General features: G+C 38.1%; 1 protein-coding gene and 1 long non-coding RNA gene across 2 annotated transcripts; one reads left to right on the forward strand and one right to left on the reverse strand.

The window, feature by feature from the left end:
* Positions 1 to 12,686: 12,686 nt before the first annotated feature.
* On the reverse strand, positions 12,687 to 16,149 carry LOC131511924 (uncharacterized). The gene is made up of 2 exons (XR_009261813.1): positions 16,009 to 16,149; positions 12,687 to 13,117 (listed from the first exon to the last, which is right to left on the reverse strand). It is a non-coding gene; the product is annotated as an uncharacterized LOC131511924 (long non-coding RNA).
* Positions 16,150 to 16,193: 44 nt separating this feature from the next.
* On the forward strand, positions 16,194 to 56,315 carry SLC25A36 (solute carrier family 25 member 36). Its single transcript, XM_058730049.1, has 7 exons — positions 16,194 to 16,433; positions 30,660 to 30,824; positions 34,482 to 34,559; positions 38,323 to 38,423; positions 46,152 to 46,218; positions 49,095 to 49,384; positions 52,153 to 56,315. Exons 1-7 carry the CDS (start codon positions 16,393 to 16,395, stop codon positions 52,344 to 52,346), a joined length of 936 nt encoding a protein of 311 aa, XP_058586032.1. The 5' UTR covers positions 16,194 to 16,392; the 3' UTR covers positions 52,347 to 56,315.
* Positions 56,316 to 72,089: the final 15,774 nt, after the last annotated feature.

The following is a 72,089-nucleotide window of genomic DNA, read 5'->3' on the forward strand; positions in this document are numbered from 1 at the left end:
CATGCCCTTATATCCCACATCAGGCTCAGTTTTGAGACCACCTAGGTCTGTATTAACACAGAGTACTTTAAGAACAAGAGAAACCAGGTTGTAAATATTTACCCTAGTTTGTCATTTGTTTTCTTCCTTTGTACATGATATTTCTTTGCACTATAGAAAATCAGCATTTTTAGAATCAAATTTATCAGCCCTTTCTTTTATGCCATCCAGGTTTTGTGCCATGTTTAGAAGAGCCTCCTCATACCCAAATTACATCTTTTTTGGAGTCTCCCATGATTTCTTCTAAAATGTTTATGGTTTCATTTTTACAGTCAATTTTATTGAGATATAATTACATACAATAAAATGCACCCGGCTCAGCCATACAGTTCAATGAATTTTGACAAATATATACAACCAAGTAACCAGCCATATGAGTAAGACTATTTCCATCACCTGATTCATTTACATCCATTAAGTTTCCTCCACTGAGTCTTTGTCCCCTTTACAGTTAATCAGCACCTCCAACCCCCACCCCAGGCAATCATCCATCTGCTTTCTCTCCCTTTAGATTAGTGTTGCCTATGCTACAATGTCATATTAGAATTGTACAGCATGTCCTTTGATTCTGGCTTCTTTCACTGAGCTTCGTGTCTGTGAGATTCATCCATGTTATTGCATGCATTTTCTTTCTTCTCTATTGTTAAGTAGTATCTCATTGTATGGATAAACCACAATTCATTTATCCTTTCACCTGCGTATTTTCCAGTTTGGAGATATTATGAATAAAGTTACTTGGCTTAGTGTTATTTTTTTTCTGATAATTTCAATTTTTAAAATGTTTTTAAAGTTTATTTATTTTTGAGACAATGCAAGAGACAGAGTGCAAACAGCAGAGGTGCAGACAGAGGGAGACAGAACCTGAAGCAGGCTCCAGGGTCTGAGCTGTCAGCCCAGAGCCCAACACGGCGCTCCAACCCACAAACCGTGAGATCATGACCCAAGCTGAAGTCAGACGCTTCACCGACTGAGCCACTCAGGTGCCCCTAATAATTTCAATTTTTAAATAAACTTTATTTTTTAGAGTAGTTTCAGGTTCACAGCAAAACTGAGCAGAAAGTAGAGAATTCCCACATACCCCTGACTCCACACATGTACAACCTCCCCATTGTCAACATCCTCCGTCTGAGTGGTACATTTGTTATCATTGATGAACCTACATCATCTTTGTCACCCAAAGTGCATAGTCTATGTTAGGTTTCACTCATGGTTGTGCATTCTATGGGTTTTGACAAATGTATAATGACCTGTATCCACCATTATAGTTTCACTGCCCTAGAAATCCTCTGTGCTCTGCCTATTCATCCCTCCCTCCTTCAACCCATGGCAACCACTGATCTTTTTAATGTCTCCACAGCTTTGGCTTTTCCAGAATGTCCTATGAATGGAATCACAAAGTATGTAGCCTTTTCAGATTGTTTTCTTTCTCTTAGTAATATGCATTTAGGATTCCTCCATGTCTTTTCATGGGTTGATAGGCCATTTCTCTTTAGTGCTGAGTAATATTCCACACATGGATGTACCACAGTTTATTTATCCATCACCCACTGAAGGGCATCTTGGTTGCTTCCAGGTTTTGGCAATTAACTAAAGCTGCTATAAATATCTGTGTGCGGGCTTTTGTGAGGACATGTGTTCAGTTCTTCTGAACTGAACCAAGCATGATTGCTGAATCATGGGATAAGAGTATGTTTAGTTTTATAAGAAACTGCCAAAATGTATTTCAAATAACTGTACCATTCTGTAGTCCCAACAGGAATGAATGAGAGTTCCTGTTGAACCACATCCTCATTAGCATTTGGAGTTGTCAGTGTTTTGGATTTGGGCCATTCTAACAGGTGTTTAAAGGTATCTCGTTTTAATATGTATTTTCCTGATGACATATGACATTGAACATTTTTCATATACTTACTTGCCATTTTGATATCTTCTTTGGTGAAGTGTCTGTTCAGATCTTTTGTCCATGTTTTCATCAGATTGTTCTTTTCTTATTGTTGAGTTTTAAGAGTTCTTTGTATATTTTGAATAAGAGTTCTTTACAAGGTATACGTTTTGCAAATATCTTCTTCCAGTCCGTGGCTTGTCTTTTCATTATCTTGATTTGGCTTATCTTTTTGTATTTAAATCTTTGATCCAACTGGAATTAATTTTGATCTAAGGAATGACATTGGGAGTCCAAGTTTTGTTTGTTTTTAGCAGATGGGATAATCTGGTAAGCCCAACGTGAAATTGTTTTGAAATGCCACTTTTACACTAAATTCTTATATGTATTCGGATCTAAAAAACAGAATGCTTTTAAAAGTCTGTACCTGGTGATTACTTAAAATAAGAGGTGTTTATACACTTCCTAACGCTTCTCCAAATATGATAAGGTATACGCATGTGTTCACCATATCCTAGAGTTTACTGCAAACAGCGGTTGTATAACCACTCAGTGGGGCTCCCTGAGAACAGACACCATTAGCTTGGGAGCTCCTTGAACTTGTCTACTCTCTCAAACTGGTCATTCTCTACATGCAGCAATACAGTAACCTCCTCTTCCAGCAGGCTAGGTAACACAGTAAGAAGTTTCCTCCTCCATCAGGAGAAAGGGCCTTTTTGATCCTATTTGGTGAGAATGCCCTGGGGCAGAGGCTGTACCACCTTCTGAAAATCACTGGATACCTGCCCAAGACACCAGCCACTCCTTCCTCCTTGTTGACTATTTCTTAAAACTATTCCTGGCCCTGGGACTCCCTGAAGAGAAGGTGGCAGTGTGTGCCGTGGCCAAGTAAAAATAAAGACCATTTCTGTTTGGTGTCCATTGCTGACATTCCTCCTGGCCAGCAAAAAACCACTTGGGGGTGGAGAATGGCCTCTCCTCACCCACAGCCAGGCAGCTCTGGTTAGGCACACGTTACCCTGCTCAGTGGCCCCCACAGGATGAGGAGGTCTTCAGCTAGACGTCTCTACGTCCCATAACCCACTTCCTCCAGGACTGCCTCTGCTTTCCCAATATTGCTGGCTACAGTCCTTCCCTTCCTAGGCTTCTCTCTCCTTTTCTTTCCCTTTGACCGTTTTTTTTTTTTTTTTTTTTCCTTTTCATAAAAATAAGCTTGCAGCTTTCCTCAGGAGGGCTGAAGAATGGAGCTGAGCAGAGAATACTCTGGGTAGAGTGATTATCTCTGGTGGGACAGAGCAGAGGATAGTGAGATAGAACTCCGCTGCAAACCAGAATCGGAGGGGGGCTGGGGTTCAGTACTTTCAAGACTGCCACAAGTCAAAGTTACTAACCGCTCCCTAGCATTGTATTAGCAAGAGTTCACGATTAGTATTTCATTGAGAACAAATTAATAAGACATGCAATTAATTGTTCCCTTTTAGCAAGCCTATCTTACTAAAGGCCTGTAGCCTCAGGACTCCACCATGGGGCTCACTCCACTGGCAGATCTGGTGGGCTCAGCTGTTCAGAGGAGATGAAGAAGCCAACACCTCTGCCTGAGCCCAACAGTGAGCAGTGGGTATGGCCTTGGGAAGGCCCAGGGGAAAGAGCAGGGTACTGCAGGGTATCAGGAGGGGACTGGGAGAGCGGAAAGTGTATTACCAGCTTTGATGCTCACCTGTGGTTTCACTAAAGCCTGCATTTCTCCATCTCTGCAAGGATGGCAGCAATTCCATCTCACGGGATTATCTTGAGGATGAAATGATACTGCATATAAAGCAATTATCTGCCACACAGTAGAGGTTCAATAAATGGAAGTTAGTATTCCAATCAAATTATCCAAGACTCATTATCCAAACACCTTGTTTTATATTCATGGAAGGTGCTTAACAGCACCTTCTACTCACTATGATGACTCTCGGTTGAAAATCACATTTTTTTTTTTAACATTTTTATTTATTTTTGGGACAGAGAGAGACAGAGCATGAACGAGGGAGGGGCAGAGAGAGAGGGAGACACAGAATCGGAAACAGGCTCCAGGCTCCGAGCCATCAGCCCAGAGCCTGACGCGGGGCTCGAACTCACGGACCGCGAGATCGTGACCTGGCTGAAGTCGGATGCCCAACTGACTGCGCCACCCAGGCGCCCCAGAAAATCACATTTTTATAAAAGATATCATGTACTTTCTTCCTCCTCCCCATTCACTTACTCCTCCCTTCCCCCCAGCCTACTTATTACTCCTCTGACAACCCTCTGTCCAAGCTACCACCTCAATAGCCTTCTAATATGTTTCCTATTTCTTTTTTTGCCTTCCTTGCATCCAGTTTCCACATGAGAAGAGTGATATTTTGAAACTGAACACTGAGTCCTTGCACTACTGTGCTTAAAACCCTCCAGGGGGCTTTCACCTCAATTAGGCTAAAATCCTTGCTGTGACTTACAAGCACCTACTGAGCTGGCCCCTGGCCACCTAGCCAAATTCATGTCCAAACAGTCTTTCCGTGCTCATTCTGCTCCTGCCCCACTGCCCCCCTTTCCCCGTAAACTCACTCAGGGCCTTTGCACGTGCTGTTCCTGAAAGGGCACTTCACCTCTGCTATGGGTTGATTGTGTCCTCCCAAAATTCACACGTTAAGGTCCTAACTCCAAGTACCTCAGAATGAGATTGTATTTGAAAGATAAGGTCTTTAAAGAGGACATTAAAGCAAAATTCAAGAAAAAAAAAAAAAGGCAAAATTCAGTCATACAGGTGGACCCTAACCCAATATGACTGGTATCCTTATAAGAGATTAGGACACAGACACACACAGACTAAGGGACAATCATATGAGAAGTCAGCCATCTGCAAGCCAAGGATAGAGGCCTCAGAAGAAACTAAACCTGCCAACACCTTAATCTTAGACTTCAGGCTTCCAGAACTGTGATAAAATAAATTTCTGTTGGTTAAGCAACCCGGGCTGTACTATTTTTGTTATGGTAGTCCTAGGAAACTAATACAAACCCCCATCTTTACATGACTGGTTCCTTCTTATCACCCTCAGTTCTCAACAAATGCCATATCCCCAGAGAGTATGTCCATAGCCACTCAGTCTAAACTACGTTTTCCCATCGTTTGTTTTTCTTCACTGAAAAATTTCATAGTCAAAATTATTTTATTTGTTAACAGCATATTGTCTAGAATAGAAGTCCAGTCAGAGCTGGTCCATTCAGTGTCTTGTTGCACTGCTGGGACAGTACCTGGCACAGAGCAGGCACATGGAAAATATTTAGTAAATGTCCACGATGCCAAGTGCCAAAGAGGCTACAAAGACAAATATGAAATGGTTCCCAACCTGGAGAAGGTGGTCTCTATGATGTGCCAGGAATCCTGCCGCTCAGGGAGTGCATGGGCTTGAGGAATGGACAGGGCATGATCTTCAGAGGCCAGTACAGCTGTTCGAGTGTGGGCAATGCCAGCAGTTTAGCTGGCCTAGAAGGGCCTGTGCCTGCAGGAAGAGGTGGGAGAGCGGGAGGGAGAGGTAGATGTGCCAGGCTAAGGGAGCTGAGGCTTCCTCTCCCCACTCCTCTTCCTCTCTCTCTCTCTCTTCCCTTCCATCCCTCCATCTCCCTGATAAGGAGGGAAGAAAATAAACCCAACCAAATGGATGTGTTGTGAGAACAGAATGAGGTAATATATGTGAAACATCCACCCGTGTGTTGGGTCCCTAACTGATAAAAATTACTTGACTCTAAGTTAGTTGCATAACTGTAATAAACATTTCATTACTTGGACCAGAAAGGATGGTGTACCATTTCTAATCCACACTCCCAATTCCACCAGTTTATCACTTCTTCGATGACCTACCTACTACCACACACATATAGCAGCTCACCACTACACTGTGTTTGTATATCCTGTCTTTGCCAATGTAAGAGTAGAATCATGCATGCACTTAATTTATAGGAATCAAATTATAGGAGCAGTGGATGCACTCGAGCTTGAAACAATCACATAGTTCAGCTAAAATCATTTTCATAATTTCAACTCAATTCCATTGTGGTTGGAGAACATAATTCACATACCTTGAGTCCCCTTAAATTCTTCCAGATATATTCTGTTAGCCTAGAATCTGGTTTTTCTGGTAAATGTTCCCTGTGCACTTGAAAAGAATGTACATTCAGCTGTTATTGAGAGAAGTGTTCTATACAAGTATTCTATGCAATTAGGGCAAGTTTGTTGATAGTTCAAAGCTGCATACCCTTGCTGAGTATACCCTGTCTGTCTACTTGCTCTATCAAGAGCAAGTATTTAAAGAGGGGTACTGAAATCTCTCTGATTGTAATTTTGTATTTGCCTATTCCTCCTTTGCAGTTCTAACAGTTTTTTGCCACATGTATTTTGTAGCTTTATTTTAGCTAAATAAGAATTTAGGACAGTTATATCCTCTTGATGAATTGACTGTTAATCATCATGAAATGACCTTCTTTATCCCTGATAATATTCTTTGTGCAGAGACCTACTTTGTCGAATAATACAGCTCTTCTGCTTTCTTTTACTAGTGTTAGCATGGTTTATCTTTTTTTTCATCTTTTTGCTTTTAAGATATTTGTGTATGTTATATTAGTGGGTGCTTTAGGGCTTACAGTGGACATTTTTAACTTATCACAGTTTACCTTCAAATGATGCTATACTCTTCCACATATATGTAAGAAACCTATAATAGCATATTTGGGGGCATATTTTCCTGCTTCTTTGCATGCCTGGTAATCTTCGATTGATGCCAACATTGTAACTTTTATCTTGTTGGGTGTTGGTTGTTTCCGAACTCCTATAGATATTTTTGACCTTTGTTCTGGGATGCATTTAATTGCCCATAGTTTAGTCCTTCCATTCCTCACTTTTAAGATGTATTATGCAGGACTAGATCAGTGTTTAGTCTAGGGCTACTTCCTCCCCACTATTCTTCCCCACTTGTGAGTCAAGACTCTTCCGAGTACTCGACCCATCACCCCATGATCCATGAGGTGTTCCACCGTGCTGATGAGAATAGGCACTATTCCTGGCCCTGCAAGAATGACAACATGATGTTCCCTCTAATTCTATGAGATGTTTTGCCTCCTTCAGGCAGTCTCCTCATGGGATTAATACTCAGATGGAAATTTAAGGAGGACCCTCTGGAGTTTTTGGTACTCTGTGCTCCACATTCTGGCTGCCTTGGTCTCCCTGAATTCTCAGCTCTGTGTCCTTGATCCAGGGAGTCTGCCAGCTGTGCCTGGTTTTCCTCTTCCTATGGTATAGCTACAAACTGTCTCCAGGCAATAAGCTGAGGCAATGACATGGCCTGCTTTGTTTCCCATCTCTCAGGAATCATTGTCTCCCATTGCCTGATGTCAAGTATCTTAAAAATCACTGGCTTATATATTTCGCCTGGTTTTTAATGTATTTCTGATTCTTGGTACTCCCTCTTGTTTGGAAGGAAGTCTTACAGAGCCAAAATTATGGAAAAGCTGTGAAAACAACTTCAAGTATTTTCCAATCAATGACAAGATGAAAAACACATTGTTTAGCTGTGGCCAAGAAACTGGATGGTGACAGTCTCACCAACATTCTGGAACAAGACATTAAAGGATTAACTGAGGACAGAGAGAAACATTTTAAGTCTAAAAAGTTCTTAGTATCCTGCATTTCTGGGAGATTTAAGGGCTTTTCCAAGGTAATTCTGACTATGGTGTGTGGGGCTTTCCTACCAGCACTGATCGTTGATCCTAAACCCAAGTACAATGGGACTCCCCAGTCCTGTTCTCCATTTCCCTTCTGTTCACTCAACTATTAAACAACCTAAGAGTGTATGGCCTGGAGTAGAGGCTGGAGAAGTGAAAAGCTGCTGAACCTGTTCTTCCCACACCAGGCTCAAGGGAATTGGCCACTTGTGAAATAAAGCTGTTATCACTCTTCACCAAACATTTGTCAAGAGCCTCTTCTCAGAGCATTACTGCCAAACCAGAAATTTATCCTTTTAACTTCTGGCCCCTGACCCTAGGTACTGACGTAGTGCTAACTTCTTCCCAGGTACTATAAGGGAGAGATAATATCAAGTACTATTTTGGCTCTGAGGACCGAAAGACCAAACTAGCATATGTGAAACCATTAAAGAGCTCTCTAAGCGTACATCTTAGATTTTCATTTCCAGACTGAAAGGGCCCACTGGGTACCCAACACAATGAATGTAGGAATCCCACCACCATCCTGGCACTTTGTCATGGAATTTCATGAGAAAGGAAAGACCCTAAAAGTTAAAGGAGCAAAAATCATGTTATACATAAAAGACCAGACGTATAAATGGAGTCAAACTTCTCAGTATTAGTCCTGGAAGCTAGAAAACGATGGGGCAGTGGCTTCAGAAGTCAGAGGGGGGCACCTGGCTGTCTGGGTGCATAGAGCATGTAACTCTTGATCTTGGGGCTGTGGATTCAAGCCCCACATTGGGTGTAGAGATTACTTAAAAATAAAATCTTGAAAAAGAAAAAAAAGCCAGAGGGAAATGATATTCAACCCAGAATCCCATACTTAGCCAAATTATCAAATGGGAAGATAAAATAAAAGCATGTATTATCATAATAATACTTCCTATATACCTTTTTCTTTGGCAGCTGCTGAAGGATGTACTTCAGCAAAGTGAAGTGGCAGATAAAGAAAAAAAAAAAAAACAAAAAACACATGAGCTCTAGCAAACAGGCAGGGCCTGTATAAATCCCAGAATGACAATTGGCAGCCAAGAGAGCTACTAGTTCCTGTTGAGGCAGGAAGATGGAAGAATCTAGGAGGGAGAGAGGTCTTCAGAGGGAGCAAAAAAATGGGGTTGAAAGACTGCTATATAAACATTTAGAAAATAAGATTTCTAGGCCATCAATAGATGTGATGTAGTATGTGAAAAACATTAAGGATAGGTATAGAAAATTAAACCAGTGGGAGAAACATACAATTGTTAACTCCAAGAAGACTAAAAAGTTGTACAAGAAAAACATGTACGCCATTTGGCTTTGCAGGGGACAAAATTGACATAGTCATAATAAGATAATTGCAGAGTTAACTGAAAGACCATGATTCGACTGGGAAGCTGCAACAGGGACAACAGGGCGGGGTTGGAGAGGGGGGAGGCAGAAGTGGAGAGGAGCTAACTCTGCATCTGTTATAACAAGAGGGTTCAAAATTAATCAACCAAGAAAAACAACATGAACTGCTATCATTGAGAAATATGGAACTGAAGAAAAAGAGTTGAAAGTGGTTAGCTGTAGGAGCAAAAATGAGACAAAATTAAATGGGTCAGGAAGCTGGTGTTTGTCATTATAACTTTTCTAACACTATGTATTTACTTTATAACAGCCATGTGCATTGCTTACATTACTTGATTTTGAAAAATATTTGCAACATAAAATTTACCATTTTAACCATTTTTTAGTGTACAATTCAGTGGCATTAAGTACATTTGCATTATTATGCACCCATCACCACCATCCATTTTCAGAACTTTTCCAAACTGAAACTTCATACCCACTAAACACTGACTCTCCAATCCCCTCTTCCCTTAGCTTCTGGTAACCACTCTTTCACTTTCTTTCCCTAGGAATTTGACTATTCTAGATCTTTCATGTAAGTGGAACCATACAATAATTGTCCCTCTATGATTTTTTTTCATTTACCATAATGCCATCAAGATTTATCCATGGTGTAGCATGTGCCAGAATTTCCCTTCTTTTAGGGATGCCTGGCTGGCTCCGTTGGTGGAGTGTGTGACTCTTGATCTTGGGGTTGTGAGTTTGAGCCCCATGTTGGGTGTAGAGACTACTTAACAATAAATCTTAAAAAGGAAAAGAAAATTTCCCTCCTTTTAAATAAAGACTGAATAAATATTCCATTGTATGTGTATATCATATTTTGTTTTTCCATTGTTAAAAAGAAAGCCACAGACCCAAAATGGTGCCACTTAGACCCAGTTCCCAAACCAAGGCTTGACACACTATCTAACTACAGTTTCAACCTCCCCGAGAAATGGAGTCTTAACCAGTCAGTCAGGAATTTTTCAGTCAGGGCCAACCAGTCTGCCACTTGGGCCCTCTGCATTTCCCCAAAGAAAGATGAGGACATCAGCATAAGACCCTTTGCCTTTCCCCCTAGGGGAAAGCCACCTTGTCTGAAACAATCCTCTTCTTACGCTAATAACTTTCTCACCCCCACCCTCCTTCTATAAAAACCTTCCATTTTGTACATTTCCCGTGAAGGTCCCTGTATTGGCACGATGGGATGCTGCACAATTCATGAATCATTTAATAAAGACAATCCGGCCCTTAGAGTGTAGTCAGTTGAATTTTTGTTAAACACCATTCATCTGATAATGGACACTTGGGTTGCTTCTACCATCTGGCTGTTGTGAATAATGTTGCTATAAACACTGGTGTCAACTTCCCTATTTGTTCTCTGCTTTCAATTCTTTCCGGTATGTACCTAGAGGTGACATTGCCAGAACATATAGTAATTGTATGTTTAAGTTTTTGAGGAACTGCCATAGGGTTTTTCACGGCAGCTACGCCATATTACACTCCCACCAGCAGCACACAAGGATTCCAGTTTCTCCATCTTGGCCAACACCAGGTATTTTCCGTTTGTGTTTGTTTTGTTTTTACGGTAGCCATCCTAATGGGTGTGAGGTAGTATCTCACTGTGATTTTGATTTGCATTTCCCAAATGATTAGTGATGCCAAGCATCTTTTCAAGTGCTTATTGGCCATTTGTATACCTTCTTTGGAGAAATGTCTATTCAAGTCCTTTACCTATGTTTTGAATTGAGCTGTTTGCCTTTATTACGTTGTAATCAAAACAAAGAATTAATGTTAAAAGCAAGATCCCTTCCCTCCCCAAAAAAAGCAAGATCCAAATGCCAACAGGAAAGTTGGATTTCGAAGCAGGGACCCCTGGTAAGGCCCTTAGATGGATTCTTAAATGGGAAGTGGGGTACTTCTTCCACATTACCACAGATTGTTGAAGTCCCAGGCATTATCCAGACAAAATTCAAAAAGTGTGTACCCTTATCTCAACAAAATCTGTGCAATTCTTTGCAAGTTCTCCTCACCTTTCTAATACCCTTGTCTTGGAGGGTAGGAAAAATTGGATTTTGGTTTGTTTGTTTTTTCCAAGCCTCCTGGGACACATTCCTGAACTGCACCCTGAGGGATAGTGTTTCCTACAAGCAAACTCTTGAGCTATTCTGGGTAAAACCCATTTCTCTAACCTCCTTATCTGTCTCCAACACAAGCTCTGCTTTCATGAGAAGGACCTTTTATCTCTGAATGTAAGTGTTACGCAGAGTGCATAATGGAAGTGGTGCTCGGTGGGAGATCAAACCTGCATGAGGGGGGCAACTGCTCTCATGACTCTCTATCTGGGGCTCAGAAGTAAGAGCACATTTGTCCTGTGGGCACCACCTCTTCATAAGTTCCTCTAAAAGTTCCCCACTCCTTGCCCTTTTGGAGTAACTATAGCTAACATTCTCAATCAACCAAAAACACAATTGAGATGGTGTAGAACAGAGGATGAGCTTACAGCCTCCAAAGTCAGACTACCTAGATCTTCATCCCAGCTCAGCTACTTGCTGTTGAGTCACCTTGACAAATCCTCTAACCTTTCTGTATCTCAGTTTCCTCATCTACAGACCTGTCCCTCATTAGGTTCTAGAGAGAATTAATTTAAGTACATGTGAAGAGCTTGCAACAATGCCCAGCACAGGACGAGTGCTGCAGAGTTCGGCTCTTCTGAGATGATTGCCATCATGGCATAGAGTACCTAGAAGGGCACTTGCTCAGCTCCTAACAATGATTTCTTCTGAGGAATGGGATTTAGGAATGGAGGTTGAGGAGAGGATTTTCATTTCTATTTCATGCACCTCTGTATTGTTTGGATTTATTACTTTTGATTAAAAGCAAAATAGGAAAATAAATTAAATGCCATCTGGCTAAGAGAATGTAAAAATATCTCTCCCAACTTCCCACTAAAATAGTTAAGAAGGTACAGAGATTAAAAGAAAAAAATCCTGGAAGTGCCTGGGTGGCTCAGTCGGTTAAGTGTCCAACTCTTGATTTCCACTCAGGTCATGATATCATAGTTCATGAGACTGAGCCCCGTCGGGCTCTGGACTGACAGTGTGGAGCCTGCTTGGGATTCTCTCTTCCTCTCTCTGTCTCTCTGTCTCAAAAATAAATAAAAAAACATTTAAAAAAATCCTGGGGCACCTGGCTGGCTCAGTCAGTAGAGCATGTGCCTTGCGGGGTGTGAGTTCAAGCCCCACCTTGGGGGTAGAGTTTACTTAAAAAAAAAAAAAAAAAAAAAAATACTATCCAAACATCTAAAACGAATGTTGCCCAGGCCCTTGGCTGGCTCAGTTGGAGGAACATATGACTCTTGATCTTGGGGTCCTGAGTTTGAGACCCAGGTGGGGTGTAGAGATTACTTAAATAAACAAAACTTAAAAAAAATAAAATAAAACTAACGTTGCCAATCCAAGGCTTGAAACTCATACAAATTGGCTGTACCTACAAGACCAATAAAATCTAAGTGTGTGGGGGGCAGGGGAGGCAGGCATCAGTGTTTCATCCATGCTCCTCCACTCTCCCACAAATTGGTACTGAGAACTTCTCTTTAGCCCATTAGTAATTAAAATTCGAGGTCAGTACCAATCAGGAAATAGAGTAGCAGTGCTCTCTACAGTAAATTTATTTGTTCGTTTTGAGATAAGTATCCTGTTGAGGCCACCCCTTCCCCATCAGTTTCTCTTTCTAGATTCAATTAAAAACTACAACTCCCAGAAGTCCCCTGGGAAGGAATAGGGAGGTTGGGGGAGATGAAACGTGATCTTAGCCCCACTCACCCTGCCTTAACATTCTCCTGGAAAAGCACCTGGAAGCTCAAGAAACCTCTCTGTGCTGGTCTTGAAGGAATCGCTTGAAGGCGTGCTCTTGTCAACAGGAGCAGGCAGATGGCAGTGCTGTGAAACTTCAAGCATGACAGGCAACTCAACCCCGGATCCCCACAAGAATGAGGACCTCTGCAACCACACGCAAGTGGGCGGTGCCAATGTTGTACCAGTCTTAAGGCGCAGGGGTCAGAGTCTCCTTCCACGATGGCATCTGAAGGAAGTTCAAAAGCAAAGGATCACATATGAACTGTTATTGCCCATAAAGGAAATAACTGTTACACATAAGAGTTCTGGCTCCCTCCTCACCAGTTATACAAGATTCATTAAATGTAATTGACATTCACTATGTCAAAAACAGGCAGCTAGAGCTATTGTCTTAAAAGAAATACATCTAAAATGGTGCAGTCACTTTGGAAAATAGCGGAAGGTATTCAAGGGTTTAAACATAGGGTTATCCTAAGATCCAGCAATTCCACTCCCAAGTGTATTACTGAGAGAATTAAAAATGTATGTCCGTGCTAAACCTTGTACACAAATGTTCATGGCAGCATTATTCGTGATAGCCAAAAAGGGGAAATAGTCCAAAGAGCTGATCAGTTGAGAATGGATAAACAAAATGCGCTATATCCATACAAAGGAATATTGTTCAGTTGTAAAAAGGAATTAAATACTGATACGTGCTACAACACGAATGAACCTTGAAAACATTATGCTCAGTGAAAGAAACCAGACACAAAAGGCCACATATTGTATGATTCTATTTATATGAAAAGTGCGGATTAGGTAAATCCAGAAAGATGGAAAGTAGATTAGTGGTTGCTGCAGGATAAGGGAGAGAAGAATGAAAGTGACTGCTAACAAGTGTAGGGTTTCCTTTTGGGTGAGGAAAATGTTCTAGAATTAGATAGCGGTGACGGTTGTATGACTAGGAAAATATACTAAAAACCACTAAATTATATACTTTACATAGGTGAAGTTTATGGCATTGTAAATTATACCCCAGTAAAACTGCTGTAGGGGTGCCTCAGTGGCTCAGTCAGTTAAGCATCATCCTACTCTTGATTTTGGCTCAGGTCACCATCTCGAGGTTTGAGGTTCGTAAGCTCAAGCCTCACAACAGGGTCTGTACTGAAAACACAGCCCCACAGTGCTCTGGCAGTGAGTGCACTCTCTAAATAAATAAATAAATAAATAAACAAATAAACAAACAAACAAACAAACGTAAAAAAAAAAAAAACTGCTATAAAGAAAGAAATGGTCCCCAAATGTTACTGAAACAGTTTTGGATAAGTATAGCTGGGTGGCAATTTTTATTTCTACTTTTCTAGGTTGTTTTTTCCAAAATGTCCCCCCCTCTAATGGGTAGTGATTACTTTACCAAGTGAAGATACGGAATCGGACAGATCTTGCTGGATTCAAATCCAAGTTCCTTCTGAATTAACTGGATAATCTTGGGTAAACTACTTAATTATTCTACACTTCCGGCTCTTCATGAGAAATTGGGGTGATATATTGCTTACCACAGGGGAGTTGGGTGAATTTAATAAGAGAATGCTGTAAAGTGCTTAAATCAGAGCATGGCATATTAGTAAGTGCGCAAGAAATATCAGCTGCCTTTTTTTTTTTAAGCTTTTTTATTTTTTCAAGTCATCTCTATGCCCAATGTGGGGCTTGAATTTACCACCCAGAGATCAAGAGTTACATACACACAGAACCTGGTGGCTCAGTCAGAAGAGCATGTGATTCTTGATCTCAGGGTTGTGAGCTGGAGCCCCATGTTGGGTGCAAAGATTAGTAAAAATAAATAAATAAACTTTACAAAAAAATAAAATAAAGTTTAGTGTCTTGAATATCTTCTAAAAAAAAAAAGTTACATGCTCTACCAACTCAGCCAGCCAGGCTCTCCCTGCCATTTCCATTATTAAGAATAAAAGACAATAAAATAATACTAAGTTTTACAGATAGTGCTTATATAGCACTACTGTAGATGTTTTACATATTTTAATGTATTTAGTCCTCACAACTCCCTTGTAAGGTAGGACACTCTTAAGCCCATTTTACAGATGAGTATTAAGTGTGACATTTACCAGTGACATGCAGTCTGCACATTTTGTAGTAATTTAGGAACACATAAAGAGCATAGAAAGCTGAGGCAATCAGGGGGGACTTCATGAAGCAAGTGGCCATGGAAGGAAAGATGGGCCTTGGTTAATCCTACATGGCTGGGAAAGGGTAGCGAGGGCCTTGCATGTAGAATGGAACTTTCCAAACAAAGGGGTGGAAAATAACATTTGTACAATGTGGTGATGAGTACAGATTTTGTGTTATATTATTTTCTGTACCTTTGTGCACCTTAGAAATAATTAACAAAAATTAAAATATTTAATTACTGTGTTCTGAAGAAAGAACACATTTTCTTTCGCTAAGTCTTTGATATATGTATATATATTTACCTATATATTTACATTTACATATATATAAGTAAATGATAGTTTTCTTTATTCTTTCTAAAATAAACCTTGGTTTTTAAATTCTATTTGCCTGTTAAACTACTATGCCTTGGAATTTTTTTTCCATATGGATCTCTCTTACTCCTTATTACAACTGCATATTCCACACTAAGAATGTTCCATAACTTATTTTTCCCTTCCTCACAGATCCCAAGTTTCTGTTACAAGCATTATTTGTAAACACTGTACCAACCGTAAAAGCCTTTCCCATGCACTGAGGTAGATATCAGGAAGCGGAAATGCCATAAATCCCATATTCAAAAAGTGAATCAAGGGGTGAATGGAAAATCTCTGTACTTCCCTGTCAATTGTGTTGTGAACCTAAAACTGCTATTTAAGAAAGAAATAGTCTTAAAAGAAAAAAGTCAGAGACGGGCACGCTGGCGAACCGGGAATCCAGGCAGTTTCTCACCTGCTCCGGGCCGGAGCGTGGGGTCCCATCAGCCCGCCCGCTGGCGGGCCCAGGAGGCACCTGGTGGAGCCTCCTAGCCCCCGGATTAGGTGCAAAAGCACGGTGACCTACTACCCTAGGGACACGCTCTCCGCCCCGCCTCGAGGCCCTTCATTGAAAAAAAAAAAAAAAGAAAGAAACCTTGGCGATCACGTGAAACCGGCATGCCGGCCTCATGACGTCACGAAGCGCGGACCAATGGGAGCTTCTGTTTATGTCGGGGGTCATCAGAATATCAGAGCCCCCGCGCGCAGCCTCACCCCGCCGCTGCCGCTGCCGCCGCCGCCGCTGCCGCGCCGCTCTCCGGCTCTGGTCGAGAGCGCCCAGCTGGAGCGGGAGGCGGCGCGGCTGCAGCGCCGCGGGGAGGGCCGCGTCGGTTGCCTTCTGCAGCCGCGTCTCCGCTAGCTGGCCCTGCGCCGTCCCTGGGGCACTGTGCAGCTTTAGTCCGGGACTGAAGCTGCCGGCCTTCGCGGGTGCCTGGATCCGCGTCCCGCCTCAGCGCCCGGAGGACATGCGGAAGAGAGAATGAGCCAGAGGGACACGCTGGTGCATCTGTTTGCCGGGGGGTACGGTCCACACTGGGCGTGCGGGCTGGGGCTGAGGGTGCTGAGCTGAAGGCCGTGGCCTGACACGCGGGCGACACGGGTGAGGGGGCTCCAACCCGCGGGGCCGAGAGGGTGAGACCCGGGCGGGGAGGGGTGAGGGGGCTTGAGCCGGGGGTGCTAAGGAGGCCGAGGTCGGACGGGGAGGGTTGGGGGCTGAAGCCGGGGCGGGGCGTGAGGCCTTAGGCCCGCGGAGCCGGGGCGAGGCTGGAGCGCGAGCCCGAGGAGCGGCGGGTGGGGCTGGGGAACTACGCGGGCCAGGGCCACGCGTCGCGGCCTATCCAGTGTCCGAGATGCGGGGCCGCGGAGAGGAACGTGGCTGCAGGCCTCACGGACGTTCCTAGGCCTGGGGGTACTGGGCGGAGGTGCCGAGGCCGAGGACAAAATGGGCGCCGGGGCCGCCTCCTTCCTCCCCCTGTGCCGCGCGTGCTGCGAGGCCTCCTCACGTCGCTCACGCAGCACCTCGGACCTCGGGTAGCTGTTTTCCCGGCCCACTCCGCGGGGGTGGGTCTTTGGGGGGCTTCCGGCACCCGCGGGGAGGCTTTGGTGTTCGCTCGCCCGCTGGAGCTGTAGGTTTCTCGCTCTCGGAAAATTTTCTGCCCGGGTTTCTCCAGGTTGCGAGATGCGGTGCAAAGCGTCAGTGTCTTTGGGGTCAGATTCTTTTTGTGAAAACCAACCCTCTTGCGCACCCGCTGCTTTTCGTCTGCTGAAAGGAGAAAGTCGGGGGTAGGGAGAGGTCAGATGCTTTGGCCATAGTTACTGTGTGTACAAGATTAGGACTCAGCCTAAAGTCTCAGTTCCCTGATTGCCAGCCTACATGCTACAGATACTTTGTTGAGCCAGTTTAGTCTCTTTTTTAGGTTTATTCCTTCCAAGTTATTTGGGGAATGCTAGAATTTTTTAAGTTTAAGAATTACTTATCTGTGGGATCATGTTACTCCAAAATCGGCTTTGGTGAATTATGCTGAGGCTCTTTTCTGTCTATATGACTGTATAAAGTCTCATCCCCTTAAAGCGTACAGTTTGTTTTAAAATCGACCACTTTAAGACTTTATTGCCAATGATGGCAGTACTTTTCTTCGGTTGGCGTATTCACTCAACAAACTCACTGTGTACCAGCCATGGGCCAGTCACTGTTGTGGCATAAAAAAGTGTTTTTCTTGTAATCTGTGAGGCCAAGCTTAGGCGATGTATTTTCCCCATTTCTGAGACTTTTACCAATGATCCATCTTTCTGATACGTTAACTAAATCTTAGCAAATTAAATCATTTTTTTTAAAAAACCATTAATCATGTAGGTAGGTGTTCTTGTAAAGGTATCTTGTTATGCAAACAATTGGGCTTCCTTGGGTAATTCTATCACAGGTAATACCTGAAAGTTAGGAGACTGCGCTATTTTGAGTGAAAAATGGACAAAACCTTTTTCCCATTATGTTATTTTAATAATGTCCATTATTTTAATTGCTCTATTTGTAAGGTGAGAGAGGTGTACTATATGATCTCTAAGGCCCTTCCTAGGTCCTAACATTTCTACTACTCTACGTTCAAGATTCCTGTATTAAGTTTTGTTAAAAGTGGGGCACGGTAACTTGAAGTGTTAGCTTGATTGCACTGACTTCCCTATTTGGATTTAGATCATCGGTCATTTTTTTGTTACGAATACATGTAAAGGCCCTCCTTGTTAGATTTTTCCCTAAAAGCAGAAATGGAGAGTGTTTGCAGCATCTAAACAATAGATTTAGGAGCCTCTCCTCCACAAAGAACCTAGCATTTGCAGGTTATTTGGAGCATTAAAAGGTACTGGGATGTAGGGCCTGATACAACATAGGTGATCAGCCTTGTAAATTCCCTTCCTTTGTATCTCTTGACTTTACATTTATATGTGGTTGCATAATTTGTTGCCATAAAATCTGGTTTATCTTTTTTTTCCCCCCTTGGTGTATCGTTTTCAGAGAAACATTAGAACTAGGAAGGATGGTAAAGATCATCTGGCTCATCCCCTTAAAAATGTGGAAAAATACTGAGGTGTATTGATTTACCCAAGGTCAAACAGCTTTCCATTCATGTAAAATGAGAGCTAAATAATGTCTAACAGATCCTTCTATCTCTCTGTTATATGAAGTCAATTTTATAGAATATTCTGGAAGTCTGTATGTTAAGCATTGTGGAAGTACACATTGGGTTGTGCCAGTAACGTTCTCAATTGGAGATGTTGAATTTTTTTATATTTGAAAGTTGCTTACTTAGGCAATTGTTTTCAGGACATTCTTCATAGAAAACTAGATTTCATTATTTTTATCCTGATAGAATTACATTAATTAGGAATTAGGAAAGTTTTTGTTTTTTGTTTTTTGGGTTTTTTTACTTTAATAGTAATAAGCTGAAGAAAAGGAGAGAGATCTTTTTATGAGCTTTACACACAGGGATCATTTAGATTAAGTTCTAAAAACTCAACATATTTTAACAACTAAATAACCTTTCATAGTGGCATTTAATCTTAGGCAAAAATTGAGTATATGGCCTTTGCATCATTTCCCTGATAATTATAATTATGTTCAAGTATGTGTTTATTAGGATTTCAGAGAGATTTCAAATAGCCTAGTAGCTATGTTATTAAATCAGAAACATTTGCAACAGACCAGTGCTGGACCTTGGGTCTGGACCGGTGCTGGACCTGGTTTATCTTTAGGACACCCTTTGGTCCTATTTTGTATTTGCCAGAGTTAATCTTCAGAATTTATAAGGTCATTGGTTAGGTCAGGGAAGTTACAGAAGCAACTCGTGTTAACCTGCAGAAAAGGATGTAGATAAGATTTATTTAAGCTGTACTTCTTAATTTTTTTTAATGTATATTTATTTTTGAGAGACAGATAGATAGACATGAGCAGGGGAGGGTCAGAGAGAGAGGAAGACACAGTCTGAAGCCAGCTCCAGGCTCTGAGCTGTCAGCACAGAGCCAGATGTGGGGCTCAAACTCACAAACGGTGAGATCATGACCTGAGCCCAAGTTGGATGCTTAACTGACTGAGCCACCCAGGAGCCCCTGAGCTGTACTCTTAATAACACTATATGTATGTGAAGATACAAGCAGTATGATATATATTTTTAAATTCTTTAATAGAACTATTTATTGTCTGTTATTATGTCAGCTACGCGTGTGCACCAAGAGGCACTTTGCTTTTTTATTTTGCTCTTTGAGAGAGATTGTCTCAAATAGAAGGAATAAATCTTGGAAACTGTCCTTTCTATATTTTTTTGATGTTATAGAATAATGAACTTGTATGCTGTTCAGCTGTCAAACTTGGCTGTTCTTTGCTTGCTAATCAAAGCACTTAAAGCCAGTGAGCAAGCGGCTTTGAATTGTAACTTTGTCTTTTAACAGTAAAGCATCCAATTTAGTACTTTATTACTAGTAGTAGCAAATCACATTGGTGATACCTTGCAACTGATCTTAACTCATAGGTCACATCACTGGATCAGAGGGACTCAGGACCAGTTAGAAGGCAAAAAGAAAGTGAAAGCCTGCTTTAAGGCACTTGAAGTGGGAATGGTCAGGGGAAGTGTGAGAGGAAGTTTGGAATGCAGAACCAGAGAGACTTGAAGATAGCTGGATGTCAGAAAGCCTCTGTATGCCTTACACACTCTTCCAACTGATGATTGTTAGCCTTTAATATCTCATACAGAGGAGCTTCTTCACATGGTCTTTTTTTTTTAAATTGTGTATATTTAAGGTATACACCACAACATGATGATTTGATGTAAGTATACGTAGTGAAATGATAACATCACATCTGATACAGTTGCCATTTTTTGTATGTGAGACCATCTGAAATCTCTTAGCAAATTTCCAATATTCAGTACAGTAGTATTTTAATCATTATGTTGTACATTAGAACTTTAGACTTACTCATCCTACATAACTGCAATTTTGTACTGTTTGACTAATACCTTCCTATTTCTCACACCTCTTGCCTTTGTTAACTACCCTTCTATGGTTTTTGACTTCTATGTTGTTTGACTTTTTTTAGATTTTACATATAAATGAGATCATGCAGTTTTTTTCTTTCTGTGCTGGCTTATTTCCCTAGTATAATGCCTTACACGTTCATCCATGTTGCAAACGGCAGGATCTTATGCATGGCCTTCTTGATCTTGGAGTCATCGCAGCCTCACATTATACATTCCTATTTTGCAAGTTTTTTTCTTTATTTAGTTTTTAAATGTTTATTTTGAGAGAGAGTGCACACACATGAGCAGGGGAGAGGGACAGAGAAGAGATAATCCTAAAGAGGCTTTGCACTGTCCGTGCAGAGCCCCATGTGGGGCTGCAGGGCTTGAACTCAGGAACTGTGAGATCAGGACCTGAGTCAAAATCGAGAGTCGGATGCTTACTGAGACACCCAGGAGACCCTATCTTGCTAAAATTTTAAAGCATTATATTGGCTGTACAAATTAATGTTCATGAGGAGTTTGCTCATTATAAATGGTAAAAAATACGTAAATCAGTATTCATTGCTAAGAAACTTTCTTTTTGGGAGACTAGAATAAACCAATTTTTTTTTTAACGTTTTTATTTATTTTTGAGACAGAGAGAGACAGAGCATGAATGGGGGAGGGGGCAGAGAGAGAGGGAGACACAGAATCGGAAGCAGGCTCCAGGCTCTGAGCCATCAGCCCAGAGCCCGACGCGGGGCTCGAACTCACGGACTGAGATCGTGACCTGAGCTGAAGTCGGACGCTTAACCGACTGAGCCACCCAGGCGCCCCTAGAAAAAACCAATTTTAAATGTTATTTTTATATAGAATATTTTAAAAATAATTTCTAGTCTTTTCCATTAATTGTTTTATAACTTGGTTGACATAATAAAATGTGCTATCCAAATCTTACAAATTGATAAATGAGACAGTATGTATTTAATATATTTTAGTTGTACTCGCACATTTAAGTTGTGAAGCTGAATATGCATGTATTGTCCCTGCCTTCCAGCTATTAAGTTAGCATGCTGCTTTAATCTTGCAGTAAATTGACCAGTGCATAAAAAATACCTCTACCCCCAAGCACTTAAGATGTGTAATAATAACAATACAGAAGAACAGATTCTTCTCCTTATATCCTTCCTGGTTAAATTGCATCTAACTTAATATAGAACAGCATGCTTCAAATTTATAGCAACCCATTAGTGGATTATGAAATCAATTTGGTTTATAACCAACATTTTTTAAAAAAGATAAAAATTCTGCAAAATGTGCATGGGGATATACTGCATCTTGATGTAAAATACTCCTTCTGGATTTAAGTTAGAGATTTGAAAGGAAAAGAGCTGAACTAAGAATCAGGAGATTTGGTTTGTTCTTTAATTGACTGTGAACGTAGAGCAACTAATTTTCCCTTGGAGGATTTTTGTTTCTTCATCTGCAGAATAAGGAAGTTGGGCCAAATACACCGTCTCCTACCTCTTAAATCCTGAGTTATCAAATGCTACAATGTTCATTCACTCATTCAGCATGAGTGCTTGCTATGTCACAGGCCTTAACAGCGATGTTGGGGTTATTAGTATTGGATATAAATTGCTGATTTCCTGATGCTTACATTGTAGCATCAGGGAGCACAGCAGAAGATAAAGTAAATAAAATATGTTAAGTGACAATATGGGCTGTAGAAAAGAGTAGTGCAGGGAAGGTGGATAAAGAGTCAGTGTAGGGGTTTGAGAGAGAGAGAGTGCAAGCAGGGGAGGAGCAGAGAGAGAGAGAGGGAGAAAGAATCCCAGGCAGGTTCTGCACTGGCCACAGAGAGCCCAGTGTAGGGCCCAAACTCATGAACCGAACCGTGAGATTATGACCTGAGCTGAAGTTTGATGCTCAACCGGCTGAGCCACCCAGGCACCCCCGATGTAGGGGATTTTTTATATGGTGATCAGACAGGACATCACTGAGAAGTGACAACCAAGCAAAGATGAGGTGAGGTAGTAACCCATTCTCATATTTGAGGCAAAAATGTGAAGATGAAACAGCAAGAACAGAGATCCTGAGGCAAGAGCATGGTTCGTGTAGTAAACTCTGATTAGAGTTAGAGCAGAAGCCAGTGGCTTGGACCAGGATGGACATGACAGGAAGTGGTCAAGATTCCTGATTGATTTATTTATTTAAAAAAAATGTTTTAATGTTTTTATTATTTATTTTTGAGAGCGTGAGAGAGAGCATGAGCAGGGGAGGGGCACAGAGAAAGGGGAGACACAGAATCTGAAGCAGCTCCAGGCTCTGAGCTGTCAGCACAGAGCCTGATGTGGGGCTTGAACTCAACCACCAGCTGTGAGATGTGACCTGAGCCGAAGTCGGCCACCTAACTGAGCCACCCAGCTGCCCCAAGATTCCAGATTTATTTTAGGGTACTGAGTCCAAGACACTTGCATACCATACACATCATTTTTTCATGGGGTCCAGTGAGTGGGTCCCAGAAACTTCAACCATATGCTCCAGTTAAAAACGCCTGCTGTTCCAAAAAAACAAATACTGCTAGAGTTTTGATTAAAATTATTTTAAAAATAAATGTATGCATATCGTGTTTTTTTAAGCTCCTTTAAGATTTTTATTAATCAGCATTCCCCATCTCCCCTCTCTCCACATTTCCTTCCTAGTGGGAACCTAGTATATGTCTTAGCTATGTGGAATTTTCTTCATACTTTCTGTTCTGGTAGATGAGGATTTAGTTATACCATTCTCTAATTCCCCTATCTTTCTATTCTCAGTAGATAGTTACATCACAGTTTTTTGGTTAAATCAATGGGCAGTGTTTACCTTATTGTGACACTATAAATATTGGTGATAGTAGGGCTCAGTTATTGACCTTTTCTTTCTTGAATAACTTCATTTTTCCTCCCTTGGAGTTAATAATCGCTGCACATTTAAAAATGCTTAGTGGGGCACCTGGGTGGGGTTAAATGTCCTATTTCGGCTCAGGTCATGATCTTACGGTTTGTGGGTTTGAGCTTTGCATCGGGCTGTGTGCTGATAGTTCAGAGCCTGGAGCCTGCGTTGTATTCTGTGTCTCCCTCCCTCTCTGCCTCATCCCCGCTTGTGTTCTGACTCTCTCTCTCAAAAATGAATAAATGGTAAAAAAATTTTTTAACAAAAAAATTAAAATGCTTAGTAATATGAGTACTTGAATATTTAGTTTTATATCATCAAATATATTCATCTGTCAGTCTTTTTTTCCTGAAGTTCTTCATCCCTCTGAACTTTGTTACCCGAATCCTTTCTGGACTGGTTATTTTCTAATCCTGACATTTCTTGGGATTCCTTTCTCCCTCTCCTGTGTTATTCATTCTGTTCCTAAATTCAGTTCCCCAGCCCCCATTTTATTGAGATATAATTTGACGTAGAACCTCGTATTGTTTTTAGGTATATTCCCTCCTCTTTTTTAGATTAAGCCCTTAACTCGCAGAACACATTCTTCAGTAGCTATGTAAGAAAAGGTACAAGGTAGGAAAATTCTTAAATATTTCTTTGTATGCGAGTGTATTTATTCTTTCTGCTTGACAGGTTTGGTACAGAATTCTAGAATAAGTAATCTGCAGTTGTTGGGAATTCTATTCTTTTTTTTTTTTTTATGTTACCTTTTATTCTTTGTGGAAGTTGATAATATCTTTGTTCCCAGCATTTTATTTTATTTTTTAAAGTTTATTTATTTATCTTATTTTGAGAGACTTAGCAAGCAGGGGAGGGGCAGAGAGAGAGAGTATCTTAAGCAGGGTCCAAGCTGTCAGCACGGAGCCCAATGCAGACCTTGAACTCAAATCGTGAGGTCTTGACCTGAGCTGAAGTCTGACACTTAACCGACCGAGCCACCCAGGCACCCCTTTGTTCCCAATATTTTAAAAGATTGTAGTAGTGCAACTTGGTGTGAGGTTTTTAAGTATCTATTGATTCTACCTGTGAAACCTGACCAGAGATTCTTTTAAGCTTTTTTTTAAAGTTTATTTATTTATTTTGAGAGAGAGAGACTATGAGCAGGGAAGGGGCAATGAGAAAGGGAAAGAGAGAATCTCAAACAGGATCCACACTGTCATCGTGAGTTCAACCTGGGGCTCCAGCCCGTGAACCTAGCAATCATGACCTGAGCCAAAACCAAGAGTTGGATGCTTAACTGACTGAGCCACCCAGGCACCCTGACCTCAGAGATTCCTAAATTCATGTTCTTTAGAGATTTAAGCTTCTGCCTGGGAGCATAGTTTTACTGGTAACATGGTGGTGAGTGGGAGGGGTAGATCCCACTACGGTATCCCAACTTCACTATGTAGCCTATCAGCCAGCCCTTCTATTTTCAGTTCTTTGCCTTACTTCCATCTTGAATACTTCATGCCCTTAATCTTTAGGCCTCTGAGATTCTGCAGGGTAAAACTGCTGCTTTCCTTTGGTATTTCCTTCTTTAAGCCTTTCTTCCTCTTTGTTAAGTCAGTTACCCCTTCCTACTTGCTTCATTGCTTGAAATCTTAGGTCTTGTTCATTTCTCCCCTGGTTCTCTGTCTTTGTGGCATATTTCTTTAGACAGTTGAGGTTTTTGACGTGGAGAAGAAATCGTCTCTAGTTAATCCCTGTTGTCATAAGTAGAGATTTTATTTTTTTTAGTTTTTTTTAATGTTTATTTATTTTTGAAAGAGAGAGAGAGACAGAGTGTGAGTGGGGGTGGGGCAGAGAGAGAGGGGGGGAGACACAGAATCAGAAGCTCCGAGTGATCACAGAGCCCAATGCTGGACTTGAACTCATGAACGGCGAGATCATGACCTGAGCTAAAGCCAAACGCCAAACCTAATGAGCCACCCAGGCGCCCCTCATAAGTAGAGATTTTAAGTGTTTATTGACTCCAAGAGTTTTTTTCTGCATCGATTTTAATGATTTCAGCTTGGATAATAATTTTAAATGACTTTAAGATAAAAACAGCATGAGAGATACTGGAGTGTCACCCCTGTGCTTGCATACCTGTTGCATTTTGTAACGTAAAACTGCTTCAGGACAACCTGAGTGCTTGTGTGAAGACCTACTTACATCACTCCCTAGCTCTGTACAATTTAGATCCTCATTACTTGTTGAATTATGTTTTTAGGAATTACAGTATATATATATCTTGTCTGTGGTCTGACCTTAAAGTATTTGTAATAGTTTCTGTTACAGAATTTTAGGTATTACTATCAGTAATAGATGCTGATAACTTCAGTAGGTAATATTTTTTTAGTATTTTCTATGTGCCATGTCATGAAATACTGTACATGGGTTATATCATATATCATTTTTACAAGAAGACTGTTTTCCCCCAGTAGATTGTTTTTTGTGTGTATAATAGGTTTATTTTCTTGGAATCAGGAGTAGGGTAAGAATCATGGCCTATGTGCTACCTTGGCTTTTTGTTTTTATTTATTTTAATTTTTAAAAAATACTTTATTTTTGGGGGCGCCTGGGTGGCGCAGTCGGTTAAGCGTCCGACTTCAGCCAGGTCACGATCTTGCGGTCCGTGAGTTCGAGCCCCGCGTCAGGCTCTGGGCTGATGGCTCGGAGCCTGGAGCCTGTTTCCGATTCTGTGTCTCCCTCTCTCTCTGCCGCTCCCCCGTTCATGCTCTGTCTCTCTCTGTCCCAAAAATAAATTAAAAACGTTGAAAAAAAATTAAAAAAAAAATACTTTAAGTAATCTTTACACTCAATGTGGGGCTTGAACCCATAACCTCGAGATCAAGAGTCGCACACTCCACCGACTGAGCCAGCCAGGCACCCCTATATTTATTTATTTTAATTATAGAAGTAATTCATGTTCATTCTGAAACCCAAGAATACATTTTATGTTTTACAGAATATAAAACCAAATATGCATGATTATTAAAATTTGGGGCCTATTTCATTTTTATGTTCAATAAATTTACAAAGTAAATATACTAAGTAGTTAAAAAGAAAAAATCTGGGTAACTTCACGTTAAAAACAGCTATGATGTACTCTAAGTAAACCACTATTGTAGTGTGAATACGGTGTTTTACTGCACAGGTTGTCTTCAGTTCTGCAGCGTATACTACAGCATGTACTGTGATGATTCACATTTCTTGCCACTTAGCCCTCACCAATGAACAGAAACAAACTTGTGGCTTCTGTTTAAGATTTTGCTTCTGGTCTTTTACATAAAGATGACCTTTGGGGCGCCTGGGTGGCTCAGTTGGTTGAGTGTTCAACTTCAGCTCGGGTCATGACCTCACGGTTTGTGAGTTCGAGCCCCTCGTTGGGCTCTGTGCGGCCGGCTCAGAGCCTGGAGCCTTCTTCGGATTCTGTGTGTCCCTCTCTCTCTGCCCCTCCCCCAGTCATGCTTTGTCTGTCTGTCTCTCTCTCTGTCACTCTGAAAAATAAATAAACATTAAAAAAAATTTTTTTTAAGTTGACCTTTGACCAACATTGATATGAACTGCACAGGGTCCACTTACAGGCAGATTTTTTGGGGATAACTACAGTACAGTACTGCAAATGTATTTTTCTTAATGATTTTCTTAATAACATTTTCTTTAGTTTTATTGTAAGAATACAGTATATAACACATACACAAAGTATGTATTAATCAACTGTTTATGCTAGTGGTAAGTCTTCCAGTCAACAGTAGGCTATTAGTAGTTAAGTTTTGAGGGAGTCAAAAGTTATATGTGGATTTTTGACTGCATGGGGTGAGGGGGGGTTGGTGCCCCTAACCCCCATGGTATTTTACGAGTCAACTGTAGTGAGGTTTTAAGCCTGTTTCATAGCTGTTTAAAAATAATATCTGTTCCTTGTTTATTGAGAATAGTCTCCCTTGAGCTAGTTAATTTTGTTTCAAATCTCTTACAGCCCTATTATTTATCTAGTTGATGTGTTAATTTATGACACTATAATTATGGTTTTGATCTTTTCTTTTTGGGGGTTTAATTTTTTTAATTATCTATTTAAAGCTATAAGTGGAATTTTTAGGAGACATTAAGTTTATTATGATTAAGATTTTGACATAATGTAATTGTATTCAATTGCAGGTAGTTCATATACTTAACATTTTTTTTTTTTTACTAGTTTTCATGTATTCAGTTTTTTCATCAGATTTATCAAGGTGTATATAATAAAACTCACCCTTTGTTAATTGCATAATTCAATGAGTTTTAGCAAATGTATAAGGTACTGTAACTACTATAATCAAGCTATAGAACCTTTTTTTATCCCAAGAATTCCTCTGTGCCCTTTGCAGTCGGTTCTTCTCTCCTCCACTACCTCTTGGTAATCACTGATCTCGTTTTATTCTTCTAGTTTTGCTTTTTCCAAAAAGTTATAAAAAATAAATGTCAAAAAATAAAAGCCTTTTGTCCCTGACTTTTTAAAGTTAGCATAATGCTTTTGAGATTGATCCATGTTGGTGCTTTTTATTGCAAGATAGTAATAATTCATTATACTGATACGCCATAACTTGTTTATCCATCTTTAGTTGATAGACATACTGGTTTTTTCCAGTTTGGGGTTATTAAGAGTACAGCTACTGTGGGGCTTCTGGCTGGTCAGTTGGGTAAGCATCTGACTCTTGATTTCCGCTCAGGTCATGATCCCATGGTTCGTGAGATTGAGCCCTACGTTGGGCTGCACACTGACAGTGCAGGGCCAGCCTTTAGTAATTTAGCCATTAATAAATAGATCTACATGTGTTATATGTCTATTGTATCTCATTGTGATTCTAATTTGCATTTCCCTGATAAATGATTTTGAAAAACCTTTGTATGTTTATTTGCATCGATCTGGTGAAGCGTCTTTTCCAGTCTTTTGAGTTGTTTTTATCATTGAGTTGTGTTTCTGGATATAAGCACTTTATCAGATACGTGTTTTGCAAATACTTTTGCAAAATATTTGCAAAAGACAGACTGTTGCTTATCTTTTCATTTTTTCAATGTTTATGTATTTAATTTTTGAGAGAGAGCAAGAGCAAGTGGGGGAGGGACAAAGAAAGAGAGGGAAACAGAATCCCAAGCAGGCTCTGCCCTGCCAGCAGAGCCTGACATAGGGCTTAAACTCACAAACCCACAAGTTCACGAACCGTGAGATCATGACCTGAGTCAAAATCAAGAGGCAGATGCTTATTAACTGACTGAGCCACCCAGTCATCCCTTGTCTGTTCATTTTCTTAACGGTTTCTTTAAAAGAGTGGGAATTTTTAATTTTGGTAAAGTCCAGTTTATCAATTTTTTTCTTCTAAAAAAAATGTTTTTAACGTTTATTTTGAGAGAGAGAGACACAGAGCAGGAGTGGGGGAGGGGCAGAGAGAGGGGGAGATACAGAATCCAAAGCATGCTCTAGGCTCTGAGCTGTCAGCACAGCACAGAGCCAGATGCAGGGCTTGAACCCACAAACTATAAGATTATGACCTGAGCCGAAGTCAGCCACTTAACCAACTGAGCCACCCAGGCGCCCCTATCAATTTTTTTCTTTTATGATTTATGCTTTTTTGTTGTTATCTAAAGAAACCTGTGCCTAGCCCAAAGTGAAAAGAATTTTTCTCCAAATGTTTTCTTCTGGAAGCTTTACAGTTCGATGTTTTACATCTAGGTCTATGATTCATTCTGAGTTAATTTTTTAAATATAGTATGAGATAAGAGTCCAGTTTTATTTTACATATGGATGTTCTCAAATTTTTAAGTTGTTATATTTTTCACTTTTAGCTCATAAAATTTGTTCTGGTTTTATTTCCTTGATGGCATGTACTATTACATCAATATAAAATACCATATTTTCTTAAATTTTATTTGTAGTGATATTATTGCCATGCCTCTGTTTTTTATTATGTGTTGTATATATGTATGTGTGAGTGTGTGTGTGTATGTATATATATATATATATATATATATATATATATATATATGGATAGATGAATGTAAATAAACATACAAAGGCTTTTCAGAGTCATTTATCAGGGAAATGTGAATTAAAATCACCATGAAAAAAAATATATGGAAATAAATATATATAGATATATAGATATATCTATATATATTTAATTCTAGAGGTAGAATTGTTTAGTGTATTTCTGTGGTGGGCTGCTTTTCTTTTTCTTCCTTTAATGCCCATTTTGGAGGTCCGGGTTACCTCTGATTTGGTCTGCTTTTCTCTTTGACTGTGGTAAGAGCTCTCCTGAGTGATTTTCATCTGGTTAAAAGCAATTCTCAGGGTTTCACTAAGTACTTATTAATGCTTTAATTATGTCCCACTCTTCTATTTAAAAAGAATAATTATTCAGCCTATCTCAAATTCCTTTAAAAAGTTTAAATGATGTCATTTGTTAAGAGCTTTATTATTTATCCAGTTTTTATGTTTAAATTAGATTCTTATAGGTAAGCCTGCCTACCTGGTACAGATTTCTACATGTGGGCCTGATATTACTGATTTTGAAATTCACATGTAATTTTTTTTTGTAGATAAGACACTTCTGAATATTTGAATATTTAAAATAGGAAATGTATGATTAACCATCAATGGTTAATTTTTATTGCTCTGAAGACAATTTCTCCGAAGTTTTGAAAGATAGGATAGGAGTTTGAGAGAGAAGATAATACTCAAATAGTGATCTAGGTTTCAACAGAGCCACGAGTAATATTTGGGCAAGGAGCACCAAAGAAACCCTTAGAAAAGTATTTCAAACTATGATGTGACTTACCAGTAAATTTTAGTAACAATATCCACCATTGGGAGTCTTCTTTAATTATTTTTGCTAGGTAAATATTAAGTTCAGTTCTTTTTCTTTTTTTTTTTTTTTTTTTTTTTTTTAAGTTTATTTTTGAGAGAGAGCACGCACATGCGCATGAGTAGGACAAGGGCAGAGGGATGGAGAAAGAATCCCAAGCAGGCTACGCAGTCAGTGCAGAGCCCCATCTGGGGTTCTATCCATGAGAGGCTTGAACTTAGGAACCAAAAGTCATGACCTGAGCCAAAATCAGGAGTCAGACACTTACCTGACTGAGCCACCCAAGTGCCCCTAACTCAGTTCTTTTTAGCTACTAATGGTGTTTATATGCAGTCAAATAAATGAAACATTAAAATAGTTTAATCTTCTAAAATAAAAAATTGTACATTTTAGTGCCTTGATGAAGCCCCCAGTTGCCCACTCATTTTACAGTCTAAATGTGTGTACTAAGTAGATTTGTTCTTTTCATTTTTTCCCAGATGTGGTGGTACAGTAGGAGCTATTCTGACATGTCCACTGGAAGTTGTAAAAACACGGCTGCAATCATCTTCTGTGACGCTTTACATCTCTGAAGTTCAGTTGAACACCATGGCTGGAGCCAGTGTCAACCGAGTAGTGTCTCCTGGACCTCTCCATTGCCTAAAGTGAGAGCACAGTATTCGTGAATCTGTTTTTTTTAGTCTGTTTACCTTAGTGATGCCCGTGTGTTTTGTTCATTTATATTCTGCCACATTTAAAAAGGTTTTTTACAAACTTAATAACAGAGTTACTCAATTATATTCATCAGAAATGATCATCTCTAATGGAGAAAAATAGTTAGTTGGATAATATAAGATGTAATATTATTTCCAAATCATGTGTATTTGGAATATTTTTCTACATTTATCCTGGATTTATTTTCTAAAGCTATTATAGGTATTCTATTTTGGATTATTTATTTATCTTTGAAATGTGATAGTGTTAAATGCTAACTCTTTGTGTATGTGCTTTTAATTTTCCAAGTACTGACATACTGACACAAGTAAGTACATCCAATTAATGGCAGTCTGTGATTTTTATATAACCTAAACATAACTGAGATTTGAAGCAGAATTCTACTGATTTTAACAGACCGTTCACTGTTTGCTTGAAATTTTTTGGTGGTTTGAAAAAGATTTGTTTTTACATTTTACCATACTTCATTATGTTGCAAATTAGATTTGAAATTTCAAAACTACTGAAATTAGGTTTTACGTGTTCAGACTTAGGTATGTAACTCGTATCTGCCTTATCAGGTCACTTGGGACATGATCTGTTTGAGCTTAGTTCAGTAGTGTTTATTTTGTGGTAGCAAATAAACTCATACTGTGTGTTTACCGTGGTTACCAAAAGATTTCATCAGTCTTTTCTTTTTAAACTTCTCTAAGTACGTGGATAGGTAGAATAAAATTGCTACCAATTAATGAAAGTTACAAATATCTGATGAGTAATAGTATTATCAATCCTGATTAGTAATATCTTGATTAAAAATAGAATATTTTATCTACTAATAATAGGTTATTTAAATATCATGATTTTGCCTTTATTACCATTGGTTATCTCTCCTAAACTTCTTCCTTTGACTTTTGTAACAGTACTGTATTTTTTGTCTTTTTCAGTGGTTTTGCTTTCTCTGATTTTCCTCAGCATTAGGAATCCCTCTCTGCTTCATTTTAATTTCTGTTTTTCAGGCCCTCTTATAAGAGCTAATTTAACATGTTTCACCTATCCTCAGTGTTGAGGTGACTTCCAAGTCTGCATTCTCTGCCTTAACATCTCTTCACTCTCGTTCCCATTGTTTCCCTGTTCAGGCTCTGTCCCAGTCAGTCTGATTCATGGCTGCTTTTTTTTCCCTAACATCTTTATTTGAGGAATAATTCACATACCATAAAATTCACCCATGTAAAGTGTAAAATTCATTTTTAATATATTGACAGAGTTGTGCAACTATCATCACCTTCTAAATTTGGAACGTTTTCATCATTCATCACCAAAAGAAAGCCTTATCTTGTTAGCAGTCACTTCTCATTTTCCCTCTCTTCTCTCCCCTTATCCTCTATCCCTAGGCAACTCCTAACCTACTTTCTGTCACTATACGTTTGCTTTATCTACTCATTAGTTGATAGACATTGGGTTGTATCCACTTTGGGGGTATTATGAATAGAGCTATTATAGACATACACATTTTTATTTTGGGGGGATATACTAGGAGTGGAATTGGTGGGTCATATGATGACTTTATGTTTCACATTTTGAGGAACTGTCACACAGTTTTCCAGAGTGGCTGTATCATTTTACATTCCCACCACCAGTGAGTGAGATTTTCAATTTCTGCATTGTTTTACTGTCTTTTTTTATTAAAACCATCCTAATGAGTGAAGTGTTTCATTGCTTCTTAACTAGCAACTTTAGGGATCCCCTGCTGGGCTCCCTTAGTTTCCTAGGTAGCTCATGGATGAACTTCAAGAGCTCAGTAAATTACATGAAATTGTTTGCAAAATTGTGAGTGTTAGCAAATGTGTATTTTTTTAAAAGAACATTTACTACCTTCCTTAATTTCTCAAGGGGATTTATGATACAGAAAGGGCTAACAAGCATTTAATCTTTAAAATGTGCTTTATAATTTGTTATTTTTAACTCTGCTTCTGTCTAATCTAGTTTTATCAAAAGGGGTTCCGTATCAGCTGTGTCAGTCGTCTGAAGGCATGGTAAAATGCAAATTACTGAGCATTGTCCTATTCCTATTGAATCAGAATACTTGGAGGGTGAGATCAGGGCAATTTGTGTGTTTTGGGGGTTTTGTGGGTGGTTTTTTTAGTTTGTTTTTTTTTTTTTAATTTCAAGTTAGTTAACATATTGTGTAATAATGATTTCAGGAATAAAGTTTAGTGATTCATCACTTATGTATAACACCCATGCTGAAATTGGCATTTTATTTTTTTTTCAAAATTTTTTTTTTTTAACGTTTATTTATTTTTGAGACAGAGAGAGACAGAGCATGAACAGGGGAGGAGCAGAGAGAAAGGGAGACACAGAATCTGAAACAGGCTCCAGGCTCTGAGCTGTCAGCACAGAGCCCGATGCAGGGCTCGAACCCACGGACCATGAGATTATGACCTGAGCCGAAGTCGGACACTCAACCTACCAAGCCACCCAGGCGCCCCGAAATTGGCATTTTAAAAAACACTCCATCAGTAATCAATATTAAGATTTATCAAGTGCTTACTGGGAGCCAGGTGCTCTTTTAAGCACTTTATATATTAATTTACTTATTCCTCACAGTAACCCAAAAAAAAGAGTACTGTTTTTCTCTGTTTACTGCTGCTGTAAATAAAGATAAAAGACATTACTTTATGTTCTTATAACTGGTCATTTACCAAAACTGGGCTTCATATTAAGAAGTCTGGCCCCATAATTCAGGCCCTTATTGAACCATTATGCTCAACTGCCTTTTAAGCAATTATTCTTCTGTGTATAGGTGGTTGAGAACCACTGCCCTAGCCTATTAACTCTAAGTTAAAATAGCTATTCTCTTTGTTTCTTCTCACTTTCAAAACTTAATACCTCACCCTCAGAAAGCCTTTCTCTTCCTTTCCCTGCTGGGCATATTAATCTAGCTTGTATAGCATTTGCTTATTAATATAGTCTGTTGAATGGTTTCAGTATAATTCTTTTTTCCACAACTGGTTATCAAATTTCTCAGTGGCAGGTGCCTTACCTTCTTTCTATCTACTTACTCTGTTCAGTTTTTATACAGTAAGTATTCAATATAGTAAATGTTAAATGAATAGAGAGAGAAGTGGTAACAGGCTAACCATTTTAGTACCCTAAAGGAGGTTAGGGTGACAAATTTTGACAGCATTTCACAGGAATGGTTGTATGAGATAATGTTGCAGTACTGAGAGAATTGTCTGATACCAAGAAAGGACCCCAAATACTAGATGGGGAGCTGCATTTCTCATTGGGAATTGAATTTGCTGGTAAAGGTGGTAAAATGGAGGATATCGAAGATCATAGTAGCATGATCATATGAAAATAAATGTAGAAATTATACTGTAGTCTTTAAAAGTTTTAGGAAAGAATCTGATTGGAGTTCTTTTTACTATCATTTATCAGTCTGTGCTGTGTCAGGAAAAACAGATGTTCACAAGTAAGAAAAACTGACTAGAAAAGCACAACATCATAGTAGAAACATATGGGTTTAAAAGTCTAAGTTTGCTATACAGATAAAGTATTAGACTTTGAAAGACATTTCCTTTCTAAATAACATTTTTCTCTTTCAGGGTGATCTTGGAAAAAGAGGGGCCTCGTTCCTTGTTCAGAGGATTAGGCCCCAATTTAGTGGGGGTGGCCCCTTCCAGGTAAAAATAATTTTTTTAAGTTAACGCAAAATTGTGGCAGTCTTTCTTGTTTCAAGCTTAATGACAGAAGATGCTGAAGAGAAGTCAAGGTGGTAAGGATAAAGCACTAGGGTGTAAAGAACAGACATCTGTAACCATCCAAAAAGATGGGCAGTTTGCACCATGTGGAGGTCATTGGGAAGCAGTTTTTGTACCAAGTTTCAAAAGGCAAAAACCAAACTAAAGGAACCAGCAGTGAGAAGAATACCTAGAACTCTAGAACTAACCGTATTTTTTGGATTCTAGGACAAGCTAAACAGGTAGAATTGTTTCATTGCCTATTAAAGAAACCAAAAAGGCCATAATACATTAGTCATTTTTCTCTGCGGTCCTTTTGTCTTAGACTTTCTTCTTCCATGATAGAATACTGTAGAGTTCACATTCAGAATGAAAATGCAAATCTAGCTCTCTGTATCCCATGTACTAAGTCCATGTCTTATTATTTATTGGGTTTCAGGTTTTTATGGGCTCTTTTCTCTCTTAAAAAACTATACTAAAAATATTACCCTTACTGTAGAAATTTTTAAAAATGTATAGCATAAAGCTTGACATTCCATCTTAAACATATCACCTCTTGTGCTGTATGCCTTCCTGCAGATACTTACTCTTCTCTTTACAATAACTATCATTAAAACAGTTTGGTGTATAGTCTTCTGTTCATTTTTCTGGCTTATCGTGTATGTAAAATGTATAGTATGTATACTTATCACCATTTACATTAATTTTTTTCTTTATAAAAATACTTATTTAAATTCAAGTTGGTTAACATACAGTATAGTATTGGTTTCAGGAGTAGAACCCAGTGATTCATCACTTAGGTACAATACCCGGTACCCATCCCAACAAGTGCCCTCCTTTTTTTTTTTTTTTTTAATTTTTTTTTTTTTTAATGTTTATTTATTTTTGAGAGAGACAGAGACAGAATGTGAGTGGGTTAGGGGCAGAGAGAGAGGGAGACACAGAATCCAAAGCAGGCTCTAGGCTCCGAGCTGACAGCACAGAGCCCGACATGGGGCTACAACTCATGAGCTGTGAGATCATGACCTGAGCCAGAGTCGGACGCTGAACCAGTTGAGCCACCCCAGTGCCCCAAGTGCCCTCCTTAATGCTCATCACGAGTCTAGCCCATCTCCCCCACCCACCTCCCCTCCGGCAACCCTCAGTTTGTTCTGCATTTAAGAGTCTCTTATGGGGGCGCCTGGGTGGTTCAGTCGGTTAAGCGGCCGACTTCGGCTCAGGTCCTCATCTCGCGGTCTGTGAGTTCGAGCCCCGCGTCGGGCTCTGTGCTGACAGCTCAGAGCCTGGAACCTGTTTCAGATTCTGTGTCTCCCTCTCTCTGTCCCTCCCCCATTCGTGCTCTGTCTCAAAAATAAATAAAGTTAAAAAAAAAAAATTTTTTTTTATAAAAAGTCTCTTATGGTTTGCCTCCCTCTCTGTTTTTGTCTTATTTTTCTTTGCCTTCCTCTGTGTTCATCTATATTAATTTAATCATATTAAAAGTAGTTCATGAAATTTGCCTTGAAGCTTTTTCCATTGGAAATCATGTAGGTTTTTTTTTTAAATTGCATAGTATGGCTATTCTGTCATTAATAAGTATTCCCTTACTGATAAAACTTTTAGATTTATCAGATTTCCACATTTTTTTCTGTTAAACAGTGGTTTTGTCAACATAGTTGTACTTTTATCCTTGATTATCTAAGCAAGTGTATTTCTTTATGATATTTACTTAAAAGTTAAAATTTCTATATAAAAGAACATAGGCCTATTGTAAATTAATATTGTTCAACTGCCTTCTAAAAAGGTATCTCATATTTTTATTCTCAAGTAGTGAATTAGTTGCTCATTATCCATATACTACTCATGTTGGCAACTATTCATGTCTTTTAATACTTGCTAAAGAGACCAAACGTGATTTTCACTGTTTTGATATACATTTGTTCAATTTTTGGTATAGTCACACCATCATTCTTATAATTATTTGCCATTTGTATATCACTTCCATGAATTACCTGTATATATTCTTTGCCTGTCTTCTCATTAAGAGGTCTTTTTTCTTTTGTCTTATTCATTTCTAGGAATGCATTGTATATACCTCTTCATAATTCATCATCATTAAATGTATTTTTTTTCTTACTCATAAAGTAGAATGTTTTTGTTTTGTTTTTGAGAGAGAGAACACGAGTGGGGGAGACAGGGAGAGAGGGCATCTTAGACTGGCTTGATCCCATGACCCTGGGATCATGACCTGAGCTAAAATCATGAGTCAGACGCTCAAGTGATGGAGCCACCCAGGCACCTCAGCATGTTTCATTTTAAATTATATTAATTTCCATTTTTCTTCAGCACATTAAAAAAGACTCTGGCTCTTGTACTTGTTTGCATATTATGTTCCTTATTAGACAGATAATCAGGATTGTTGGGAAGTAATAGGATATTTGATGCAGCAAGCAGGTAATTTAGAGCCTGGAAAACAAAACAATGAGGAAGTAGTTGAGATGCATAGAGTCACAGTCAATAAGTTAATGGGAAATATTTACAGATTTAATGAAATGTTTACAAACATTAAAAAATATGACATGATAGGGCTGATTTCTTTGGAATTGTGTCTATTTAAGGATACTGTGAACTACTCTGTGTATAATGTAGATTAGAATATACCACAGTATCTCAAATTTGTTTAATATATTTTGATTAATTGGGTCAGTTCTACAACCCTCTCCTCACTTAAAAAAATGTTATATATATATATATATATATATGATATATTGTATCTTAATAGTTTATATTAATATAAACTAATTATATTAATTACATACTTAATATTTTTTTAAGTGCTCATGCCATATTTACTTAACTCAAGTGTGTTTAATTAAGCTTTACCATTACATAAGCCTTCCAGCCTTACGTGTTTTCCCAGTATCAAAATCTTCTACAAATACTTTTTATTTCAGTTGCTGTGAAAGTATTGGGGCTGGGGTAGTGAGTGTCTTTTTGTTAGAGGATGCTTTGCATTTGATTAACTTTACATCAAAGTTTGTCTTTTTCTTTCTTTCTTTTTTTTTTTTTTTAATGTTATTTTGAGAGAGAGAGAGCATGCAAGTGGGGGAGGGACAGAGAGAATCCCAAGCAGGCTCTGTTCCACTGGTATGGAGCCTGATGTGGGGCTCGAACCCATGGACTGAGATCATGACCTGACCCGAAACCAAGAGTTGGACACTTAACCAACTGAGCCACCAGGCGCCCCAGAAGTTTGTCTTTTTCTTTCTTTTTTTTTTTTTTTTAATTTTTTTTTTTCAACGTTTTTTATTTATTTTTGGGACAGAGAGAGACAGAGCATGAACGGGGGAGGGGCAGAGAGAGAGGGAGACACAGAATCGGAAACAGGCTCCAGGCTCCGAGCCATCAGCCCAGAGCCTGACGCGGGGCTCAAACTCACGGACCGCGAGATCGTGACCTGGCTGAAGTCGGACGCTTAACCGACTGCGCCACCCAGGCGCCCCTTGTCTTTTTCTTAATGAGTCATTGTAAGAAGTACTTCAGGATCTTCACAGAAAAAATACAGAAATTATAGAAATAATATAGAAATTAACCTGAGGTTATGTGAGACTTGGCTAAGACTTTGTTTTTAGATTTCTCTAAAATTATAAAGATTAATTTACTTGTCATTTAAATCTTATGAATTTAAGCAACATGCTTGTTGATAAAATTTAAATCTTTATTTTAGAGCAATATACTTTGCTGCTTATTCAAACTGCAAGGAAAAGTTGAATGATATATTTGATCCGGATTCTACCCAGGTACACATGATTTCTGCTGCAATGGCAGGTATGAATATCTAATATTAAAAGGCAAAAAAGTTTCCAAAAGCTAGAGACTTAATACTGAATTACGATGAATTTACATTGTACATTTGTACTTTTAAGACAATGTTCTCTTCATTGATTAGCATCTACAAGCATAATTCTTAAATTTATTAGTATATAGTAAATTTCATCAGGAGGTATACGTAAAATCTGATACCAGTTGGCATTTTTGTAATTAGGTTTGTGATAGCATACAGGTAATATAATATTTACATTGTCTTGTGTAGTCCACTGTATATTTAGTGATCATTTTTAACAGTTTAAAGAATCCAACCATAATTACATATAAATAAGTTATGGAGCTGTAATTTACTCTTCTCTCCTCAATTTCTGTTAGTGCCTTTTCCCTTTTTGCTGCATGTTTTGGCTTCTGTCTGAAATGTGCCGGCAGTTCTTGGTAAAGTATTCATTTTGTCCTGTGCTCAAATGCTGAAGTTTTTGTGATGTATTATTGATAACTAAGAGTCACTAATTCATGTATTTTGAAATATATGTTTAGCATTCCATATAAATCACACTAGATAGCACTTGAAATTTAGGCAACGGCTATGTGTACATGCTTGCTGTAGAAATGTTTTCCAGGGACTCTTCTATCATCATTATTGGGTATATATGATTCTGAATCAAAGCAGCTAGTTCTGGGCCTCTGCACTGCCTTAAAGATAAACTAGGAGATTGATTTGACTAGTCTGGTTTTGGAATCATTTGTTGCAATGCGTGTTAGACAAAGCCACGACCTTTGTTTGGTTCATTCTCTGCAGTTTTCTGAGATTCATTGCGTATTTAACCATACCTCATGTTTCCAAATTATGCTATGACTTTATTAAGCAGATTATGACTACTTTCATCAACTGTTGAGCAGTAAATGGAGTGTCAATTACATGTTTAATGAGTGCTTTAAACTGTTAACCATTTTCTGTTTAGAAATAAATTGGATCAATTTGAACCACATACTTTAACAAACTAAGTGTAAGTTGGAAATAACTAATTTCTGAAAGGTCAATAGCCGTAATAATCTACCATATACTTTACAATTATTCTCAAGTCTTTTTATACTCGGTAATTGTTGACTGACTTGTTGAAGTTTTAAAGCTGGAAGGAAAAACCTTAGAGGTCAAGGAGTAAACTACTCTTATTTACCCATGAGGAGAGATCTTGGGCAAGTTACACAGTTTGTATGAACCTCTCTTACCTTATCCTAGGGATGTAGATTGCGCTAGAAAGATTTGGATTTTGAGAATTAGTTCTTTAATACCATAGAGATCATCTAGTTACAACCAGAATTTTTTTTAATGTACTTTTTTATAGATGTTGAATATGAATAGAAATGATTTTCCCTCTACAAATTTGAGTGGTATAAGGTAAAAGTTAGTGGCTAATTTCAAATTATATAACCACTGTATTAGGATCTTTAAGAATGTATTTCTGGATTACCAGTGTTTATGTTTTTGTTTTTTAAACCCAGAAAATTATTAAAGAAATGTTAATCTTTCTTTTTTTTGTTTTGTTTTGGAAGACCTGAAGTCAAGAAAGTAGATGAGTGGTCATTTTTATTTGAGGATAGTTGTTACATATTCAGTGGTGCAAATTTAGGGTTTCAGAATATCTTGATTCCCAATGGAACATCTTTTTTCATTAGGATAGCTCATCAGAATTTATTACTATTTTTGTATCATGTTGCAAAGAATTTCAGTGGAATTGTCATTTTGTACTTTTTTCTCAAATGTGTACAAATGTCAACTCATAGTTTTATATCTATACGTTGATATGATTTTCCAACTTGAATTCCTTGAGTTTTTGTAAATTGATGGTCCTATTGTTCAGAGATTATTACACTATATACTTATTGTGTAATTTGCAAATACTTCTTCCATTTGTTTGCAATTACATTTTTCTGAGAATTGTGCTTTCAGAGCTTCCTCGCACTATTCATGAGCATTAACACTTAGCTTCGCAGTTTTTATAGATAACTACATGGTTGGTGAAACTGAATGGTCCCTGTGCAGACTCATTAAGGGAGCCTTTTGCCCCCTTCATTCTTGAAATAATCTAGACCAGATTGCTCTGGTTTTTCCTCAGCATTACTTTTAGAAGTCTTCTAAATATGAATTGGGGGTACAAAGTGCTTAGAGGCAGTCATGTGAAAAATTGTTTTTTAACTGGCTATTAAAAAAAATGCTAACCTTGTCATGTTAGTATCAAAAAGTGCACTAAAATAGACTGTAATGATATTGCCTGCAAGATTTTGCCACATCAAACAAAACATTAAGGATTTACTAGTAGACCTTGTATGTAATTTTTAATTCCAGATAGCCTGTTGATTTTGTATTTTATCCTCATGAACTCAAGTGTTCAGATAGTAAAACTTTTTTCTCAAAATGACAGTTAATTTAAGGTGGATCTTATTCTGGTTTTAGTGTTTCAAGAGAAGACTATAGGAATTTATAAACCTAAATCTGGAGGTATAAATTAAAAAATTATTTCCAATTGGAAGGCTATTTAATCAAATTAAGTATTGTTGAGTCTTTATGTTTTACCTGTTTTTTTTTCCCTTCCCTACATGTAACCTTTATCAGACTGAGAGTATTTATTTCGTTGAGGTTATTTGTATGTTTTTGTTTAAATGAACTTGCTTATCTCTATGAATATCCCTAGACACAAGTATGCATACAAAAAATAGTATTGTTTCTTTATAGTGATTCCTAATTTTCAAAAGTTTTTATCTGGAATGTATATGCTTTTCTATACAACATTACAGATTTAAATGAAAAGAATTCTGATTTTTATTGGATTAGATATTCAAACATAATCACTATATTTTTAAAATACCAGTAATGTAATCATTTGTCATTTATAGCCTACCTTATGGGTCTTATTTGCTTTTATTTAGCATTCACTGTTATTTTTCAAAATAAATCTTTCTATCTGACTTAGTTTATTATTAAAGATTAAGTTTTACTCATTACAAAGAAATTTTGTCTTGCCTATATAAAATATATTTTTTAATATTTTTCCATGGCAGTTTATTCAGCCAAATGGATATTTAGACAGATGTTTTGTGTGTTTGTATGTAAACATTCTTCCTGTTTTTTGTTTTGTAGAACACAAGAAATTAAATATAAAATAATCCAAAATATTCCATAAAAATGGATGTGCAATATTATTGGCCATAGTGCAAAGGTGAAAGGTATTATTCTAGCAACATATACTTTATTTTATTTTTAAAAATTATAAATTATTACAAAATGTTACTTGAATATTCTGAGTTTTTTTTTAAGATTTACTAAGCAAAAAGGATTTACTAAGTAAGCTGATGGTTAAAGTATAGAAAATTGTGATTTCACCTCTGATGGTAGATAACTATGATTAGAAAATGGGATATGATAATCCCTTCTAAATATTTTCTTAGATTCCCCATTGACAAGGTTAGCATTTTTTTTCTTTAAGGCAAAATTCATCTTTTAGGTAAGTATTTGGACTCTGAAACTGCTGCAGATGGCAGAATTTTCAGTACTCGGTGCATTTTTTTAAAAAAATTTATGGCCCATTCTGATATTCCTTTTTGTTTTTTAACTTAAAATTTTCAAAAAAGTTAGATCTCACAGTAAATATTTCTGAAATCCTTCCAATGGGATTCATTTTGTACACATGTTTCTGATGAGGTCACTGCTTGTTGTTATGATACAGAAAAGCCTGTGTCTATTTTAGGCATTTACTGTACATTTCTCCCGAGAAAAGAGTGAGATCGTGTCATCTCATGCTCCCCATCCGCAGGTCACTTCCTGTAGAAATATGGACTAACTTAAACCTCGTGAGTACTGATCTGAGCATCTCTTGCAGCCTCTAGTTTTAAGAAACACACCCTGGGAATTTATGATAGCTATGGAATTAATAGAAGGCGGGAAGAACTTTTATTTCCTGAATTTGTGTGTGCGTTCTGAGTATTTTATAAAACTTTAATTCTGATCCCTTTATACTATTCCTTCTAGAAGGAAGAATGGGGTAATTTTTCAGTCATCGTGTAATAAAAGCCTGGGGTCTTCAGCTTGGCCATAATAGCCTTGACCTCCAAAGAATTTGATGACAGTATTTAAGATAAACATAGTTGTAAAGGTATACCATCCTACAGCTTTCAGGAAAAATAATAGTTCTCTTTGCTTAGCATAACATATTTTAAAAGTCTAATACAGTGCTCTCTATTCTCTTGTCTGTTGATACTAGCTTTCTACTTCCTTGCAAAAATAATCTACCTACATTACTTTCCAATAAATGCAGGTTAAGAATATGTGGGATCTAAGCTGTTTTAGTTTTAATTGGGTTTTTTTTTCTTATAATTTTAATGTATTTTTCTTAGAAGGTTAGGTGGGCTTTGTTCTTACAGAACTTGATGAAATAAAAAGTACAGAAAATGCAATACTACAGGTATCACTCACTTAATGAAATAGACATTTTCAGCAAGTTTCCTATAAGCAGGATTTCTCTTAATCTGGTTTACATTATCAAATGGAGTCTTAGATGAAGCAGAACTCTAAAAGTTGCATTTTGAAAATTTTAAACATTTTTCTAATAACATTCTAACTGTACTACTATACATACTAACTATAACAGTATGGCCATTGCCACTTTGCTTTAACTGACTAGAGCAATATTCTTATTATCTTACAAGTAGATCCTTCAGATACCTCTTAATGTTTAACAGGTACTCAGAATATTAATATGAACTAGCATATTACCAAAATTTCACAAAATTTAAATGCCAAAATAAAAAGCTGCAGTGAATATCTAAACTTCAGGGATTATTCCCAGTATCTTTGTCTTAGAAGTAGGAAGATCTGTTTAGCTTTGGCTGTTGGCGAACGTCAAATTGCCCTACCATGTATAATTCTAAGTTGGTGACAGATTTTTGTTTCTTCCCACTTCTTTCATTTCTTGAATTAATAGACTATGTTTTTATAGATTGAATTAGCCTAATATCTAGTTAGTTTAATAAAGTGTGGTTAAGAGAATGTAATAGCATCAAATTCCAGGACTAGAATTTTAACTATGGTAAGGCCAATAGCTAAAAAGCTGTGCATTATGCCTAGATTCTGTCTAATGGTTCGCCAGCATTTAGGCTAGTGTCTTCGTTAAGATCTGGCTTTTTATTGGGGGATTTGAGCCAGAACAACTCTAGTTAAAGCACAAGTTACTGATAGTAGCAGTTATAGAGGGATAAGATGGCAGCACTCTCTTACCTGAATTTTAATGTGTTCTGTTCTATAGATCAGTTTGTATCTGGAAATGAATTTTAGTTAAGTGAGAAATACCTGTTGTTTGCGCCCTATCATTGTTCATTAGTGTGTACAGAATAATTTAAAATTTTATTCACTGATATTTAAAAATTAATTTCTAGTAATAATTAAATGCAACATTTTAAAGTTTACATATGGTATTTTTTTCAGCTTTTAATTGAGGAATTTTGTGACTTGGGAGAGTATCAAGTTTGGGTACTAAGTTTATTTTTTAAAATACAACTAATATTAAAAAAACTTTGCTCATATTTACAAATAAAGTATAATAGATTGAATGAGATTTTTACCTAGACAGGTAAAAGTTCGGCATAAGGATTCCCAGTTTTAGGCTTTCAAAATTTAATGAAAAGCAAATATTTTTTCTTAATTTCCACAGGATAATTAATAAAGGCTATTGTGAATAATGCAGAATATTTTGTTGCCTTGTGCAGCTTTGTGGGCTTTTACTAATAAACCCCCTAATATTGCTATACAGATAATAATAACTATTTAAGTTAAAAAACAAAGAATCATCAATTTAGGGGTATGGCCAGAATACTGTCAGGTGCACATTTACCTTAAAATATAATTTGAATGTATTTAGTTTGAGTTTTTCACTTAAGAAAATGAGAGTCAAGAAAAGAAAAAAAATTCTTTTAACTTTATTCTCCTTTAAGCTGGAACATGCAAGAAAAATCTTTCCAGAATATTTAAACTGATCTAACAGGGTCATATTTTTCTTCTCTTCTCCTTTTCTAAGAATTTATATATGAAAAGAAACTCTTATTTATTGAAAATGCTCCTGACAGCTGGTCCAACACTTTAAATTTTTATTATTTTAATACTGGCACATAGAAAATTGTTTCCATACTAGTTTTCTACATATGTATGCAGTATTAAAAGCACTAAAGAGAAATGGAGACTATAGAACTATTAGAAAATTGGGCAAGTTATCAAACCAAATTTCTATTCCATTTATCATGTTTTATAAATAGATTCAATTTTAAGCATCTTTTTGTGAGACATCTGGCTATTTCTACGGTGTTAAAACAGTGGATTAAGGGAATAACGTTTGAGTTAGCTAACTGTCTGACATTATGGTAGGGAAAAGAACCTATGAGACTAAATACTACTTTGTACAATTTAGTAAAATTATTTTGCATTTTAGATATACCCATAGTAACTTCAAAAGCCAAGGAAGGATAATGATTGGTTCTGCAGTATATGTTAACTTAGAAACCAAAATTATTTTTAAGTGCACCCCAGCATTTTTCTTTCTGAATTCACTTTACTCACATTAAATGTGCTGGTTATATTCCACCTTTCTAAAAGCTAGTTGATAGAAAGTATTAAAACAGTTAAGATCCTTAGACATTTCTGCATGTAAGTTTCACTGAATTTAAAGGCCAGTTGAATAAATCTGGCTTGATAGAAGTAGTTCTGTGAGGTTTCTGTAGTGATCTTCAGTGTTCACAAGCAATATATCAAAGCCCTGTTTTATAAAGATGAAGCAATCTTCATAAATTCCCGTTTTCAAGATGACATTTCATGGGCTATTTTTCAGTAACAGTAGGAAGATAGCAAGTAAATATATGCAATAGTCTAGAGACCCTGTTCCAGAAATGTTAATTTACTAACTAGAATGAGCCATCTTAGGTGACCACCCTCTGCACTGATAATATATAGTACTTAAGTTTTAAAGTAAGTTAGAACTACCTTCTACTCTGAGTTTCTCTCTTAAGTGTCTATAAGTGAGAGGGAAGTTTCAGTTTGTTACTTTTCGAACTTTTGAATTTTTGTATGTGTTTAAGTGGATGAAAAATAGATCTTTCCTATTAACCCTAACAGAAACCTTACTTCTGTGATACCATTATTTTAACAGTATTAGTAAGCATACGTTTATATAAAGCATTCATAAGGGCAAACAACAGTCCTGTTATACAGCCCCATTAAGATCATATATAGTAAATGCTGGCCTTTAGGTAGAATCCACTTTTAAGATAGAGAATTGTGATTTAAGGATGTCAAGTAGCTGTTGTAGAGCTTGCATGCTAAAAAGCCCTAGAATATACCAAATTTCTATTAGATTTGTCTGTAAACATGGGGTTTTAAATTTAGCTTAGAGTGTAGATGGGTGCCCCAGAGAATATTCTGAATATGGTGGGAGAGGAATTTATATATAATCAGAATTTGCTCTTAATTGTTTAGTTACGGTCAGAATTTGAGAATGTAGATTGGAAATAAACTACAAACGTTCATGATTATATGGGTTTGTAAAATAAAAGTGTAAAGTATACATCACTTAATAGTTTAAATATTTATTATGCATTTTCTTTAATATAGATTTATATACTATTTAAAACCTTTAACTTAATAGTTCTTCATTTTTACCAGAGTTCATTTTAAACATGTTTGTTTAGGTTTTACTGCAATCACAGCGACCAACCCCATTTGGCTTGTAAAGACTCGGTTACAGCTCGATGCAAGGTATGTTAATTCATTAAAACAAAATTAAAGTTGGTTTCAACTAATTTTTTCCTATAAATTTATATGTGAGATTTCAGTGCCATGTATCTAACTATGTTTTTCCCTTTTTTGGCTGCTGAATTTGCTTTTTTGTTTGGTTTTTGAAACTTGGGTCTGCCATCAGAAGCAAAAGTGATATATATAATAGTTGGCAATATGACACTTGCTAAGGAAGAATGTAGATTATGTGTTTCTATTTATGTATTTATTTATTTGCTTGCTTGTTTCCTTATTATTTTATTTCTTGAGAGTGCACCTGAGAGCAGGAGAGAGGCAGAGGGAGAGAGAGAATCTTAAGCAGGCTCCACGCCTAACGCAGGGTTTGATCTCGCGACCCTGAGATCCTGACCTAGCTGAAATCAAGAGTCAGGAGCTCAACTAACTGAGCCACCCAGGTGCCCCTATGTGTTGTGTTTTTAAATAAAAGGAAAATATATATTAATCTAGGCCAAGCAGTGATAGTTTCACTACATGAATGATTATAATCAACCACCCAACAGTTAACCGACAGGATCAGCTGGTCTAGACTGAATCTTTGAGGAGCATTGCTCAAATTTAGTAGCCTTATGTACAGAGGCCTGGCATGGGATTTAGCTCTCATATTCATAGACTTGATCTGTTACCACTGACCACTTTATGGTAGCACAATTCATTCATTTGATAGATCTATGTTGAGCAGATACTGCTATGTTCTAGGGATATACCAAGAGACATTGGGGACCAACATTAAGTGGAATAGTTAGGGAATGTTGTTTTGAGCCCATTTTTAAGCAGTGGCAGTGGTCTGTGCAAACCTCATAGGTCTTGAGGTTAGGGCCTCTGGTGTGTTCTGGGAACTGAGCAAAGGCCAGAAGCAGTGCAGTTTAGAGTCTTCCCATCTCAATTCCTGTTGGCCTTTAGTATGGACGATGGGAAAAATAATACTTTTATGGAAAGATGATCCTGTTGGCGTATTATAACAATAATAATGAGACTTTTGAAACTTTTAGCCTTTCTGAAGTAGACTATAACAAATTTCCACCTTTTTTACATTTTATGGCATGGGAAAGTAGTGTTATATCTCATAGACTATAAATAAAACTGATATGAGAAATCATTAATAATTATGCCTGCTTAAATATCTGTTGTTTACATTTTATGTTGAACTGTATGCTATTTGGAGACTTGAAATAGCTCTAATTCTTGTTTCATCTGAATAATTTTTAATGAAATCCTAAATGGTGAAGCAAAACTCAAAGTTTATTTCTTTTTTTTTTTTTTTTTAATGTTTATTTATTTTTGAGACAGAGACAGAATGCAAGTGGGGGAGGGGCAGAGAGAGAGGGAGACACAGAATCTGAAACAGGCTCCAGGCTCTGAGCTGTCAGCACAGAGCCTGATGCGGGGCTCGAACCCACAAACTGAGATCATGACCTGAGCCGAAGTCGGACGCTTAACCGACTGAGCCACCCAGGCGCCCCTCAAGGTTTATTTCTTAAAGCTAAGAGATCTGAAAAGTAGTGGCAGCTAAAACAACCCAAAGGTTAAAGAAATGTGAGATGCCGGTCCATATTATACTACTATAAGCTACCAGGGGTATACTGCAGGATGTTATAAGGTGGATCTGTAGGGGGTCCTGAGAAAAGTATGGCTTAAAACTCTTATTATTTTTTTCACTTCTAATTTTAACGCACAACAGCACAAGTTCTTAGGCTTGGGAGTGGTGGGGAATGGGGTGGGTTTGGGGTAATAGTGAAAGGCTGGTTTGAGGATGCTCATTTATAACTGAGATCAAGAACAGAGCTGTGTTTGTATATTACCCTTTGGACTTGTAGCATTTTAACTTCTTGTGAAGAAGTCTCTGATGGCAGAAACTGATTACAATTGGTTGTATGGATCACTCAACTGAGAAAGTATTCATACAGTGTCATTAGTTGAGGATAGTCATTAGCTCTAAACAATAATTAGTTCATAAAACTGGAGGAATCTGTAGGTTATCAGGTGGGTATCTTAATTGTGTTTTTATTTTATGTCTGAAACAGGCTGTATTAATTTATAAATAGGTAAATTTTCTATTTTTTTCCCTGTAGGTAGCATTTAAACCCATTTCTTATAGGTAAGGTTTCATTGGGAGAATCATAGTAGAAAGTAATATTTTTACAAACTCAAAATTGTATATGTGTAAGAGTAAATGCTGTGCCATTCAGTAGCACTAAGGAAGTTTTATTGGACACAATACTCAATAACTACTTGATAACTATAGAGATCCTCATTCACTTTTCACCATGATACTGGCTGTTGCCTTAAAAGGATCATAGGAAATTTGACTTCAATTCGCATAGTCATTTTTAGGGAAGAACTGAGTGGGTTTGGAAGAATCCCTCAGACGTACAGATACTAGATTAATTGTACTTGCTTTATGATACACTGTCATCACTGGTGTCTCAATCACTCTTTTATGTTATTAAGTCCAGAAGAAATCTTCTCATTTGAACTGGATTCAATGTGATGTGATGGTTTGTTTTATCTTGAGCTGCAGTCACAGCGTATTTGGACTAAAGGATTTTATTGCTTATCCCTACAATACAAACTTCAATGAGGACATGAAACTGAAGATTTAATATACTGTATTTTGCATTTGTAAAAGAAAGTATTTACATGTTACCCATCTAATATGACAAACTTCAGGCAAAAGAATGGGAAATCTAAAATGAATGTTTTAAAATTTTGGTTTCACTTCTTCATGAGTTACAGAGGATCATTCTGTACTGGAGTGGCAGATTTCGTCTATACTTTATTTACCTTATTTAAAAACCTATACTACTTTATTAATAAGATTTTTCCTTTTTGCTTTTCAGGAACCGTGGGGAAAAACGAATGGGCGCTTTTGAATGTATTCGTAAAGTGTATCAGACAGATGGACTTAAAGGATTTTATAGGGGCATGTCTGCTTCATATGCTGGCATATCAGAGACTGTTATCCATTTTGTTATTTATGAAAGTATTAAGCAAAAACTACTGGAATATAAGATTGCTTCTACAATGGAAAATGATGAAGAGTCTGTAAAAGAAGCATCAGATTTTGTGGGAATGATGCTAGCTGCTGCCACCTCAAAAACTTGTGCCACAACTATAGCATATCCACATGGTAAGAGATGTTTGAGTTTATAGGAGTAAAATTCTTTTTTTTTAACATTTTTTTTTTAATGTTTATTTATTTTTGAGACAGAGCATGAACGGGGGAGGGTCAGAGAGAGGGAGACACAGAATCCGAAACAGGCTCCAGGCTCTGAGCTGTCAGCACAGAGCCCGATGCGGGGCTTGAACTCACGGACCATGAGATCATGACCTGAGCCGAAGTCGGCCGCTTAACCGACTGAGCCACCCAGGCGCCCCTATAGGAGTAAAATTCTATTAATTTAGAAATTTTCCCATGTCAGTCAATGGCCCACTTATTAGCACATTTATAATTTTATTGAATTCCAGTAAAACAATATATGGTTTCTTAGGAGTTCATCATAATGGGATTAAATCTGTAAGTAACGGTTTTAATAGGTCAGTATATATTATAGTAGCATGGTGGTGATTTAGCATGGGATTTGGATAGTCACATTTCAGCCCAGAGTCTGTCAGATTATAGCCAGGTGGCTTTTGGGAAAGTTTCTTTAATTTAAAAAAAAAACTATGGATACGGTTATGGTATGCTAGATACTTTATACACATTAGTGCTAATCTACAAAAAAATTTCTGTGAAGTACTTAACCGTCTCTGTTGAAGTCTAAGCATGCTAATACATACCCAGAATTTGTCTTTATTTTCAAATGGGAAACAAGAAATGTTAAGATTGAGTTGTCCAAGGTCACACAGCTTACTCAAATCACATACCTTTTTTAGTGGAGGAGCCCAAATTTGAAATCGGGTCTGTAATCCCAAAGGCCAGCCTATTTTACAGTATTTCATGTTGGCAAATAAGTATATATGATTTATTTCTCTCTGAAGTTTTACAGTATTAGCGTATTTTATTAATAGATGACAAAATTACTTAAGAATTCGTCTTGCGATGTGCTGAGGGTTTGGGGGTTTTTTTGTAACTTTTATTGTTTTGTTTAAAGGTAGCCTTTGATTTTGTTGTTTGGGGTTTGTTTTGCTTCAGTATTATTTTTGTTCATTTATTTTTGAGAGAGAGAGAGATTGAGCTTAAGCTTGAGCAGGGGAGGGGCAGAGAGAGAGGGAGACACAGAATCCAAAGCAGGCTCTAGGCTCTGAGCTGTCAGAACGCATGAGCTATGAGATCATGACCTGAGCTGAAGTAGGACGCTTAACCGACTGAGCCACCCAGGTGCCCTTTTAAGATGTTATTTTTTAAGTAATCTCTGTATCCAGTATGGGGCTCGAACTCACAACCCCAAGATCAAGAATTGCATGCTCCACTGACTGACCCAGCCTGGCACCCCCGCTTTGGGATTTTAATCTAAATGCTTCACTCTTGTTACACTGATGAGCATTTAGCTTCACCCTTGTGAAGCTAAAGCCCTGTAATTAAAGCTATATCAAGACAAATGAAACAGGGCTATGAGTAAAATGAGAATTTTACTCGTAAGATGTAATTTACAAGTAAAACCAAGTCTAACCAATTTGCACTGTGAAGTTCTCTCAGTTTCCTGAGGGAAGTTCCTAACTTCTTTCTTTAAGAGAAGTCAAAAGAGGACAGTATCAGCATTGTTTAGGTTCTGGCTCCTATGGGATGCCTAGAACCATGGCCTGCTAAGGTGAGAGAATTTTAGAATTGTAAGCACCTTGTTCCTTCCAGTGAGATGACGTCACTACAAGAAGAGGTAACTTATAAACAATATTTTGGAGTGGAATATGTAAATGGCATTAATTTTTAAGAGAGGACACGAGATTTCAGATATTAACATTTGCAGTGAAAATGTCTCTAGGCCATTTCCCTCAGGCCCATCAGGAGTAGTGTGTTGGAAAAACAGACTCTTCAGTAGAGAGCTCTGAATTCTTGTCCCAGCCTCTCAACTGACTAAAACCTCTCAGCAGTCCTGATTCCTCATCTTTCAAAACTAAGAAATACGGACTAACTTATACGTAATCTTTTAGATTTCTTAGAGCTCTAAAACTTTACAATTTTTGCTTAGTTGCTTCCCAGATGGAACCTTTCAGCTGATTGGCTAGTATTTTGAACATATCCAGCCTCATGAACATGAGATTTCTTGTTGGCATTTGTGGACCAAATAGATTAGTTGTGGTGAATAGATTAGTTGTTCTATTTTTTCATTGTAGGCTCCACTTAAAATCTTTTCTGTCACTATATCTTTGTGTATTCATCCTTGATACCACCTACATTCCTTTTCCTGTCTCTTTACCTTTTTCTTACAAAATCTATTCTCCCCTTTGTCTATATTAGTATACAACTGATACTTTTGTTTTATTCTTTTACCATTCAGGAACCTATGTTATAATTACCACTTACCACTAGTGATTTTAGCCAGCTGACTTAGAAGTTTGGTGTTAGTGGGGCTCCTGGGTGGCTCAGTTGGTTGGGCGTCCGACGTCGGCTCAGGTCATGATCTCATGGTCTGTGAGTTCAAGCCCCGCATCAGGCTCTGTGCTGACAGCTCAGAGCCTGGAGCCTGCTTCGGGCTCTGTGTCTCCTTCTCTCTCTGCCTCTCTGCCTCTTATGCTCTGTCTCTCTCAAAAATAAATAAACATTTAAAAAAAAAATTTTTTTTAAATAAAAAAAGTTTGGTGTTACTGTAATATACCCAGTTTCAATCAGTTACGCATTAAAAATCACTCCATATCCGAAGTGTACACTTAAAAGACTGGTAAATGGGATATGCTCAGCATTAGGAGGGTATAAAGATATCACTAATGTTTTAAAATGACTTTTTTCCCCCTAAACAGAAGTCGTAAGAACAAGACTACGTGAAGAGGGAACAAAATATAGATCTTTTTTTCAGACACTGTCTTTGGTTGTTCAAGAAGAAGGTTATGGGTCTCTTTACCGTGGTCTAACAACTCATCTGGTGAGACAGATTCCAAACACAGCCATTATGATGGCCACCTATGAATTAGTGGTCTACCTTCTCAATGGATAGCAACTTCAGGCTGCTGTATACTATGAAGAGGGAAGACCAAAAGATGACAGTGGACCATGCAGTATCGAAGCCAGCATGGTGGACAGAAGAAAATAGTTTGGGAACATGTAACTATGCCTAAAGGAAAGTTTGGTTGTAGGAATTAAAGTAATCATAATAACCGCATTACTTGGTCTTTTCAGTAATGTGAAAAAAACCTAGGCTGCCCAAGAAAAAGCCTTTAGAAGCACTACTTCCTCCAAATTGCCATTTTCTCTACCATGTCCATGGGACATAGTTGCATTTTGTTGATTTATGGCACAATATAGTGTTTATTCCATGAGCACTTTTTCAGTCTTCTAATAAAGCCATCCATAATTATATAAATATTGTAACTATCCAAAGATAGTATTGACAGTCATAAATGTCTTACCTCTGGCTTCTGTGTAATTTCTGTAAAATTGTAAAATAACAATAAGTGAGATCCTTAGTATTGTTTTCACATTTCCTTGAGAGGATCTGGAATATTTTAAAGTTAATTATTTGGCATTATTCATCACTAGTTTTGACAGCTAATGAAATAGTATCTAAATATCTTGCGTATTTTTAGCTTTAAAATGTTTCGGTTTCCACTGCTAACAGGAACATGATGTTTAGCATAATGTGGACACTTAAATTGTTCGTTAACATATCAAACTCAGTGGTAATAGTTTGGGACAGAAGAAACCAGTAAAATGTTGATTCTTGGCCATTTCAGTAACTTGAGCATGTTCTCCGATCTTTTCTAGCTTTATGATACGTGAATGACTTCAGTTGTCTTTTCAGTGGTTTATTAGTTATGGACTTAAGTTATCATCTATCATACCTAGGTATTATTTTCTTAAAGTGGAAAAATTTACCACTTCTGAATCTTTCTCCATTAGGAATTTGAACCTTTGAATTATTTCCAGATGATCAATATAAATTGCATTTATTTTGTAGAGAAAATGGTAATTTTCAGCTTTGCTGTAATAGGTTTTTTTTTTTTAAGGTGGCATTATAAATATCTGGGGCAGTATAAACATCGAAGAGGGGCCCTTTGCCATCTGATCGAACAGGTGGTGATCCTAATTGACTTACAATTTTGTAAATGAACAAACTGCTTTTGACAAGAAATGTATGCTATCCTAATTTCTTGAATGGTAAATCATAGAAAGATTCAAGTTAATTCAGATTCAGTGTGCTAACAGGATATAGCTTTTACATTTTGCTGTTGAGTTCACCTGTACCTCTTAATACTTAAATGTATTATATGTATGGCCTTTATGAAGATGTTTGCTATAATTCTGTTAAGAGACTTTGCTAATGGATGTTGCTATACTGGTGTATAAAACATCTACAATTAAACTCCAGTGTGGTACTCATTTCAGTATAGATGAACTGTACATTTTGTGCAATGGCTTTATCTTAAGAATGACTCTTTGTGAATGCACTTTGTGGCCTTTTTTTGGGGGGTGGTGGTGGGGTGAGAGTAACAGAGAATTCCACTTTAGGATTATTTTTTTTTAAACATTGGTCATGTATTAGGCAGAAACAGTGTTCAACAAAACATTTTTCTGGGTTTTAGATACAGTGTTTTGGAGATCTTTAATAACATAAATGTTTTACATATTCTATGTACGCTCTAGTGCCCCTAATATAGAAAATTGTAGCACGTCATTGCAAGCTTACTCTGTTGTCACCAATGAAACACAGTGCCCTCTTAAATTCCTCACCTTCTTAACTCATTATAATCAACAGTAACTGGATGTTTTTGAGGTGCTTTGATTGGAATTTAAAAATATTCCAATCTCTTTGGAGACCAAAGGCAATTTCAGTTTCATTACCTTTGGGATTATTCATACCTTTTATGGTGACTTTTAGCTTTGACATTTATTGTGAGAAACATGCCAAAAAAAAAAAAAAGCAACCCAATAATAGGGGGTTCTAACTTAAATCTGTAGAGAAAGTCTCAATCTAGAGTGTTTGCCTTTTCAGGTGCCACTTATACTGCCTAATACAGTGCCATTTGCCTTGTGAAGATGCATAAACATTAGTTGTGCTGAATGTAGGACAGACATTCTCCCTAATCTTAATGATCTCAGTACACCACAGATAAGATTAAGAATGATCTGAAAACCAGCAGCTAAGGAACATCTTATTATTTAGCTGTAGCAAATTCATAATAAGTGTCCTTCAAGGATGAACATGTATTCTATTCTGGTTTGTATTTAGCAAGTAAAACTTATGTTGACCTTTAGTGCATTATATTCTGCTATAGAGTATTCTCTATGTACTGGAAGAAAAGATGTTAAGAGTCTTTTTTACTCTTTTTTTTTTTTTTTAATGTTTTTATTTATTTTATGAGAGAGAGATTTACAGACTGTGAGCAGGGGAGGAGCAGAGAGAGAGGAAGACACAGAATCTGAGGCAGGCTCCAGGCTCCCAGCTGTCAGCACAGAGCCCAACACGGGGCTTGAACCCACGAACCGTGAGATCATGACCTGAGCCAAAGTCGGACGCTCAACCGACTGAGCCACCCAGACGCCCCAGATCTTAGAGTCTTAGTTTTTGTTTCTTTGTACAACAACTGGAAAGGAGCAATGAAGCTTTTTTTTTTTTTTTCCCAAAGCACAATCTGCTATAGTTTACTTTATGTGTGATAGAGATAATTTTTAAAAAAAAGACTATATATAAAAGTTGTGTATAAAATTTGTCTCTGAAACATTTCTTTGGAGATTTTTTAATTGATGCAAATGTTTAAAAAAATGCATACTTAAAGGATTGTTTGGTTTTTTTTAACTGTTTTGTTTTCATCTATTTTCTATCAGATGACTTTTTATTTCTTGCATAGAGATAGGCAGCACTCTTCAGACTGGTCTGTACTTTTATTATGCAGTCTTCTCAGAAAATTGAATTGAACTTATTCACGTTAAAGAAGTAGATACTGAAAGATATGCTCATAGAGCAGCAGATAGAACTTTGGTACCTGTAGCACATAGACAGTTTGCTAAATCTCAAAGTCCAAATCTGAGAACTACCAACCCTGTGACTGGGGTATAATACAGTGCTTTTAAATCGAGGAAGAAACAAATACTGTATCACCAAAGCTTTGTCTTAATTTTCATTACGTATGTAACTTTGTGGAACCAACCTTCCTAGATTGGGCCCACAAGTAATTTATTTATAACTTTGAAACTAGGATAGAATATTGTTAGATTAATTCATCCAAGCTTTTGTCTCTTAAAACCTAATGCCCGTTGCGGACTAGCATTATTGTATTAGGATCAGGTTGTTAAAAATGATGAGTGTTTACTCTTTTACTGGAGTATAAACATGTCAGCGTTTTTAGATTGTTTGAAATCCCTAAAATATCAATTTGAACTTGAAGGATGTAAGTGCTAGAAATCAATCTATCCCCTTACTCTTCAGCATTGTTCATGCCTATCTTTTGTTGTTTACATGCTCTTCTGCCGGAACTTTAGTACTATAGGGACCCCTTTTGGCTTAATAAATATAATTGATGAGGCTTTCTGTCTACTGATCATGACTTTAACATTCCTAAGAATAAAGGTATTTCTAAATGAATTAAATTAGAAGGAGTTTTAATTATATGAAGGTGTTTAATACAATGTGCATTCTGCCCATTCAAGTCTCTTCTCCATCATCCCCTTACACTTCTTGTTAATCTAAACACTGCTTTTTAGGCTATCCCTTTTAGAAACTGAGAATTCTGGTTTCAGTTTTTACATTAAAAAACATTTGAATGTGTACCCCTCATATGTGAACAATTATGATCTATTAGTCATAGCTAAATAATCAGCTTCAAAGGAGTTGGTATCTTTTGACCGTTTACGTGAGGTTTGTTATTCTTGCATTTTGTGTACATGGCTGTAAATTATGTGCATTTATTCTATTTATGTTAACTAGCTGAATTTTATTTGAATTGTTAAATTAAAAAATTAAAACATCCTTATGAAAATATGGGGGTTTTTTCCTATAATGTATTCTAATATTATGGTGAGAATGTTATCATACTTTCTTAGGACTATGTGAAGAACAAAAGTGCATTGCCATTTTCAAGGTGTTAGGCCCCCGTCTGCTAGACATATAGTGATGTCTCTAGAGGAAACAAAAGGTCAAATAATCGAATTCCCTTGTAATTCAGTAAGGTATTTCTGTTCTGCCATATTTTCCACAGGTTTATTGATCTTTAGGTACCATACTTTTTTATGTATCAAAACATCCAGTTTGCAAAATATATCTGAGAAGTTGGAGACCGACTAAGTTATTTGATTGATAACTCCTTGGGTTATAATGATTTCTTTTAACATCATGAATTTTTGTTAGTTTTGGTTTCAGCCTTTCAGAAAGCTAAGAAAAAATTAAAAAGCTGGAAACTTGTTATAATAACCAAATGAATCCATGTATGACAAGTTGCAGCACATGACACAGATATAAATGTTAATAGTAACTACCCGTTTTACATTTTGTCCATTTGTTTTATTTAAGTTTTCACGAATTAATAGCAACCATCAGACATCACCTAGTTTTGTAAGTGAGGAAGGAAATCCGGACAAATTTGTTTTGTTCCTTTTCTCAAACATAAAACTCAAACCTTTTGACTGCTTTCCACTGAAGACTGAAATAGTGGATGAGGTGAAGACATTGGGAAAATACTAGTTGAGGTTGGTATGACCATATTTTAATAGTGTCCCAAGTTTTATTTATTCATTTATTAGTGAATAGCAGGAGTTGTGGTAGAGGAAGGAATTTGTGAGTGTGTGATTTCTTGAGGTTCAGGTATGACCTTCATACAACCGATAAACTCAGGCAAGAAAGCAAGATGTAGTTAAATGGTTTCCTTTATTTTCCTGATTTTCTTGCATTGCACAAACCAGCTGACTACCTTAATATGTGGAATCAATTCAGTAATTTTAAGTTCATAGAGTGTGCTCTTTATACAGTGATTTCATGAAGTTTTCCAACAGCCTGGAGATTGAGTGAATACACAAGTGATAATTAGGTGGAAATCAGTCACAATGGGTTTGTTTTTTTTTTTTACTCGGTGTTGTTCTGAGTCTTAGTTCTATGTTTATTTACTACACTAGAGTCTTCAGTAGCATTTGGGATGACACAGAGGTGATTAGCAAAACAACCCTTCATTTAGAGGAAAGACCTACGGGGATTGGCTTAGAATGAAACCTACTGGGGGGATAATAAGAGCTACTATTTACAGTTTACTGTTCTTGAAGCTGATCTACATAGATTACATCCTGAGGCTACTGGGAACCATTGGATTTTTTTTTTCCCCAAAGCATTTGTGTAACAACACAAGTCAGACACTAGGTTCCTTGGGTGTTAGGATATGTCCTATGTTCTCTGGAAGTGTTAATGGCAATTAATTCTTTTAGAAAGATCTGGAAAGGTTGCCTGGAGAAAACAGTATTGAAACCAAACTTTGGAACAATAGCAATTTGACAGGCTGGTTTCGGGAGGGGCATTTCTTGTTGAAACAAAGATCAAGGTGTTCTAGTAGCCCATCAGGAGAAATAACCCACTTTCTCTGATTCCCTCTTGGGAACTGATAACAAAAAGTAACTGTCTTGAGATTTTGAAACTAGTGGTAGATCTAGGATTCTAAACCTAGTCTCATTCAGAGGAGCTTATCACATCCAGCTCAGTGAAATTTAGTGCTAGACACCTGTTTTCTGTGTCTCGTTCCCCCACACTTCCAAAGCTCAATTCCTCGAGTCTTCCGTCAAGGATAAAGGCCCACTTTCAGTCGCTGTTTCTGAATCTTCCCTTTCAAGGTTATCCAGTAAGATTGATCTCCATTGTATGAACTTACTGTGCGGTGTTTTAGTGGCTTAGGTTATTTGATCCAAATTTTCCTGTTTTATATGCGTATATTTGTTGTTTCTCCCCCCCCCCCATCCCCCCATAAGTGTGCTAGACCAACTGGATATTAGTATGAAAAGAGCCATTACCTCACCATGCATAAAAGGTGGCTGTGGGTCTAAAGGCAAAAATTAACATTGCAAACCTTGAAAAAAATGCAGTATCTTTGCAACCTTGGCGGGGTGGGGGAGCGGGGGGGGGGGGTGGTTAGAGTCCACAAAAAGCACTAACCATTAAACCCTCAAAGTTTAAAACAAAAACAAAAAACATCAAAGGTAAAAATGCAGCCCCAGACTACAAGAAAATATTTACAATAGACAGGATATACTCATAAACACATATAACCTAAACATTTTTTTAAAAAAACCTATGTAAAGATGTTTAACATGGTTAGTAAAACAAATTAGAACCACAAAGGAGATAACACTACAATATACCCAGTACAGGAACAAGTAGAAACAACACCAAAAATGAAGAAATGAACTGCTACATTGCTGTTAAGAATGTAAAATGGTATAGCTACTTTGGAAAGATGAAAGTGTTTTTTTTTTCAATGTTTATTTTTTTGAGAGCAGGGAAGTGACGGGGGACAGAGGATCCAAAGTAGGCTCTGTACTGACGGTGAGGCTCAAACCGTGAAATCATGACCTGAGCCGAAGTCAGACACTTAACTGAGCCACCCAGGCAGCCCTGGAAAGATGCAGTTTTTAAGAAACTTTATTGCTACTCTATAATGCAGAATTATTACTGTTGGGAAAGGGAGAAGGGAGTTTCCAAGAGAAATGAAAATCTCTACAAGTTCATAGCTGTTTTATTTCTCAACGTGGACATCAAGGGAAAGTCCATTGTAAATTCGTGCAGTGGAATAATTGTGAAACAAAAACCAAAGTAGAAATTACTGCTACATGCAATAACGTGAATGCATATCAAAAACATGTTAGATGAAAGAAGTCTGGCACAGACATACATATGTATATGGAATACATACATAAATGTATTCCATTTATATGAAGGTTAACAGGCAAGAGTAGTCCGCGTGATAGAAGTCAAATTAGCAGACATGGCAGTACAGAACTGTTGACTTAACAAGTGCCTGGTGGAACTTACTGGAGAAATGGAAAAATCCTACTTGTTCATCTGGGTAGAGTTAAGCAGGTTTGTACGTACTGTGAAGATACGTTAGCTGTAAATTTAAGATTTGTTCACTTTAAACATGCTTTTAAAGAATTTAAAGTAAAAATGCTTAAGGAAAAGTTAATTTGAATGCTACAGAATGAAACCCATGAAGACTTGAGGTAATGGAATTACCAAAATACAGTTCATAAAATAAGGGTGCTTAATGTTTTAAGAAGTAAAATGGAGGTTTTAAAAGTATCTGATTTTGGTATCAAGTAAGCAGGACCTCTGAGCTATGCACCTCCATGACACTTAGATCTCAACATGCTTTTTGAGGCATTGCTCACAAAAAATAGAAGTGTTCCTCAAGGACTTTCCCCTTTTCCTTCCCCATCCCAAGCCCCAAGCCAAACAATTAGAACTAAATTTGGATTCATCAGGGTGGAGACTGGTGCTGGGGCTTTGATCTCCAGGAGCAATTCTATCTGGAGTCCAGGCCCTAAGGAGTCAGCAGGCTGTGGTGCTTCCAGGATGGGGGGGTACTCCCCTGGGTACCAGTAGAAGCAGAATCTTGGAAAGCTAGGCGTACAGATTCCCAGAGCATTGCTTAATTATTACCAAACACATAAGACTTGCCACTGGGAGTGATTACAGAAGCAACAGATTCACACCATCAAGGACTTAGAGGCAAAGTGCAGAGTAGGTAGTAGCTGTAATTACAGAGACAAGCATACAATGTGAAATAAGGAATAAACAGACTTTAATAGTCAACCGTAAAAATGAAAACTATAGGCCCTGAAATCAAGAACTCAATGGGTAAGTAAAAAATAGATGTAACTCGGGGCGCCTGGGTGGCGCAGTCGGTTAAGCGTCCGACTTCAGCCAGGTCACGATCTCGCGGTCCGTGAGTTCGAGCCCCGCGTCAGGCTCTGGGCCGATGGCTCGGAGCCTGGAGCCTGTTTCCGATTCTGTGTCTCCCTCTCTCTCTGCCCCTCCCCCGTTCATGCTCTGTCTCTCTCTGTCCCAAAAATAAAAAATGTTGAAAAAAAAAAAATTGAAAAAAAAAAATAGATGTAACTGAAGTGATTTAAACTTGAAGATCTAAGTTATTTAGAAGACCAGAAACAGATAAAGAGGGCTATGAAAGATCTGTTAGGAGATAATGCATGGAATGACAATGTCTAAAATAACATCATTATATTCAGTAAATGAGAATAGAGAGAAGGCAATACTTTAAAAATAATTGGAACCTTCCCAGAGTTGATAAATGAATCCATGGCTCCATGAATCCCAATGCATCCTAATTTGGATTAAAACATGCCTCTAAATGTAGTGATAGGAAGAACATCAAAGCAAAGTGAAGATTTTTATTTCTGCTACCTGCAGTGGGCTAGGTTTTAGGGCCAGTGCACCTAATGAGTGCAATTAAAAGGCTGGAAAAATATAAAAATCTTAACATCTGAGAGTGAACATAATAATGAAGAACGAGCAGGCCCAAATCCAGGACATGCGAAGAACCTGGAAAGTTAAGAGCACTACTCCAAGCCACTGAAGACCTAGAAGTAAGACAGGCATACGTGGCCAGGCCCCACTTAAGTTGAGGAGTCTGATAGAACCCTCCCCATTTAAGTTGGGGCCCCAGTAGTATATTTGTATTCTTCCATCTACAAGGGACTAGACAAAGTTTCCTTGGTGCTGAGCAGAACACAGAAGTAAAAAAAAGCCGATCCCTGAGACCAAATACCCCTGAGCAGAATTAAAGTCCAACTTTGCATTGCTAGAGTGGGGAGGGGACCCTAAGATCATGAACTAAGGTGGTTCCAGACACACAGGATCCCAAGTGCATGGTAAAAGCAAAGACCATTCTTTTCTGGAAAAAGCACTCATCCCTGGTCATGTTGAAAGCATATCAATAATTTCAAGGACTGTGAGCAGTACCCAGTCAATAATAAGCACATGTGGAAGCCACACCATTGGTGACAACCCTTAAAAGCGAAAACAGTCTACTCCCAAAAAGAAAGATTCTAGAGTTACCAAATATGGATTGTAAAATGCAAATGAGCACATTTTTAAAAATATAAGGCGTGCTTGAAAATAGGAGAATGGGACGCTAAAAAATGGCTGAGCAGATTTGAAAACCAAATATAACTTCTAGAAGTGAAAACTAAAGTAGAAAGCACAGTTGGACAAAGCTGATAAAAGTTGTTTAACTGAAAGATGGAGCAGAATGCTGCGAAGAGTCACCAGAAGATACAGAGGAGACGGTGAGATGCAGGCGGGACACACAGGAAGCCCCGGGCAGGTGGACTGCTGTCCCAGGGAAGCGGAGAGAGTGGATCAAAGGGGTCAGCTCAAGTGATGGAGGCTGAGGATTGTCTACAACCGATGAAGAACTCGCCTCCGTGGATTGAAAATCCTAAGTATTCCCAAACAGAATACATAAAAAGGAACCCATATCTACACACAGTATCGTGAAACTAGATAACCAAAAGCAGAGGTTTGGGGATAAAAACAGCCAGAATTTTACCCCTGACACATCCGTCAAAGCAGTGACAGCCAGTCTGACCACTCACTTCACATGCATAGTAGAAGAGAGTGGAACAATTTCTTCCAGTGTGCTGCCAAACTAGAATTTTATACCCAGGACATCCTTAAGGCGTGAGAATGGAATAAAGAAATTTCAGAAAAATTTAAACTGGGAGTGCGCCATCAGTGGGTCATCAAAGGAAATCCTAAAAGATGCACTTCAGGCAGAAGTACGGATGGAAGGCCTATGAGGCAAGGGAAAAATGCTACATGAAAAAGTAAGTTAGGTGGGCAATAATAACAATGGGATTTTTAAAAATTTGACCAAAATATAGTACATTACGATTTTATGAAAGAAGGGAAGGGGATAAATGGAGTTAAAGTATTCTATGAGCTTCCCATTACCCAGGTGGAAGATGAAGATTTTAATTCATTTTAAATGTTAAGTATGGGGGCGCCTGGGTGACTCAGTCAGTTAAGTGTCTGACTTCAGCTCAGGTCATGATCTCGTGGTTCGTGGGTTCGAGCCCCACGTCGGGCTCTGTGCTGACAGCTCAGAGCCTGGAGCCTGCTTTGGATTCTGTGTCTCCCTCTCTCTGCCTCTCCCCTGCTCATGTTCTGTCTCTCTCTGTCTCTCTCTGTCTCTCTCTCTCAAAAATAAACATTAAAAAAATAAAAATAAATGGTAAGTGTGTGTTGTAAAATGGAGGATAACCAATGAAAGAACGGAAATAGTACCACTTCCATACCAGTCAAAGTGGAACATATGAAATTATTCTTTTCAAAAATCAGTTAAAAAGGAGTGCCGGAGGGGTTCCTGGATGGCTCAGTCGGTTAAGCATCCAACTTCAGCTCGGATCATGATCTCACAGTTCGTGGGCTCAAGCCCAATGATGGGCTCTGTGCTGATAGCTTGGAGCCCAGAGCCCGGAGCCTGCTTCAGGTTCTGTGTCTCCCTCTCTCTGCCCCTCCCCCACTTGTGTGCATTCTCTCTCTCTCTCTCTCTCTCTCTCTCTCTCAAAAATAAATTAAAAATAAAACAAATAAAAGGAGTGCCAGAAATGAGAGATAAACCACCTGAAATTATAGTTTGGTTTTTTTTAGGTTAACTCTATGCCTAATGTGGGATTCGAACTCCCAATCCCGGGATCAAGAGTTGCATTCTGAGCCAGCCAGACACCCCAGAAATAATAGGCTTTAAATCCAAATAACCCAGTGGTCAATATTAGTGAAAATGGACTAAATACTCCAGTTTAAAGATTGTCAGACTGGGATTTAAAAACAACAAAAAGTTACTTGTGAGAGACATGGTTAAACCATAAGGACATGTTAAGGTTGGAAGTAAAAGAATGAATAAAGATAAGACTTGAAAATACTACCCAAAGGAAACAGATGTAACCAAATTACTACCAGAGAAAACAGATTTTAATGCAAGAAAGCATTACCAGAATTCAGGAAGGTTGTGACATCATCGTGTGGTAATAAAAGGTTTGTTTCACCAAATATACAATGATTTAAAATATTCATATGCCTGATAAAATTTCCTCATATAGATCCAAAATTGAAAGAACCACAGGAAGAAGCAGACAAATCCACAATTGTGGGAGTCTTTAACAAACTTCTCTCAAAAATTGATACAAAAAAAAAGTACGCATATACACTTCAAGGGTACGGTTAACAACCTTGGCCCAATGGAAACGCATACAACACTGCACTTAACATCTGCAGAATATGCACGCTATTTATAGAAATTGACCCAAGCAACCTCATCAGATTTCAAAGTGTTGAAATCATACAGAGGATGTTCTCTGACCACAATGCAATCAAACTAGAAATCAACAAATAAATAATTGAAGAACTTCATAAATTTGGAAATTTAGACACATGCTTCCAAATAAACTGTAGGTCTGCTCAACCACACGGACAAAATATTTTGAGCTGAACAATAATAAAGGTTCTAAATGTCAAAACTGATGAACAGTCCTTAGAGAAAAATCTAAATTTTTCTGCCCATATATTAGAAAGACAAAAAGGCTGAAAATTAATGAAGTACACATCTGTATTAGTTAGGGTTAGCTAGGGCACCATAGTTAGAGACTCAGATGCACAGTGGCTGAAACTGATAGACATTTTAGGGCTTGCTCACTTTACGATCTTAGAGGAGCAGGTTGGTTCCTCTCTAACAGTTCTTCAGGGACTCAGCTGATGGAGGCGCTACCATTGTCAACATTTGCCTTCCAAGGTGGCCTAGGGCCGTGGTTGTTAGACCTCAGCCTGTATCCAAATCACATGGAAGGCTTGTTGTGTTTTTCTGGTATTGTTTAAAACAAAAAATACATGTTACCTATCTTAGATAAGCTGTAAGCAGGTAGGGAAAATGCCATCATTTTGGGAAAAAAATTCAGAGAATAGGACTACTAGGTGTATTTTTCCCATACCATTACCAAAGTCTTTTCTTCCACCTGCCCCGCCTCAGCTTTATTGAGATACAATATTGTGTGAGTTTGAAGTATACGACCTGATGACTGGATACGCGTACGCATTGCGAAATGATGACCACAAGAAGTTAACACCTCCATCCCCTCACATAATTACCATTTTTGTGTGTATGTGGTTAGAGCATTTAAGATGTACAGTATTGTTAACTATAGTCACCATGCTGTCCTTTAGATCCCCAGAACCTGGTCATCTTATAACTGGAAGTTTGCATCCTTTGACTAACATTTCTCCTCTGCCTCTGCCTCCCTGCATCCCCTGGTAACTACCACTCTGTTCGCTATTTCTGTAAGTTCAGCTTTTTCATTTTTGATTTTTTTAAGTTTACTTATTTTGAGAAAGAGAGAGAGAGCTGGGGAGAGACAGAGAGAGAGAAAAGGAGAGAGAATGAATCCCAAGCAGGCTCCGCACCCTCAGCACAGAGCCTGATTCGGGGCTTGAACTCACAAACTGTGAGATCATGACCTGAGCAGAATTCAAGAGTCAGATGCTTAACCGACTGAGCCATCCAGGCTCCCCTGAGTTCACATTTTTTAGACTCCACATATAAATGAGATCATGCAGTATTTGTCTTTCTCTGTGTGACTTATTTCACTTAGCATGTTGTCACAAAAGGCAGGATTTCTTTCTTGTCTATGGCTGAATAATATTCCATTGTGTATATAGACACAAAATTTCTTTATCTGTTCATTCGTTGTTTCCAGTCTTGGCTATTGTGAATAATGCTGCAGTGAACTTCAGGGTGCAGATGTCTCACTAAGACAGTGATTTCCTTTCCTTTTATATATACCCCACAGTGGGATTGCTGGCTCAGATGCTGTGTCTATTTGTAATTTTTTGAGGAACCACCATGCTCTTTTGATAGTGGCTGCACCAATTTACTTTCCCACCAACACTGTGCAAAGATTCCCTTGTCTCTATATCCTCACCAACACTTGTTATCTCTTATCTCTTTGATACTAGCCATTCTAACTGGTGTGAGGTGATATCTCATTGTGGTCTTGATTCACATTTCCCTGATGATTAGTGATGCTGAGCATCTTTTCATATGCCTGTTGGCTATTTGTATGTCGTCTTCAGAAAAATGTCTACTGAGTTTATTTGCCCATTTTAATCAGATTATTTGTTTTTTGTTGTTGGGTTGTATGAGTTCCTTATGTATTTTGGATATTACCCTCTTACCAGATAGAAGGTTTGCAAATATTTTCTCCTATTCCACAGGTTACTTTTCCATTTTGCTTTATAGTTTCTTTTGCTGTGCAGAAGGTTTTTAGTTTGATGTAGCCCCACCTATTAATTTTTGCTCTTGGTATCACATCCAAAAAAATTATTGCCAATATCAATGTGAAGGAGCTTTTTCCCTATCTTTTCTTCTATGAGTGTTATAGTTTCATGTCTTAATTTTAAGTTTTCAATCCATTTTGACTTAATTTTTGTGAGTAGTGGAAAATAGGAATCCAATTTCATTCTTTTGCATGTGAATATCCAGTCTTCTCAACACCATTTATTAAAAAGACAATCTTGGGGTGCCTGGGTGGCTCAGTTGGTTAAGCATCCGACTTCAGCTCAGGTCATGATCTCACAGTCTGTGAGTTCGAGCCCTGCGTCAGGATTTGTGCTGACAGCTCAGAGCCTGGAGCCTGGTTCATATTCTGTGTCTCCCTCTCTTTCTGCCCCTCCCCTGTTCATGCTCTGTCTCTCTCTGTCTCAAAAATAAATAAAACATTTAAAAAAATTTTTTTAGGGGCGCCTGGGTGGCGCAGTCGGTTAAGCGTCCGACTTCAGCCAGGTCACGATCTCGCGGTCCGTGAGTTCGAGCCCCGCATCAGGCTCTGGGCTGATGGCTCGGAGCCTGGAGCCTGTTTCCGATTCTGTGTCTCCCTCTCTCTCTGCCCCTCCCCCGTTCATGCTCTGTCTCTCTCTGTCCCAAAAATAAATAAAAAATGTTGAAAAAAAAAATTAAAAAAAAAAAAAATTTTTTTAAAGACAATCTTTCCCCCATTAGGTATTCTTGGCCTCCTTGTCGATTATTAGTTGACCATGTATACATGAGTTTATTTCTGGGATCTTGATTCTATTCCACTGGTCTATGTGTCTGTTTTTATGCCAATATCATACTGTTTTAGTTACTACAGCTTTGAAATACAGGTGTTTGAAATGAGAAAGTGTGGTTTCTTCAGCTTTGTTCCTCTTTCTCAGGATTGCTTTGATTATTCGGGGTTTTTTTGTGGTTCTGTGTGAACTCTAAGATTTTTTTTTTTATTTCTATAAAAGTAGCATTGGAATTTTGGGAGAGAATGCATTGAATCTATGGATGGGTACTATGGACATTCTAATAATATTAATTCTTGTGATCCATGAACACAGGATATTTTTCCATTTGTGTCATCTTCATTTTCTTTTGTCATTTTCTTTCATAATTTTCAGCATACAGATCTTTCACCTCCTCAGTTAAGCTTATTCCTAAGTATTCTATCGTTTTTGATGGTACTTATGGGATTGTTTACTTCTTTTTCAGATGTTTAATTTTTACGTTTAGGGTAATTACTGATAGGTAAGGACTATTAATGTCATCTAATTAACTGTTTTCTGGCTGTTTGTTGTGCCCTCTTTTCTTTCTTTCTTTTTCTGCTTTCCTCTGTGGATTGATGATTTCATTCCTGGCTTGCTTTGATTTCCCGCTTTACCTTTTGTGAATCTACTGTATATTTTTGCTTTGTGATTACCATGAGGCTTACATAAAACATCTTATAGATAGGAGTCTACTTTACATTGTTAATGATTAACTTTGCATAAAAACTTAACCCTTTTACTCACCCACCTTTTATGTTTTTGAGGTCACAATTTACCTCTTTTCATAGTGTGTATTCATTAACAAATTATTGTAGCTATTGTTATTGTTATTTTTCATTTTTTCATTTATTTTATTTTTATTTAATTTATTTTTTAAATTTATATCCAAGTTAGTTAGCATATAGTGCAACAATGATTTCAGGAGTAGATTCCTTAATGCCCCTTACCCATTTACACCATCCCCTCTCCCACAACTCCTCCAGCAACCCTCTGTTGGTTCTCTATATTTAAGAGTCTATTATGTTTTTTATTGTTATTTTTAATATTCTTGTCCTTTAACCTTGATACTAGAATTAAGTGGTTAACACTATCATATTACAGTATTAGAATATGCCAAATATGCCAAATTTGACTCTATACTTAGTCTTGTAGGTATTGCATATTTTCATATGTTTTCATATTACTGATTAGTGCCCTTTCATTTCAGCTTGAAATTCTAGAGAGCTTGTTAAAACACTGATTGCTTGGTATTCTCCCCTGGAATTTTATTCTGTAGGCCTCACCTAAGTCTGTAGTCCAAGAATTTGCATTTCTAACATGCTGCTTTTGTTGGTTCAGAGATTATACTCTGAGCCCCACTGAACTTTGGATTATCTATATCTAAGTTAATGGGAAAGAACAGTGAGCATGGATGGGTATATAACTTCTGTCCACATTTCACTGGCTAGAACCCAGTCATGTGATCACACTTATCTGACAGGAAGGCTGGGAAATATAGAGTAGCTGTTGGCCCAGAAAGAAAAGGAAGCATTTGTGTGAAGAACTCTGTGACCACATCCTTTGCAATGAATTAGAAAAATAAAGTAGAATAAACCCAAATAACCTAAAAAGAATAAAATAATTAAGAGCAGGACTTGATGAACTAAAATCTAAAAATACAATAGAAAATCAACAAAGCCAAAAACTGGTTCTTTAAGAAGACTAATGGTGATACTTTAAAATACTATAAATCCTAGAGCAGCTAAAAATAAATAAAACAAAAAGGTATAGTCAATGAGTCAGTAGTGGAGACAAATGGAATACTAAAGTATACTCAGTTGAAAAGAAGCTAGGAGAAGAAGGGTTTTGGAAAAACATAGAACAAATGAGATGAATAGAAAGCAAATAGCAAGATGGTAGAGATGAACATTACTACATCGATAAGTACATTAAATATAAGTGGTCCGAACAATTGATTAAAAGACAGAGATTGTCAGACTGGATAGCAATGTAAAATTCAACTGCGTGCTGCTTTTACTTTAAAAAAAATATTTTTTGTTAATGTTTATTACCATTGAGAGACATTACCATTACCATTTGAGAGACAGAGCATGAGCCGGGGAGGGGCAGAGAGAGAGATGGAGACACAGAGCTCGAAGTAGGCTCCAGGCTCTGCACTGTCAGCACAGAGCCCAATGCAGGACTCAAACCCACAAACCATGAGATCATGACCTGAGCCAAAGTCGGATGCTCAACCAACTGAGCCACCCAAGTACCCCTGTGCTGTTTGTATTTTTTAAAACCTTTTGATTTTAAAATAATATTATACTTACAAAAAAGTTGCAAAAAGAGAACAAAGAGTTCCCATATACTTTCATCTACCTTTCCCACAAGATAACATATTATATACAATTATCAAAACTTGGAAGTTAACATTGAAACAACATTACTTACAAATTTAGAGACCCTACTCAAATTTCAGCAATTGTCTCACTAATGTTATTTCTCTGGCCCAGAATTTAATCTAGGATGCCACACTGCATTTAGTTATCATGTCTCCTTTGTTGCCTCTAGATTTGATGGTTCTTTAGTATTTCTTTGTTATTCATGACCTTGACACTGTTGAAAAGCCCTGGCCGGTTATTTTGTAAACTGTCAGTTTGAGTTTAGCTGATGTTTCTTCACATTTAATCAGGTTGTGCAGTTTTGGCAAGGATATTAAGAAATGGTGGTAAAAAATGAGAAACATCCATGACACTAAAAGCTGGTTGTTTTTTTTTTTAATTTTTAAAAAATGTTTATTTATTTATTTTGAGAAAGAGGGAGAGAGAGCAGGAGCAGGGGAGGGGCAGAGAGAGAGGGAGGAGAGAATCCCAAGCAGGCTCCAACTTGTCGGCACAGAGCTCCATGCAGGGCTTGATCTCACAAACTGTGAGATCGTGACCTGAGCCGAAATCAAGAGCTGAACGCTCAACTGAGTGAGCCATCCAGGTGCCCCTAAAAGCTGTTTAAAAAAAAAATCAGGGGGCACCTGAGTGGCTCAGTCGGTTAAGCGTCCGGCTTCGGCTCAGGTCATGATCTCACGGTCCATGAGTTCAAGCCCCGCGTCAGGCTCTGTGCTGACAGCTCAGAGCCTAGAGCCTGCTTCAGATTCTGTGTCTCCCTCTCTCTCTGACCCTCCCCCGTTCATGCTCTGTCTCTCTGTGTCTCAAAAATAATAAATAAACATTAAAAAAAATTTTTAAAAATCAGTAAGATTCAAAACTTCTAGCTAGACTATAAAAAAGAATAAGACACAAGTAAGTGATACTAGAAATACAGCAGAGTTATCCTACAATACCACAGTACTGAAAGGATAAGAACATATAAAAAACATTATGCCCATAAATGCAACAACTTAGATGACATGAATGAATTCCTTGAAATGTGTGATGCGTCTCTCTGTCCGCTACAGTTTACACGCTCAGATCCCTTTCTTCCCCTATGTTCCAAAAGCAGCTCTAGAGTGCCAGGCTGCTCTTCCTGGGGAAGAGGAAGGTTAGTGAGATGAATTACAGCCCCCAGCACTGCAGTTGGTATTGGAGCTGCAACTAATACTCATCGTTCCTCTGTTCCGCTCTCCATTCTAGATTTTCCTCCCTCTCAAGTCAAAGTTACGTTGTTCTCAGTGGTTTATACGGTGACATGAACCAGACTCTCCTCTCTGAAGGGTCTGGGTTCTGTGGTGACTGTGCCCTTTCAGGACAGGTTTGCTGCACTTGTCCAGTTACCATCAAAACTGAGTAAGGGAGGGGCACCTGGGTGGCTCAGTCGGTTAAGCGGCCGACTTCGGCTCAGGTCATGATCTCACGGTCCGTGAGTTCGAGCCCCGAGTTGGGCTCTGTGCTGACAGCTCAGAGCCTGGAGCCCGTTTCAGATTCTGTGTCTCCCTCTCTCTCTGACCCTCCCCTGCTCATGTTCTGTCTCTCTCTGTCTCAAAAATAAATAACTGTTAAAAAAATTTTTTTTTTTCTTTAAAAACTGAGTAAGGGAGAGCCAAGGGGCACCCGAGTAGATCTGGGTCCTCCTCATATTCTTTGCTGCTTTCATCATGCAACAGAAACCCTAAGTTTCTCCTAATGATAATCAGCATCAATATCCCTTGACAAAATTCCCCAAAAATGGCAACTCCTCTTTTTCGCCTGGTGGTCCCTGAACACAAAGATCTTGAAGTGCCCGGGTAGCAGATGCAGCTTACAGTTCAAATGGACTCTTGCTGTCTATGCTGACAGACGTGTTCCTCCCTTTGGGGACCAGGACCTCTAAATTTTCAGAGCCCCGAGTTGTGAAAAGATGAGATTCATCAGCTGTGAGCGATGTGACGTGAGATCACCCCCTTTGGACCCATGAGGATGGACGGTATTCAAATAAAATATTACCTGTGGACTAAAGCTTCAGCTGTGACGTCAACAGGCCATCACAATGCTCGGTCGGTTAGGCTTGAAGCTTTTGGGTGGCTCGGCGCATGATACAACCAGGAAAGCTGGTGATCACGGACCCACTCCCACACTCCCTCACTGAAAAGTGGGGCCCCTGGTCTGGCGTGATGTGCCAGCTGATCAAACTCTCTGTAGTTCTCGGACGGTGGTGCTTGTGAGGCTTACAGGCAGACTCACCCCTGAAATACGTGTCTAGTCCTGTCAGAACCGATTGCTGGCTCTTCCCAAACACGAGACAGCAACTCGATTCAACTTTCCACTTGGCGGTTGCTTGGTCCTCTCAAGGAATGCTGCCAAGTTGGGCACTCAGCATTGGTCTCTGTTACTGGAAGGCTGGGCACTTGGTGGCAGCAGCAGCTAGAGGAGCCTTGACAAGTAGGGGCCCATTCTCAGGGGCATCAACCCAGAGAACCCGAGACACAAGTGTCAAAGTATTCTTTCCCAAACACAGCCCTGCCCTGGGTATAACAGACCTTCCTTGGTTGGGAATTCAGTCTTCTCGGGAGCAGGACTGCTCTGATGATTAAGCCCTGGGCCTGGGCCTCAGCTCTCTCTGCTGCCCCACTGCAGAGATGAGTCCTTCTCTGTGTCCCGCCAAGGAAACCCTCTGGCTTTCATAACTGGCTTTCAGTTGCATGGGAATCACTCTTAGCTTTTTATTAATTGTCTTTTCTAGAGCTGCAATAGAATTTAGTGATAGCCACCCAATTCCACATCCTTGTGGTTACCGGCTCCTCCGTGTTTTTCAAAGGCATAGTGCACTCACTTCCACAGTTTTTACAGTGCAGTGGAAACCTTGTGCCAGGTGTCTGTCTCCATGCAGACCATGTCTTGTTCCCTTACCTTTTCACTTCATCCTACCTGGAGTGTAGTCATCATGCTTGAGGACAACCAACCAGTGACCAGCCAGTTATAAGCATACGGTATGTGACTAAGCAGAAAAACGAAGGAATCTAAGTCCCAGCCGACATTGTGGAACCATATAGCCACTCTGGATAACCAGCCTTTGATCTTACCATTACACGAGAAAAACAAAACCTGCTTAAGCCACTAGGTTTTGCATTTCGGTTACAGACAGATGTAATTCTTTTTTTTTTTTTTTTCCAACGTTTTTTATTTATTTTTGGGACAGAGAGAGACAGAGCATGAACGGGGGAGGGGCAGAGAGAGAGGGAGA

Source organism: Neofelis nebulosa, chromosome 5 (assembly GCF_028018385.1).
Source record: "Neofelis nebulosa isolate mNeoNeb1 chromosome 5, mNeoNeb1.pri, whole genome shotgun sequence".
Lineage (NCBI taxonomy): Eukaryota > Metazoa > Chordata > Mammalia > Carnivora > Felidae > Neofelis > Neofelis nebulosa.

Bases quoted from the DNA above. Each gene is read 5' to 3' on its own strand.
- SLC25A36 (XM_058730049.1), top strand. From the start codon at position 16,393: ATGAGCCAGAGGGACACGCTGGTGCATCTGTTTGCCGGGGG. The intron at 38,424-46,151 runs GTATGAATATCT...ATGTTTGTTTAG, and splicing joins GATTTCTGCTGCAATGGCAG to GTTTTACTGCAATCACAGCG. The intron at 46,219-49,094 runs GTATGTTAATTC...TTTGCTTTTCAG, and splicing joins CGGTTACAGCTCGATGCAAG to GAACCGTGGGGAAAAACGAA.